Source organism: Durio zibethinus, chromosome 6 (assembly GCF_047325235.1).
Source record: "Durio zibethinus cultivar Kanyao isolate XHJ-2024 chromosome 6, ASM4732523v1, whole genome shotgun sequence".
In the NCBI taxonomy this organism is placed as follows: Eukaryota; Viridiplantae; Streptophyta; class Magnoliopsida; order Malvales; family Malvaceae; genus Durio; species Durio zibethinus.
The window spans coordinates 26,254,235-26,326,323 of NC_143167.1; the positions used below are offsets into that span (position 1 = coordinate 26,254,235).

The 72,089-nt window shown below is 30.3% G+C and overlaps 2 protein-coding genes and 2 pseudogenes across 6 annotated transcripts; all 4 read left to right on the plus strand.

Moving 5' to 3' along the window:
• Window positions 1-5,741: 5,741 nt before the first annotated feature.
• LOC111284390 (protease Do-like 7) lies at window positions 5,742-7,258 on the plus strand (annotated as a pseudogene).
• Window positions 7,259-20,406: 13,148 nt separating this feature from the next.
• LOC111286263 (uncharacterized) lies at window positions 20,407-21,470 on the plus strand (annotated as a pseudogene).
• A 29,598-nt stretch (window positions 21,471-51,068) lies between these two features.
• Window positions 51,069-56,760, plus strand: LOC149518511 (uncharacterized). Of its 5 annotated transcripts, XM_089762415.1 has the most exons (10): window positions 51,069-51,530; window positions 51,710-51,871; window positions 51,953-52,114; window positions 52,338-52,493; window positions 52,615-52,689; window positions 52,791-52,958; window positions 53,697-53,849; window positions 53,934-54,080; window positions 54,173-54,319; window positions 54,491-56,760. In XM_089762415.1, exons 1-10 carry the CDS (start codon window positions 51,125-51,127, stop codon window positions 56,608-56,610), a joined length of 3,696 nt encoding a protein of 1,231 aa, XP_089618541.1. In that variant the 5' UTR covers window positions 51,069-51,124; the 3' UTR covers window positions 56,611-56,760. The 5 variants fall into 5 exon arrangements, with proteins under 5 accessions (XP_089618541.1, XP_089618540.1, XP_089618542.1 ...); XM_089762414.1 differs by having other exon boundaries at window positions 51,090-51,530; window positions 51,710-52,114; XM_089762417.1 differs by lacking the exon at window positions 51,953-52,114 and having other exon boundaries at window positions 51,093-51,530.
• Window positions 56,761-69,176: 12,416 nt separating this feature from the next.
• LOC149518512 (cuscuta receptor 1-like) lies at window positions 69,177-71,591 on the plus strand. The gene is made up of 5 exons (XM_089761581.1): window positions 69,177-69,183; window positions 69,452-69,598; window positions 69,691-69,837; window positions 70,303-70,959; window positions 71,161-71,591. The coding sequence occupies exons 1-5, from the start codon at window positions 69,177-69,179 to the stop codon at window positions 71,589-71,591; spliced, it is 1,389 nt and encodes a 462-aa protein (XP_089617707.1).
• Window positions 71,592-72,089: the final 498 nt, after the last annotated feature.

A 72,089-nucleotide genomic window follows, 5' to 3' on the forward strand; every position in this document is an offset into this window, starting at 1 on the left:
AAGCCCCTAATAATAATGGATAATAGTAAAAGACTAGGCTTAGGCTATGAGACAACAGAATGAAAGATAAAAAAAAAATAAGCAAATACAAAAGAAAACAAGATAACGAGACTGATAATTATCCCACATTTATATGAGACTTTTAGGCATGAAAGGTTCATGTACCCAACTATAGAAGAAAATTTAGAACAAAATATGGAAGAGGCCCTCATAGAGTTGTCAATCCATGCAATTGAAGATGAAAATGGGCATGAACAAAAAATATGGGTCTACTTTTTTCCATCACGATTTAAGTTGAACAATTAGAGTATTATCAAAATATTTTTTACTCTTGAAACCAATTCAATGTAATAATACATCCCAATAGCTTATGCCCAAGGTATTAGGGTGATCTTTCTTGTTTTGGCCATTTATCTATTATTATTTTAATAAGGATTAAGATGGATGCATTTTTATTCATTCTTGTAGTGCCTTCAATTTTTTATTTTTTCAATACATTTTGCCAACATATCCCATTTCATTCAGTTTCAGGTCCTTAGATGAACATGAAGATAATAATGATAACTATTAAATAGTTAATTTTGAGAATTCAATTAATATAGATGAACTTGATAACGAAGATGATTTTGAAGAGTATGTTATCCCTTAGATTTAATGAGATTGATCGAACAAGAAAATACACCAATTGAGCCTCATTAGGAGATAACTAAATTAGTGAACTTAAGAGATGAGGGGAATAAAAAAAATGTTAGAATTGGCACTTCACTTTTATTAAAAGACAGGCAATGATTGAAAAATCTACTTCGAGAATTTATAGATGTGTTTACTTAGTCTTACTAGGATATGCTTGGGCTTAGTATAGAAATAGTAGAGCATAGACTACCTTTAAAGCCAGAATATAAACCAGTTCAATAAAAATTTTATCTTAATGAAACCTGAAATGTTGCTAAAGATAAAAAAAGAGGTAAAAAAATAGTTTGATATAGATTTCTTACAAGTGGTCACGTATCCAGAATGGGTAGCCAACATAGTACCGACCTTTAAGAAAAATGAAAAGGTGTGAATGTGTATAGATTATCATAACTTGAATAGGGCTAGCCAAAAAATAACTTTTCTTTACCTCATATTAAAACACTAGTAGATAACACAACCAAGCATTCAATGTTTTCTTTCATGGATAGATTTTTAGGGTTTAACTAGATAAATATGGCTATAGATGACATGAAAATGACTACTAACATGATCATGTGAGGAACTTTTTACTACAAAATCATATCTTTTGGTTTAAAGAATGCTGGGGTAACATACCAAAGAGCCATGGTAATGTTCTTTCATGACATGATGGATAAAGAGATTGAAGTATATGTGGATGATATGATAGCAAAATTATAGAAAGACGAAGATCATGTCACTAACCCCAAAAAGTTGTTTGAAAGGTTGAGAAAATTCTAACTTAAGCTAAACTTGATGAAATATACTTTTGTGGCAAGGTCAGAAAAGTTGCTACGCTTCGTGATTAGTGAAAGAGGGATTGAAGTCGATCTTGACAAGATACGAACCATTCAAAATTTGTCACCTTTAAGCACACCAAGAGAAGTTCGAGGTTTCTGGGTAGATTGAACTATATTTTTCGATTCATTTTTCAGCTTACTTATAAGTGTGATCCCATTTTTAAGCTTCTCCGTAATAGTAACCCTAGAGAATGGAATGAAAAATGTCAAATGGCTTTTGATAAAATTAAGCAGTAATTTTCTAATCTTCCAATATTGGTGCCACCTGTTTTAAGGAGATCTTTAATCTTATACCTGACAATGTGTGAGAATTCAATGAAATGTGTGTTGAGGCAACAAGATGAGTCCAGTCGAAAAAAGAAAGCTATTTACTACTTGAGTAAAAAATTAATAGAATATGAGTCTAAGTATTTTTCTTTGGAGAAAATATGTTGTGCATTAGCTTGGACTGCCAAAAGACTTAAACAGTACATGCTCTATCATATCAATTGGCTTATAGCAAAATTGAATCCAATCAAATACATCTTCGAGAAGCCTTTTTTATCTAAAAAAATTACTCAATGGCAAGTAATACTCTCAAAATATGACATCATGTATATAAGTTAAAAGGCAATTAAAATGAGTGCTACAAGTGAGTTTCTCGTAGATCGTGCTATTAAGGATTATAAGCCAATGAGATTAGAACTTTGGATGAAGATTTAATGGCTATTTTCCACTTAAAAAAAGAAAAACATGAAGAAAAGTATTGAAAAATATATTTTGATGGAGCTACCAACATCTTGAAACATGAAATTAGGGTAATTCTAATCTTTCTAGAAGAACAATACTATCTTATAACAGTGAGATTAAATTTTAATTGTACAAGTAACATCGCTGAGTATGAGACATGCGTTATAAGTTTACAAGCTGCTACAGATAGAAAAATTAAAGCATTAAAAGTGTTTGGAGACTCAGCTCTAGTTATATACCAATTGAAAGAATAATAAGAATGAAGGGTTCAAAACTCATTCCATATTGTAAGTATATCCTAGAGTTGATCAAGCTTTGAGGATATTCAATTTGATTTTTTACCTCATGAGAAGAATCTAATTGTTGATGCCTTGATTACTTTGGTAGCAATGATCTGAATTAGTGATAACATCGACATTCAGCCCATCAAGCTAGATGTCAATGATGTACCAACTCATTGCTCTAATACAGAAGATGAAAAAGATGAGAAGCCCTGCATCATGATATCTTACAGTACATTGAGAATTAGTAATACCCTATCCAAGCAACTGAAAATGATAAAAAAAGTTATTCGAAGACTAGCTATGAGTTTTTTCTTAGATGAAGATGTTTTATATAAAAAGAGTCGTGATCAAATATTGTTGAGATGTGTAAATAAAGATGAGATTAAAAAAAATATTGAAAAGGTACATGATAAAATATGTAGGGCACATGTAAACGATCATATGATTGCAAGATAGATCATGAGGTTAGGTACTATTGGTTGACATTGAAGAGTGACTGCATTGACTATACTAAAAAATGTTACAAGTGCTAGATCTATGCTGATAAGATTTATGCTCTGCATGTGGTTCCACCCTAGCCATTTTCTATATGGGACATGGATATCATAGGTCTGATTACCCCAAAGGTTTCTAATAGACAGGTTTATTTTTGTGATGATAGATTATTTCATGAAATGGGTGAAAGTAACTTTATTTGAAAATGTGACACGGTCTGTGATTTGCAAGTTTATAAAGAAGAAGATCATTTATAAATATGAACTTCCAAAAAGGATCATTTTAGATAATACCAAGAATTTGAATAGTAAGATGATGCAAAAAATATATGTCTAGTATAAGATTAAGCACCATAATTCAGCATTATACCATTCAAAAATGAATGGGGCAGTTAAGGGGGTAAATAAAAATATAAAAATAATCCTTTAAAAAATGATCTAGACCTATAAAAACTAGTATGAGAAGTTACCATTTGCACTACATGCTTATTGACATCGGTGCATACCTCTGCTGAGGTAACCCTATTCTTTTTAGTTTATGAGATGAAAGTTGTACTGCTAGTGGAAGAAAAAATCTCATTTTTAAGGGTTCTAAAGGAAGTTGGACTTGAAAAAGCTAAATAGATTCATGAACATTACGAACAGTTGAATTTCATCGAAGAAAAAAGATTGATAGCATCATGCCATGGTCAACTATATCAGAGAAGAATGATGATGGCTCACGATAAAAAAGTTTGACTTTATTGCTTTCGAGAAAAAGAATTAGTCTTGAAAAGAATTCTTTCAAGCTAGCAAGATAATAAGGGAAAATGAACTCCAAATTGAGAAGGGCCATATATGGTAAAATGAGCTTTCTTGGGTGAACATTGATATTAGCTAAGATGAATGTAGATGATTTACCCTATCTTATAAATTCTGATGCTATGAAAAAATATTATGCTTAAAAAAAAATAAGAAAAGAAAAAAAAATGAAAGATGAAAAATAAAGACTCAAATCGAAAATCCCAAAAGGGCGATTTGAGTCAAAGTGAGATTATCTAAGTTGAAAACTTGTAAGGATGACTTAGGTAAGGAGGTTACAACATTGAATTTAAAAATTCATCAGCATGGAGATTATCATGATCTAATAAGCTATAAGTTGATAAGGGCATCAGGTGGTTGAGTTTTTTGAAAAGATTTTGAGATACGTTATCATGATTGTCTGACTGTTGATTTTGGGCATTGTCACCTTATATCCATTTTTGTAACCCTTGCTCTTTCTCACACTGTTCAATTGCCAAAGTTATGTTACAATTTTTTCTAATAAGGGATATTTCACTTCATTCTTTGTGTCTTTCTTTTGTTCATTATTTCTCCTGATATGACCATTCATGATATTGTCCCTACACTTAAACCTACCACTCGACCAATAAAGAACCAAAAAAGACCTAAAGATGATCCAAAAAAACTTTCAATCCTTATTTCTCACCTTTTGCCTTTGCTAATAGATGGTCGACACCTCATTCCTATGCCTTTGAAAATAACATCAAATCCATAGATAAGGAGTTATGATCCTAATAGCAAGTGTGATTATCATATTGAGGCAATTGGCTATTTAACTAAAAAATATAGACAGCTGAAGAAAAAGGTTAAAAATTTTATCAAGAGTGATATTTTGACTCAAACTGATAAAACAATGAAAGTTGATTCTATCCAATTATGAAATGTGAAGAGTTAAAATGTGAAAGGATGTCTCGAGTTTTGAAAGATCAAGATAAGATTGTTTTCTTTTAAACCTTTAACTTTTTATGAATGGTATGTGTATGGTGTCCCTAAGAGTTATTTAAATTAACCTTATTAGAATCCATGTTGAAAATAATGAATGCTTTAGATTTTCCAGGAAAATTTATCTTTATGCATTTGTTTGAATAAAAATCCCACATAATTAATTTTCAAAACCATAAAATGAAAAGTGTTTTACAAAAAAAAAATAAAAACAAAAAATAAAAGGAGAAAAAGAAAAAGAAAAAGATGTTTTCTTTAGAAATAGTCTTAAAGTAATTAGTGATTACTATTAAAAAATAAACTTATCTAATATCTTCACACCTTTCCTTGATCGCTCTTAGGTTTTAATCTTTTTGAATAACTTCAGTCATCAGTCATAATTCTTTAAAGGGCATGGATTTCAACTTGTAAACCTTGTCATCATTTGATATTGTAGACACCCAAATTGGTCTAGGCCTAAGCCCATTGGGCCTAAGCCTATTGGGCTTGATTCAATGGGGTCCAAGTGATAGGCCCAACTGTTTATTTTTATTTTTATTTTATTTTATTTTATTTTATTTTTATTATGGTTTTTATTTTTTATTTTATTATTATTATTTATTTTATTTTTAAATAATAGGATATTAATAAAAAAATGAAGAAAAATTATAAATTTTACCGTGCATAGGCACTAGTAGAATTGCAATTGGTTTCAATCTCTTCAGGATGATTCTTAGAGTTTCTGATAATGAAAAATCCAATTGAAGATGAATTCTTAATTGATCAAAAACTTTGTTGAGTGTTCTCTATAAATACAACATAGGAGCAAATCACAAAAAAAAAAAGAGATCACATATAGAAATGGGGCAAAGCACATGCATCTAAAAAAAAAGAGAAGAAACTTTTATCTTATCCTTATATGAATTTTGAAATAACTTTGAATAGGAGATCCATTGGAGAGGTTATGATTGGAGATAGAGATGGAATTAGAATCAATGATCAAAGAAGAGCTTTATATGGAGATTGATCCGCCATTCAAAGAGAACTTTACCATTACCGAGGATTGGCAAAAGTCTCTCAATATAGTTGTTCCTGCTGTCATCGTCATCCGTATTTTTGCTTGCCATGCTTTTGATACGGAGCCCGTCGGTCTTGGTTTCACTACTAGTTTTGTTGTTGATAAGTAAAGAAAAATTATTCTCACTAATCGACATATGGTCAAACCAGGACTTATTGTTGTTGAAGCAATGTTTGTAAATCGAGAACAAATTACTGTGCATCATATATATAGAGATCCAGTTCATGATTTTGGCTTCTTTGGTTACAATCCTGATGCCATTTAGTTTTTAGACTATGAAGAGATTCCACTTACCTTAAAGGCTGCTTATGTTGGGTTAAAAATCAGGGTTGTTGGTAATGATAGTGGAGAGAAAGTTTCCATATTGGCTGGTACTCTTGCTCATTTGGATAGAGATGTTTTTCAGTATAAAAAAAGATGGCTATAATAACCTCAACATATTCTACTTGCAAGCAGTATCTGGGACTAAAGGTGGTTCAAGTGGATCCCCAATGATTGATTGGCAAGATAGAACAATGGCCTTGAATGCTGGTGGCAAGTCATTATCCAGTGCACCTATCTTTTTTTTACCTTTAGAACGAGTAGTAAAGGCATTAAAATTTCTCCAAAAAAAAGATTCGTATAGAAGTAAGTGGGAAGTAGTTTCTATACTTCGTGGTACACTTTAGGTTACATTTCTCCATAAGGGGTTTGATGAGATACGTCAGCTTGGTCTCCAAAGTGAAACAGAGCAGATGGCACGGCATGCATCTCCATAAGATGAAACTGAAATGCTTATTGTTGACTCCATGATGCTAAGTGGCCTAGCTCATAACCACTTGAAGCTAGGTGGTGTGCTTGTTTGGGTGAATGAGGAGGTAATTACCCAATTTCTGAAGTTGGAAACTTTTCTTGATGACAGTGTTGAGCAAAATATAGAGTTACAAATTGAAAGAGGTGGCATATCATTGAGTGTGCAATTATTGGTTTAGGATTTACATTTAATAACTCTTACTCATTTTTTAGAAATAAGTGGTGCAATAATACATGCTCTGTCTTACAAACAGGAAAGAAATTTTTGTTTCCAATGTAGTCTTGTATACGTCTCAGACCTTGGGTTAGTCTACCTAAATTTATTTACTAAAATTGTCATACCTAATTAGTAAAAAGGTATATGCTATCTAGAGCTGGAGTTCATCGACGTGCCATCATTAAGAAGTTTGCCGATGAGGAGATATCAAAACTTGAGGATCTAATCTCTCTTTTATCTAAGCTATCTCGGGGTGTTCGATTGTCTTTGGAATATATAAGTTACATAGATCGTCATTGGAGAAAGGATCCAAGGATTTTGGCAGTTGGTGATCCGACCTGAGCACTTGACCCCCCTTCAACCTGCATCCCTTCCTTCAACTCCAATCGAGCAGCTAATTGAGTCGCTAAGCAGCACTTTTGAGCTAATCTTTGTGTCACAAGCCAAGCCATTTCAGTCTAGCCGAGCCGTGCCAAAGATTTTTTTTTCTCTTTTCCATTTAGTTTTATTATTTATTTATTGATTATTTTTTCTTTTATTTATTTAATGACTAAATTTATATAAGTTATTTATTTAATTAAACATCTTTTAATTTTCAATAATCTCTTTAAAATGAAAATTTGAAAAAAATATTTTTGAAGAAAAGTTGAATGTATCAATTTCCTTTGAACATAAAAATTAAAAAAATATTTTTAACGAAAAGTTGAAAGTATCAATTTTCCTTGAAAAAAAAAAAAGCATTCCTTGAGGAAAAGTTGGAAGTATCAATTTTTCTTAAAAATAAAATTTGAAGAAAAATATTTTTAAAAAAGAGTTGAAAGTATCAATTTTCCTTAAAAACAAAAACCTTAAAATGCTTTAAGGAAAAGTTGAAAGTATAAATTTTTCTTGTATAAAAGCATGATTTTTTTTTATAAAATAAAAAAAGAGATTTATATCAAAAGTTGAATCATCATTCCTTTTTCCTTTCTTTTTTCTTTTCTTAAAAATTTTTAATGTTAAATAATCTGATGATGGAGTCTCTACAAGTGAAACAGTAGTTTTCTTGCATACTTTTAAGGTGAGGGGATTTTTCTTAATTTCTACCAAAAATATTGGAGTCAATTAAGAATAATTTCTAATAATTAATTACTTGGTAAAATTTTAAAATTGACCTGATAAAATGAAATTAAGTTGATATAATATTTTGATTGGCGTTGTGAGGATGCTATAACCTTTTTCACATAACTTTATAAGGAGAAGGTGCAAAGGGGTTGTGTTAGGTGTAAAGGTTCTAGCAGGGGTGCTTGTATGCATGGTGTTAATTGTGTCAAGGCCTCCTAGGTGTGTGGAAAGGGAGAGATGATTTAATGGGACTTTGGTGTGTTTTTCCTACCTCCGGGTGCTGGCCTTCTCCCATGGTTTTTAGTCTAGCCATTTGTAATCAGTTCAAAACTTTTAGAATCGCAAAATAGTTAAGTGTAGGGTAGTGGTGGAACAGGGATTAAGGGAGTGTGCAGTGCTAGCCTAGTGTGCAGAAGTAGTGGTTGGTGCACTATGTAGAGCCTTGGGCATTGGCTTGTTAAGGCAATGCCTTGCAGCCACTTTGTTTGTTGTTTTCTCTTTCCTTTTTGTAATTTAATTTTTTTTGTGTAATTTAATTTTGTAATTAATTTTTATTTTATTTTTTTATAATTTGATTAATTAATTAATTATTTATATATGTTTTTGTAATTTTTGAATTAATTAAATTAATTATAAATGATAATAACAATAGAATTAAATTAAAAAAAACTAATTCAAAATAAGTTCAAACAAATTTAATTTTATTTAATGCTTAAACTAACTCAAATAAAAATATACAAATTGTGCCGAAAAGATCAAACAAATTCAAATTAACCTGTACAAAATTAAGTGTCTATACCTATATATCTATTCTTGCAAAACCCCGAACCTAGACTTACATTACATACCTTGAAATATTTATTTTAATCAAATGTGGATACTTGAATTGAAAAGCTATATACCTATTAGTATTTGGTAAGATTTTACCAAGTTCTTCATTGTTAAAAAATATAACTTTAAGGTAAAATCTAAAAAATGATAGTTTAGAGCTAAAGCCACTTTTGAGGTCCCAAAAGAATTTTAGAGTTTCAAGGTTCTATCTTAGATAAAAAGTCACGATGCAAAACCTGTTAAAGACTTTGCATTTCACCAAAGAGTGAAAATAAAAAATTAGCCTTTTTCTCTTCCCAAATATTTTTTAAAAAATAATGGTTAGTTTTGATGCACATTGAAGTATCATGTTTTCAATAAAAGAAAACTATTTTAGAAAAATTATTTCTTTTGTGAGCCCAAGAGTAATCCTTGCAAACCTTATCGAGTCTTCCTTGAGATATGCCTACCAGTGAAAAAGAATTGATTTGTTAATTACCTCCATCAACAAGTATTTCAAATAGTAATCATCAATTTTCAAGAGATTTGAAAGTTATGAATTTTTAACTTTTCTCATTGAGTACGGAGATATTTTATATAGGGTAATTTTGTGATCACTTTTGAAAAGTTTGAAGATTATTTGAGCATTTTGTACATAATACTGAGATCATTTTTTGTGAAAGAAAAATATTGAAAATTTGAATAAAAATTTTTCAAAAAAAGAAAGAAACAAAAAGAGTATTCACATTTGCATTACTTGCATTCACATTCACATTTACATCATCATAAAACATTTGACCTACATGCTCTAACCGAAAAAAAAAACAAAAAAAAAGGATATTTGCATTTGCATCATTTTCATTTATACTTGCATGTGTATCATGAGAAAGACATTCGCATTTACATCTACATCATGAAAAAAACATTCATATTTGCATCATAAGAAAGACATGTGCATTTGCATCATTGCATCTACATCATAGAAAAAGTATTTGTGGGGGCATTTATATGAAAAGAACATTGGCATTTGCATTATAAAAAAGCCACCTATATTTGCATTAAACATTCGCATTCTTACATTTGCATTCTTGCATTTGTATAAATATTCATATTCGCATCATTTCATGGACGTAAATATTTGTATCATGATTATATTTGTTAAGTTTGTAAATATTATAAAAAAGGAAAAGAAATGAAATAGAAACATTTTAAGTAATAAAAAAAAAGATAAAAAGAGAAGAAAAGCCAAAAAAAATTTTGAGAAAAAAAGTTTAAGAAAAAAAAGAAAAAGTTTTCTAGTTCGAAATATAAGAAAAGATGAGTCTACCAAGAAAGAATGAAAGGAAAAGTTTGAAAAAAAAAAAGAGAGAAAAAAAAAAAGAAAAAATAGCCAAAAAAAGGTAAAAAGAGAAAAAGAAGTTTATCATGAAAGATAAGAGAGAAATAAGAAAAAGGGAAAATAGTTTAACAAGAGACCAAAATGTCAAAAAAGTTTAAAGAGTTGAAAAAAATGATCTGTAAAAAGTAGAGGGATTGTTGAAAGAATGAATGAAAAAAAAAGATACGATACAAGATGAGATTCTAAGCCCAACTAGCATCCGGATCAAATTAAACCCAGTGAAGTTAGCATCCAGATCACCCAGATCAAACTAAGCCCAATCAAGTTGGTAGTCAAGCTGGCACCTAGATCAAATAAAGCCTAGTGAAGTTGGCATCTATATCAAATAAAGCTAGTCAAGTTAGCACATAGATAAAACAAAGCTTAGTCAAGTTGGCACCCAGATCAAACAAAGCCCAATCAAGCTGGCACTTAAATCTTTAAGACTTTCAAGCATAATCTTTAAGAATTTCAAGCATAATCTCTAAGATCTTCGAGCATAATCTCTGAGTCTTTTGAGTAGTATTCGTAAGTTTTTTGAGCTAAATCTGTTTTAGTTTCGAGATTTGCAAGACCTTCAGACATGATCTCTTATTTTATTTTCAAATGTTGTTGAGTTTTTGTTTAAAAAAGTTTTCAAATTTGTTTTCAAATGGTCAAATTTATTAATTAAAAAAAAAGAAGAGAAATCGAGAAAAACTAAAAAATAAAAAACTATTCATAACAAAACAAAACAAACCAAAAAAATAGTAAAAAAATTGAAAAAAAGAATCCATTTGGTTGTTGACTCAAACAAAATGGATATCTCAGTCTTTGCCTTATTCCTGATTATCAGCAATGCACAAATGGGGCAACTGTAGACACTTATTTGTTCAAAATAACCCATTCATGATTGATTTTGGAGTCAATGTGGGCACGAATTGGGTCCATTTAAAAATCGAGACTAGATTCATTTACAGACTCGAAATATGTCATATGGGCTCCAACTTAGTCTAATTTCATTAAGTTAATTGTTGAAGCCTAAGTTTCGTATTAAAGGTTGGGTTTCGTATTAAAACCCAAAATTTATCCAAATTCTGCATTAAATCCCAGATTCAATTTTGATTAATTAAAGACTAAATTAAAATAAATACAATAATTAAAAAATAATAATATAATTAAATAATAAAAAATTAATTAAAGTTTAAAAAAAAAAAAGAAAGGCTAAGAGGCGGTTACCATGACAGCAACCTTACCTAATTTTTTCTTTCCCCCTAACATCAGTCTCTCTCTCTCTCTCTTTCCAATCTACTTCACCACTTTCAACTATCAAGATTTACCTTTCTAATTTTACCTAATTTACATACAACATTAATTAGTAAAAGAATGACACCCTAAAATGTAGCAAACCAATGCTGCAAGAAGAATATAAATTTGTTAATCATCATTTTCAGAAGAATTAAATTCCCAGATAGTGGCATAGGAAATAAAAGGTTTGGGATTTTCAATAAAATCCCAGATGAATCCATGTTATAGGAGAACAACAGAAGACCCAAAAAAAATGATGGAGATTGAAATCAACCCCGACCTTACACCTCGCCCACACCAGTCCTTTCACAAACCCATACCATCACCAGCCCCAGCTTAACCCCACACCAACACCTTGTCCACACTTATTACAGCCATAACTGTAGCCTTGGCATACACCTTCCAGTCACCTTCACTTGTGCCTATCACCAACCCTAGTCGTAACCCAGCCCTGCCACCCACACTATCATCAGCCCTAGCTTAGCCACACACCAACAACTCTCCAACCGTCCACAACCACTAGCAAAAAAAAAAACCTATAGCTTAGCCAAAAACCCATAACCTATATACTTAAAAGCCACCTAAGTAAGAAGCCAACACAACAAAAAAAGACCACAAAAATCTCTATTAGCAGTCATTGCCACCATTACCATCGTACCAAAAAAATAATCTAAGCTACAAAAAAAAATCATTCACCCTTACAAAAAAAATCTACAAAAAGAAACTACACATCCCCTAGTAAGAAGCCATAACGTAAAAAAAAAAAGAGTCAGAAAGTGTTTTTTTTTTTAAAGATGTGGGTTTGGTTGAAGCTTCAAGGCTAGATTTAGCATATTTTTTTTGTTTTTTTGTTTTTTTTGTAAAACCAGGGTTGACACAAGAAAGAAAGGGAGAAAAGGGATTTGTTAGTGGTTTTTAGGAGTTTTCTCTGCCATTGGCAATGGTAGCCAACCACCGATGAGTGGTGACACATGACAACAATTGTCCATCTCATGACCTAGGTAAAAAGAGTATCTAAAAAGTTTTTTTTAGGAGAGAATGGAAAGAAAGTGAAAAAAATAGCTTTTATAAAGAGTGAAAACACTCAAAATGATGTTGTTTCATCCTAGATAAGATCCGTGCGTAACCCAATGACTAGACCTGAGGTGACATTATAAAAAAATAAAAATCTTCAAAGATAAGATATTAAAGACATCTGAGTAATGATGACTTAAAATCTTTAGGTGAGAATATTTTTCTAAAATATTACCAAAGTAATGAAGTTTTTAGAAAAGTATTCAAGACAAAGATTTTTTATGATTTAATTTTCCTAAAATATATATGATTTAAAAATAAATAAATGAATAAAAAAAGAGATGATAAAAAGTAAAAATAATTCTTTTTTAGTAATAAGATTAATATAATGACACATAAATTTTATTTGTGTTGATTAATCACTTTTGTTTTCAAAAAATAATAATAATAGGAATAATAAATTTAAAAATAAGATTAAAGTTAGAATACAATGAAAATAATAATAAGAAAAGGGAGGAAATGAAATGAAAATTTTCAAGGATAGGATTCTATGGAAGTTCAAGTGGAGATTTCTAAGAAATCCCTAAGTGAAAAATTTTTTTTAAAAAATTATCAAAGTATTGAGGTACCGAGAAAATTTTTAATTTTTTGATAAAAAGATTTTCCTTGCTTCGGTTTTTCAAAAAATAGTTATAATGATAAATATATATATGAAAAAATTTTAATAATAATGATAATAAATCAATTAGTGAGTAAAACAAAATAAGTAACAAAGAAAATATAACATAAGGAAAACTAAATGATGTGACTAAAAATTTATGCACGTATACTATATGTTTTCATATGCATTCCATACAATGATCTTGAAAGTAACATGATTTTTCGATGATGGGCTTCTTGAGAAGTCCTATTAGTGATGCTCAAGAAATCCTTAAATGAGAAAAATTTTCTAAATTATTGTCAAAGTATTGGTATATTTAAGATCATTTTCAAGAAAAAAATTATTGTTTACTTTTCCTCATAAAAAAAAACTTTTACACAATGCAATAATGTTATAAACAAATCCATGTGCATCATATTCCATTCATACACACTAATTTTAAAATAAACGAAATCTTTGATGATGAGATTTTAAAGAAATTCGAGTAATGATTCTTTAGGAATTTCTACGAGAGAAAATTTATCTAAAATGCTACCAATGTACTAGAGCATTTATTATAATTTTCAATAAAGATTTATCAAATTTTTTTAAATAAATAGAATAAGAAATGATTTTTTAAAAATTAAATCATAGGCCATATATTATGTCATAAATTTTGATTTTGAAAATATATATGAACCTCCAAGTCCGAGATATTTGGGAAGTCTGAGTAGTGATTCTCAAGAATTTCCTTGGTGAGAAAAAATTTTTTAATGTTACCAACGTATTGGGATATTTTAATATTTCTTTCAATAACAAGGTTCTAGTATTTTTTTTCTCAAATAAAATAAAATAAAAAAATATTTTTCCTACAATAAAAAAATTAAGAAAATTAATTTTTAAATACCAAAATTAAAACCGTTTTAGTCAAAATTGAAAGATAACATATAATTAATTGGAACCATTTTCAACAGGCATATGGGGGTGCTAATCCTTCCCCACACGTCACTGACTCTTGGATTGTTTTGCAGACCAAAAAATTATCTTTTTAATAAATTTTAATTAATTTTAAGATTTTATTAAAAAGGTAAGTTTTAATCGATGATCAATTGCATCTAGCCAAAAAAGATTGGTGGTGACTCTTCTTTTTTATTTTCAAATTCATCTAGTGGCCCCTTAAAACCATTACAACAAGGCATTTTAGTCAAATTAGTCTTAAATTTAATTTTAGAAACTTGTCAAAATCAAAGAAATATTAGATTTGAATTAGATTGAACTTTAAACGCTTTACAAATGATCGAGATTTTACTCAAACAAAATTAGGCGTCTACAAAACCAACCATTATACAAACCATAACTCAGTTTCCATGTTTGGGGATAATCACATGGTATATCATGTTTCAAGTTATTTCCTTCATTTTTTTTTTTCGTTTTCTTAATTTAGTCATTTTTTATTTTTGTTTTTTCCTTCTTTTTAAAAAATTTTTATAATTTTTTGATATTTTAACTTTTTTATGTGGAACTTATTTGATATTATTGACTAAAAAACTATTTTTTTTCATTTATCTTAATTTGATAATAGATATTAAACAAAGCCTATCATTGTTAATGTTGAGTGGCAAATCAATTATTCTTCATTTTTTTGTTTTTCATCTTTTGTTTTTCTTTTATTTTTTATTTTTTATTTTTTAATTAGATACTTTTAGTGAAAAAAACAATGGATGTATATACATGGCACTAAATTTTGTTTTTTTGTTTTTTAGATTTTTTATTTTCTTAATAAGATAATTTACAACAAAAAACGTGGCAAATAAATTTTTTAAGAAAAATATCAATAGAGGAATGGATAATAAAACAATTCATATCCAATGGGTTTTGATTTGTTCAAATCTTATAGGTATGTTTTTTAGTTGATATCGAATTGAGATTTTTTCTCAAAAATCAAGGTTGAGTTGGAGGCAGGTTTATAGCATTCTATTATGGCTTGACTATATTTATTAAATTATATTTTAATTATTTATTTAATTTTATAGTTGTATATGTATTATATTAATAAAGATATTATTTAATATCTTAATTTAACAAAAATACTATATTTATACATAATTAAGATATAATCTATCTATTATATAAATTATACTCTCTTTTTTTTTTGTGTTACCCTTATTCAAGGTCTGGCATGCTAACTTTTTTTTTTTTACATTTTTTTCATTTTTCATTTTTCATTTTTTTGACTTTTTTTTTGTTTTTTAAAATTTAGATAAATTTTGTGAAAAAATTATGTAGGTATCCACTTGACACCCCCAATTTTCTTTTTTTCTTTTTTTTAATTAAATAAATTTTACAACAAAAGAAGCTAATGGATAGGAATAATAAAGTATTCGTATCCGATGGGTCTCCATTCAATTAGGATGTTCACGTAGTACTCCATGAGTTTTTTTTTTCCTTTTTTAGAAAGTTTTTTTAATCTTTTTATTAAAGTAATTTTGCAAAAAAAATTCAATTAAGCTGTCAACGTGGCACCTCATTTTTTTTTTCTCTTTTTTTTATTTTTTAATTAAATAAATTTTGCAATAAAAGATATTAATTGATAGATATGTTAAAACAATTCGTATCTGATATCTTCGGTCCATCTCAATCTAATAAGGAACAATTTTTGAAAATCAATATTAACTTAAAATGGGTCAAGTTTTTTTAAAGAAAATCAAACTTAGGTTAGAAGATTTTAGGTGTTTTTTTTTTTTTTAATCCATTTCGAGGTATATATAAAATTATATATTTTATTATTTTTTTAATTATATATATAGGTAATGTTTGGTGCATGAGATGATGGATAGGATGATAATCATCTTACATTATGTTTTGATTTATATCTAAAGAAAATGATAAGATTATAAGGAGAATTTTATTTTCTTGGTATAAGATTATTCAATCCTCTCAAAGTGAAAATGACTATTTTTAATATATGGGGTTAAACTTACATGTCCTATTATACCATTAAAAATTATATTAATAACTTAAATTGTATAAACTTTAAAGAAAGATAATTTTGACTAATAAATAAATTTTTCTATCATAATCGTTGCACACATCAAATATAAGATATGATGACATTATTTAATCTAATCATATTCATAATATCATCTTATCCTATTCTATCATAATCTTATGTATCAAACATGACCATAAATATATTATATTAATAAAGTTATTTTTTTACCTTAATTTAAGAAATTAATATTTTAAACTCAATATGGGATATCAATATGACACTGTTTGTGAGAACTTTTTTCCATTTATCTTTTTTTTTTCCTTTCTTTCTATTTTTTTATTTTTTTTAGTATTTATTTTTTATTGGATAAATTTTATAAAAAATGTCAATTAAGGTATTACATGTAATTCCCATTTATTTTTTTATCTTTTAGTTTTTTATTAGATAAATTTTTTTAAAAAATATAGAGATGACAAAAAAATTTTAAATTAAAATTACAAATTTAGATATGGGGAATTCTATTTACACTTTATTTATCACTCTCTACACCCCACTTTTAAACACATCATAAATTCAAAACTCAATTTTCTATTTCTACTAAATATACCTCCACCCCTTACTTTTTATTTTTTATTCCTACCATTTCTCTCTTTTGTTTTTTCTTTTCACTTCCTGTAATCAAGTTTCTCATAAATAAATTTCAAGAAGCTTTGAGACTTCTCAGAAATGGATATCTGAAAAGCTTTAAGAATTTTCAAATATCCATTCTAGGAAACCTTTCGAAAATAAAAATCTAAGACAACTCAAAGCTTTTCAGATATTCATTTTTGATAAGACTCAATTCTCGAAAATGAATATTCGAAAAGCATTGAGTCTTCTTAGATATTTATTTTCGAGAAGCTCGATTTTATTTTTAATCATTGAAAACCTTAATCATGCGCTTAAACCTATTTACTTGATCATATGTGGAAATGGATCTAAAATCTATGTTATCAACATGCATGGCATAAACTTGCTATTTGTTTTGAGACTCCAAAAAATCAAGAACACCATTCTTTGGTTTTTTGGTTTTGCATGGGTAAAAGGGTATTCTTAATTTTCTGGTCTCAGGATAAAAACGCCTTTATGCCTATACATGCTTGAGAACTAACATGTCTCTTCCATTCATAAATATAATCAAGCAATAATAGGCACATTGATGACTTATGTCTATGCATGCATGCTAGTCCGAGCTTGAACACCTTATAGAATATCGACCATGACAATGTCATAGCAGACTAGTAAATCCAACAATAACGACTTCTAATCTTTCGGTCACCAATCCTTACTGTTAGATTTGTCAGTTTGCTGATGACATTGACAGGGACCTAAAGATTAGAGGTCTTTATTGTCAGAATTGAGCCATACCTCAGAGAAATTATTAGAGACATTTAGAGATCCTAGCACATCCAATTTTTCAATGTTAGACACTAATAAAGAGATTGATTTATTTTGGTATTATTTATTTTATGATTAAATGTGTTTATTTTATTTAAATTTAAATTAAATATTATCAAGAGTTTATAATTAAATATATATTTAAACAAAAATTTATCTATTTTTGAAAATGAATTTTCGAGAATACAAGATTACCTTTGAAAATTCATTTATGAAAAAGTAATATAATTCTCGAAAATAGATTTTCGAGAATTATATTACATTCTTGAAAACACAATTATGAGAATTATATTGTTTTCTCGAAAATAAATTATCAAGAACACAATATAACTTTTGAAAATCAATTTTCAAGATTTACGAGGATGTTGAGGTGTACAAGCTATTGAGGTATTTTTATCATTTATTAAAAGTTAAAATTCATATTTGCTATATGATTATTTTTTAAAGAAAATTTTGAAGGTATATAAAGAAAATTTTGTGGCGTACTTCGAAAGCCCTTTAAGATATACATGTAGCTAAACAACATCCAAGGAAAAACTGGAAAAAAAAAAAAAAAAGCAGCGGCAGCACAGTAAAAGTAACAATAATCAAATTCTTCTTCTAATTTATAAAAGCAAAACTGAGAGACAATCATATAATCTAATATAAATAAATAACTAAATAAAGCACCAAAAATTTTCAACATAGGAGCTTGGTTTCCTTTCTTAGCATTCTTATATTTTTTCGGTAATTCGATTCACGCCCTTAAATTTGTTCTTAGAATTTACTTAAAACGTTGTTCATCCCTAGGATTATTCTTTTCATCTTCTTTTAGAAGAGTAAATAAATGAAGTTCCAGGATTTTATTCTTTTTATTTTTGTGTTAGTTTACCTTTGAATATAACCAATTTTGCAGCATAATTGGAAGCAGGTCTTTACTTCAAAATAAAAAATGGTACACCCATGATCTTTTTTTGTTTATTTAATACATTTTTAATGCATTTTGTGTTAATTTAGTGTCTTTTTTTGTGCATTTATACAGACGTAGTCTATTATTGTAAGTCCCTAAGAAAAAAAAATTGTGGCAATTTCAGTAATGTTTTATTAATCTAATCTGATTGACACAAAAAGAAATTGAGATATATGTTGCAGTTAGACGAATTTGATGGATTCTGAAGGTCGTGATAGCTTATAGGCACTTGAAAGGATTAGTAGAAAGATGAAAGTTCTTTGTAAAATAAAAAATAGAAGTTTTAGACTAAAATATTCTTAGGTTTAGTATATTATGATTGATGAATTGATGGTCTAGTGGGAAAAGATTGAAACAGGGAAAGAGAGGGTTGGAGATGTGGCAATGGTGAATGGAATCGCGGAGTATGGCATCGTGATTAAATCTTAAGAAGTTAAAAACTAGTTTCATTACTCCTTTTTGGGACAAGGACAAATGTTACTGGGCTATATAGCACGGTCCCAATGTTTCATTGTTTGTCAGGTGTTCACTATAAAGAAAGATCTAGTTCTAAGTTGGCTTGTGTTTATTTGAAAGTTCTACGTCTATTTGGAGTCTTTCTTTTTTTTTTTGGATAGCTATTGATTTCATTTATTCAAAGAAGCAGAATGACTGCTACAAGAATTACAAGAAGCTAATAGCAGGACAGTATCTAAAAAGTCGTATTTACAAAAAATAAAGAATCAAAAATTGATTGAAGATCTATCGGGTGATGTTCCAGCTTTGACAAAGAGCATTGCTGGCTTGGTCCTTAGCATATGACTGTAGCAGCAAATCTTTCCTCTAACAGTGTCATCGATGCTGGCTAATATCGCTGAATTGGTGCTGGCCTTCTCACCAAATTACCTATTGCTCCTCTCCCTCCAAGTGTAGTTAGTAACTGACAACATTCCAAACAATTAGCCAGAATAACAGCAAATAGATATTTACCTTTAACCTTCTTTTCGGCCCATGTCAACTCCAAATGCCAATTCCCACTTTTCTGTCACTAACAGAGTTGTGGAGAATTTTGGATCAAAGCTCCTTATAGGACGGGTGAAAAAGAGATGATCCCTTGCCTCTACTTCACTTCAAGTCCTGCTTGCTACTGGAATCCCTCAGCCATGTAACCTGTCAGCAGTAGGAAGCCTGTTTAGGATAACCATCCTAGAGAAAGTGTCTGGGATGTGGGAAAGGAACCAAATAAGCCTTTGCTAGGGTACTTTAGTTTGCTTGTCCCTGATCACCTACCAAGTTATACAAGTATGATATTTGGTAAGCCTCAAATTCAAAGCCATCATAGCCAAATTCCTTAGTTGCAGAAATTTTCTACAATTCCAACTGGCACATGTTGAGACAAGAGCATCCTCTAATCCACTTGGTTGTTTATTTTGGCTTGTACAACAAGCAAGTTGCCTTTATCATCTTGTAAAACTGTGAATATATGTAAAAGCTTTCTTGTTACTGGTGGTGACTACAGATAAGCATTGTGAGCTTAATTGCCTTGTGAACATAATGATCAGAATTCTTAGATCATGAGTTTTATATATGTTGCTGAAAATATAGTTTTATCTACAATTTAGCTTTAAAGTAAAGAGCTCTGATCAAAAATTTTTTCACCTGCATTTTTGTATATCAAAACAACCAATTCCATTTTTTATCATTAAAAGAATCTACAATGAGGAACTCTAATAATTCTTCTAGGTAAGGATTGGAAGAGTCAATGTTATTAGATCAAATGAGATGTAAAAGCAAATTAGTCAAATATAGTTTGTTTTCTTAGCCAAAGTTATATATATGGAATACAAGAAATATATTGTTAATAGTCAGTTTGTGTTTTTTATTTAATGTGCAAGTTAAAGCATTTTATTGTTATATTTAAGTTTTAGCGTTCGAACTTTGGATTGATTGCCAAACCTTTCATAGGATATGTACATTCGTGTGAAGTGTAGCAAGACAACATACTTTATCCAATGTGATCCTAATGTGACTACCCTAGGCATTAAGCAAAAGTAGAATACGCTTATTGATCTACCTGTTAATGATCAACGTATGATCATATTGAATACTAGGGAAATATTAGAGGATTCAAAAACTTTGGCAGATCAGAAGGTACAATTTATAATCTCTCTTTCCTCCTCGCTTTATATGGGAAAATTTTTCTACCAGCAGTTTGATATCTTACCACTGATTTATTTGTATGAACCCTTAAAATTTTTTGCATTAAATGTGCTCTGTCCTTGCAGGTTGAAAATGATGTTGTTGTGGCACTTACCTTGAGAAAATGTTGTTCCTTATTAGTAGTTTTCTTCGTTTTTAGTTTTCATTTAATTTAAATGTTTCTTATTGTACATATCATTTTAGGCTAGTTAGCATCCTTGTACTATAATTCTAGTTTCTCTTAGCTCAGGTGATTTGGATCAAGAGTAGAGGAATCTTTTTAGACTTTCTTGTTGCCACAAGGCACAAGCTATAATAGATATATATTTTTTAACTCGTCTTAGAATAGAGGTTGCATGTGTTTATAAGGAAATACCGTTTTCTGGATTTCATTTGGTAGGTTATAAATTAATGTTTCACGTACAATGTTATGCAACAAGTGAAGAAGCCTTTACTATCAGTGGAAGACTTCCAAACATATATTTCTTAGGTTAGTGCTCTTATTGACAATGAGTCATGGAGGTTTTCTGCCTTAGGTGAATGTGTACTGTGTGCTGAACCCTTAAAATTTTGTCTATTCTCAATATGGGGCAATACAGGTCCTCCTTAAGTTGTGATAGCTTTTCTCCCAGCTATATTGTCAAAATCTGGAATAATGTGGAATTTAATTTCTATGGAATCTTCAGGACATAGTAGCAAACCTCCATTAAAAGTTGTGTCTACTTTTCAAAAACTGTGAAACATGTTTGAGTACCTTCTTTTATTCTTGTAGATGCATGCTTGTGCATTCATTTTTTGGGCATGCACAGTTATGCATTCATGGGAGTGATTAGGCCAGTCTCTTGTTAAAAGAAATGCTATCTGACTATCTTTTGTCCCAAATCGGCCTTCTCTCTCTCCTTATAGCTGATCATTCACTTTAGTAACTTTTTTGCATTTTATTTTATCTTATCTTTCTCTTTAACTTCTCCATCTTAATGTATTTTTATATCTTTTGTGTTGCAATAACTGCATCCTTTTTCCTTGTGTGTGTTATTTTTCCAGAAACTAGGAATTAGGTTTGCATTGACAGGTCAAGTTAACCTCATCCCAAATTAGTCCAGCTTTCCAAGAAATATGACTGTTATGACTGGAATGGGCTGTTGACTGTTGTTAACTTTTTTTTTTTTTTGTTGGTATTGGTTTAGTTGAAAAAAAGGTGCATCTGTCTGCTATTGCTCATCATGATGAGATACAATCTTTTACCATATACCGTGTCATTGTACTGCAAATATGAATGTCTGACTGCATGTTTCAGCTAGCATCTTGACATACTTCCTTTCTTGCTTCCAGATGACAATGAGTTTGAGGATGTCAACATAATACAACCAAACGATGGTGGAAACTGGTGAAACCATGATGTGATCTGAAAAAGGAAAAGCACATAAAAAAAATATGTAACATATTGTAATCATGATATTTCATTGTTGGCATCTTTGTGCCATGAAACATAATTTTTACAGACAGTAATTTCATGTGTAATCATTAAGCTTTACCGAGAAAAAAAAATCATGTGTTGAAGAGAACTCGTTTTCCTTGCTAACTGGTGGAATTTAACTCTTAAAATTTACTATAAGGAACGAAACTTTTATGGTTCATATTGTTATATTGCATTTTTTTTCATCTGAACAATGGGTTCATATGGTACAACCACAGCTATACCATGATCTCAAACCCTAAAATAACAATTACTAAAAAATATCAATGGCCTAATTAAGCTAGTCGAGATCAGCACACAGGGCAAGATCTTTTCTTCCAAAGCCATTGACCAATGCAGCCCTCATGAAAAACATGCAAGCAGGGTGTCTTTCTGTAGGTACCCAAGGAGAAACCATCCAAGCAAATAGCACGTGTGCCCTCGGTCGTCGATGCACCATCAATCACATAGTTCGAACAAATCCAGTCCTGGCACTTGTATCAACCCCAGGGGTTCAGAGATATAGCTTGGTTCCAACACAGATAACACTGGCACCTTCAACAAATATCTCAATCTTAAACACAATAACTTCTTTATCAGCAGTGTCAGCTTCGGCTTTGAATTGATCCCTTTCAATTTCTCTAATGCAATAACCTTGAAAACCCTTCAAAACCCAGGTTTTGTTTACTAAAACAACAATGAGAACTTTGGGTGCGTTGGGATTAGAGAATGTTTCAAGCCCGAAATCGTAGTTCTTTTACAAGGTATCCTGATAAGCCTTTGACCACAGAAGCAATATTCCTCCGTTGAAGAAATTGTTGGCTACTCAACACGGCTTCATAAGCCAGTTTTTGTACATTGTTTGTTGAAGACAAGCATTCTAGGTTGAATGGGAAACTAAAAGAAATCGGATGGGAGAATCTAACATTTGAAGTTGCAAGATCTGAAACGAAACGACTTTTGATTAAAAAATGGTGCTTATCATGGCTCTGTGATTTCACATTCCATTTGAATAGGCGAACTTGTTTCTAAAACACTAACTCTTCCATCTTTTTTTTTTTCTTGAGAAAATCTTATTTCTAACTTGAATTACAAGGCAAAAGAGGCCGTATTAAGTAGATGAGCATAGCGGTTGATACTGGCGGCTAAGCTAAGGCGGTGCGCTTCTATAACGGCTACCTTTTTGGGGGGTTTTGAATGGACTTGCTAAAATGACAGACGTTAATTCTTGTTCTTTTTTTTTTTTTCACAGTCGCTATTCTTTGGATTCTCTTTTGGCCAATGATTTTCTAGTGTTTTTTGGCCAAGAATGCTACCCAATGTTTATGAACCTTTTTTTTTTTTTTTTACTTCAAAAAATATAATTAGCATAATGTTAATTCCTACATTATTTATACTTGCATGAAGTAATGGATAGATAACAGCTTAAATTTAAATTGACTAATGATTTTTTATTTTGATTATGATTTTAGTTTTTTTAGTCAAAATTTGTTGATGTTGTAATTATTATTTTATATTAAATTTAGTTAATTAACAAAAAGTTTTGTGTGGCAGTATAAGTTCCATACAAAATTATGTAAAATTTTGATCCTCCATCCAATGTCTTTGAGTTTACAGATATATAAAATGCATAGACAGGATTGCTTGAGCAATAAATCATAAAAAATAAGCCTGAAAAATTGGAAATAATTACTTTTTCTTAGATATTTGTGTTGGTTTTTTTAAATTTGACTGCTTCTTTGCTCTTATTTTTTAGACTGAATCAATTATAAATACATTTTATACTTTTAAATATAATATAAAAATATAAAAATAATACGATTTAAAATTTTAATAAAATTTATGTGTAAATTTTTTTAAAAATAAAAAATATATTTTTATATTTAATATATCAACATAAATTATAATATAATAATTTTTATATTTTATATATTTAATATAAAACAAATACAATATAAATATATAAAATCTAATAATTCCTTATAAAGCACCGACTTCTAAAAGAAATAAGTTAATAATGTATGAGCGATTATAACTTAAACGGTAATTTCTTCATAAAAAATAACATTTAAACGGTAGTTGATAAAGATTCTATGCAAAATATAAAATGGTTTCTCATCCCAAACTCGAAGCCGCGCTTGTGATGGTAGCTCTAACGATGTCGTCTCTGCTTCAATGGTCGCCCAAGCTTCTCTTCCCACTCCACCATTCTTACTCCAACTACTTTCTCCCCTATACCACTCCACGACTTCTCTACCCTCATCGCTAAACAATCCGAATCTTCTGCGCTTAGAGAACCAACAAGCAGAGATACCCATCGGAGAAGAAAAAAATGAAATTGAAGCAAAAAGAAGCTTTATCATCCTTCGTGTGGAAGGAATCTGGCAGCTATCCAAGCTCGACTTTTCGGTCGAAAACGACCCCGGCAAAGACTTTCTTTCAAGTTCATAATGGTCTACTCCAAGAAATCGCTAAAGTCCTCGAATTCCCAGTAATTTCTCGTCCCGTTTAAACTTATTTTGGAGAAATGTTCCTTCTTTTTTCTCTTTATTTTCTAATTTAGGGTTTACTCCAGGTTGCTTCCATGTCGCCAGAAGAAGCTTTCTCGGTGGTTGGGAAATCTTTTGACGCTAGAAAGGTGAATATTTTAGGCTTCTTTAGTTGTTACTTATATATATATATATATATATGTATATGTATATTCTGAAAGCAAAAAGCACATGTAAATAGTAAATTCAAATGTAAATAACATGATTTTTGAGAAAATTGGAAACAAAAATTATAATCTTTTTGCTTAACTTAATTGATTGTTGTACTTTTATGTAGACAAATTATGTTAATTGATACCGCAGAGTAACTCCTTTTTAAAAATTATGCATGTTGAAACCTATGGTCATTTCTCTCAAATGTATCCTTTTTCTTTATTTTCATTGATCGAATTTACTTTAGGTGATTATTTGTTGCAGAAGAACATTACGGATAACATAATTTAAGTTGTATATCCATTTTATTAGTTTGGTTTGTTGATGGTCTTCAGATACTGAAGGAAGCCAAGTTTGTATATATTGTGGATACGGATGTGTAAGCTGCTTAGTCTAGAACCACGTACATGGGACTTCATTTCTCTGTTGGAGCCAAAAGTTGAGCTAATAGAACATACGCCGCGTGAAAGAATTAATCATGATTTGGCCAGTATAGTACGTGATTTTAAAGACGGCAAAGGTGGTGTATTGTCAGGAGAACCAGGACATATCATTGACTCTGGTGAATCGCATAAGTGATCCACACCTAGAAAACCAAAAATTGCGGTTGTGGGTAGTGGCCCATCTGGCTTGTTTGCTTCTCTAGTTCTTGCAGAATTTGGTGCAGCTGTTACTTCGATAGAAAGCGGTCAAGCCGTTGAGCGGAGGGGGCCTGACATTGGTGCTTTAGTTTTTCCCCGGATTTTAGAATCAGAAATCAAATTTTGCTTCGGGGAGGTTATATCTCATTTCACTTGGTACTTCTGCTAAAGCATAGTTTCGTATTGTAGTTGCTGCTATTATTGTGTCTCGTCCTTTTAATTCTGCTATTTTGATGAGTGCTGGCTCTTAATTTCGGCCCAATGCTATGAACGATCGTTATTTTGTAATCGAACGTTATGTGACCATATGATTATTCTTATTAATATAATCTAGCTGCCTATCTTACATGAAAATAGTAGAATCTGCTCAAAAAGTAGATTTTTTTATATTAAGTTTGACAAATTGCATGGGCAAAGGGAGATAGGGTACAAATATATATCGGACTTGAGGGTTCTGTGAAGGCAGGCAAAGGATTGAAGTAACAATGACAAGGTGCAATCTAGATCACATGCATAATATGATATTGTATTCCTAGTACAAGGTCCAAAACGATTTGATTTTGATCAAGTTTTATGCTTAATTGAAACGTCTTGATGTCAGCCCATTTAAACGTTTTAATTGAATTTATCTTATTGGACCTATTTGAGTTTTGTTCTAAGTTACTTGTTTTTGCATGAACCTCAACCCAATTCAATTCAATTTGGGCCAATTCAAATGCATTTGAATTTGGGAGTTCAAGTGCAACTCTTACTCTTTAGGTTCAAAGTCATTTTTAGTTCAAAGTTAATTAATAAAAAAAAAGTGAGAAAGTCGGCTGGCATGGCAGCAGCCTCCATCTAAATTTTTCATCACCTGCGCTTCCCCCAATGTGCGTCTTCATTTTCAGCTTTCTACTTTTTCCTCTTGTTTTACGTCACTGACTCCTAACATGAATTTATCAAACACGCCACCTTAAATGCCAGCAAGCTCCATCATCCTGGAAAACCAACAATCTCACGTTCTCTTCCTCCCAAAATCCTAACATGAATGATGAATTTATCAATCTATTGCATTTCAAACAGAAGGATTTGACACCTTTTTCTAGTTATAAAGACCAAAAAGAATCATGCATAGGAGTTCATTCTAGAAACAACAAGCAAAAATCCAAGCAGAAAAACATAAAAAAGTTTTCAACCCTCCTACCTCCACCGAAATCACCAGCACAATCCCTATACAAGTCCATTCCTCATTTTCTCCACCAAACACCTCCATTGACCGCCATCACTTTAATCCCTGTTATCTACCAAAGACCCCCTGCTGAAACAGCCAACAGCCTTTCTCTTCTAGTTTCTACCACCAACAAATATAAATCTTAGTAATATATAACTTACTTCCAAATGATCATTGGCTATTAGTAATATATAAATTATAGCCTCAAATCAATATAAATAATTTTAATTTTTATAATTATTATTAAAATCTAAAAAATATTAAATATAAAACATCCACATAAATATATATAAATTTTAATACACATCAAATCTAAATTAACTAACCCTAAATCTTACATATTTAAAAGTTAATAAATATATAATTTATTTATATTAAATTTGATCAATATAATCAAACCACAATATTTCAATAATTAAGAATATATAAATTTTACTAAACTATCAATTATATAAACTAGTTCAAAACAAATATAAATCTTAATAATATGTAACTTACTTCAAATTGAGAAAGCTATTAGTAATATATAAATCATAACCTCAAATCAATATAAATAATTTTAATTTCTATAATTATTATTAAAATCTAGAAAATATTAAACATAAAACATCCATACAAATATATATCAATATTAATACACATCAAACCCAAATTAACCAACCCTAAATCTTACACATCTAAAAGTAAATAAATTTATAACAAAACCCAACAAATATCAACAAAACTTTTACAAATAAAAAATAAATAACTCAACAAATAAACAAAAAATATCTTAAAACAAATATTAAAAATAAATCCAAACAAAAATTAACAATACTCAACATTAATACTCAACAAAAAAAATCCAATAAAAATATATCGCCAGCAAATTTTAATAAATATATGACCAAAACCTAAACAAATTTCAACAAATATAAAAAAAAAAAAAACTCAACAAATTGGTAACCAAAACCAAATTAAATTTCATCAAATATTTAACTAACAAAAACTCAACATATTGGTAACCAAAACTTAAACAAATTTTAACAAATTTATAACAAAAAAAATTAAATCCTAAACTCAACAAAAAACAAACATAAAATCAACTCATAAAAAAAATGATTGGAGCTAGCAAGGGGAAAAAGTCATCGTGCTGGTAGCACAATGGTAGCGAGGAGAGAAGGAAAGGGAAAAGGAGAGAGTGGGAGAGGGGAGGGGAGGGCGAAGGGGAATGGGAATGGGATAATTAGGGATTTAATAATTTAGGGGTAAAGTTGAAGGGCCAACGGTGGAGAGTTTTGAAATTTTTAATTTTATAGACTGTTTTACCGATGAAATTTCTATCAATAATAAAAAATTTTTGACTTTTACTAACAATTTTATTAACAGAATTTTCGTTAGTAATGTATAAAAAAACTTTTTTTGAACATTTTTTAGCAACGGATTTTTTCGTTGGTAAATTCATCAGTAAAATTAACGGCAATTCACGTCAGACTTTTAGCAATAGGTTACTTACAGACTTTATTCCATCGGTAAAATTTGTCGATAATTCATCGGTATTCTGTCGATAAAAGTGTTTTAAAAATTCTATTGGCATTCTGTCAATGACTAGTGATGAAAAATTTTATTGGTAAAAATCCCTTGATAATAACCATTTTTTGGTAGTGATGTTAATATGATTTATTTTTATGAACATATATTAAATCTATTACTCCATTTTCATCAAAATTGTATTATTATTATTATCTATATTTTTATGAAGTATTAAATATAAGAATTGTGATAATAAAAACGAACAACCATCAGATTAAAAAATGTAGTATTTAGACATTTCATAAGAGAACGAATGCAAATTACAAAATTTTTGGCCTTGTTGGATAAAGCATTCAAAATTTTCAATGTATTAAAATTTTTTTTTAACAATTTAATTTTTTAATGCATTTGATAATGTATTACAAAATTCATGAGATAGAATTTTTTTTCAATCAACATTTATTAAATAATATAAGTAAACTAGATTGTGACTGGCGTAATGGTTTTGGGACCGCCAGACGTAAAGTGTTTTAAAATAGAGAAAAATAAAAAAGGAGTCACCACCAATCTTTGTTAGGGTGTGATTGGTCACTAAAAAGTTTATCTTTTTAATAAAATTATAAAAGCGGGTTTAAAATTTATCAAAAAGATAAATTTTGGTCTATGAAAATCAGGTTAGGTTCGGGAGTCGATTACGTGTGGGGAAGGATTAGCACCCCTAAAACGCACATAAATTAGTACCATTTAATCATGTGTTATTTTCGATGTTGGATAAAATGGTTTTGACTTGAAATTTAATACTAATTTCCTTCGTTTAAAAAAATATTTTTGCTAAAATTTTTATTTAGAAACATTGAGAAAATCTTTAAATTAAAGAATTATCTTAAAATTCTCTAACATCTAGGCATAATTTAAAATAACTCTTTTCGCTTAAGATTTAGTACAACAATCCTTAAAATGAAATAACAATCTTTATAGAAGATAATTGTTAGTGACTCTCCAACATCTAGGCAGAGTACCAAAAATTATTTTCTCCGAAATGTTATTTTTTATTTTATAATATTAAAATTTTAAAATATGTATATTTTTTGGTAAAAAGTTCTATATAGGAAAATAAATAACGGTATTGTCAGGTAGCAAATAAATGTTAAAGACAGAGAGATACAACACGAATAACATGATGATGTATGTATGTCAATGAATATTATGTAAGATGAAATGCAATTTTAAAGTTGGGTTCTTAAGTATAATAAGATCACCTTGACTCTCCAACATCTAGGCAGAGCTTAGGTACGACTATTCAAATTTAAGATCCCATTTTATGTTACTATACTTTTTATTTATTGAAGTTTTCGTTTCATTATTAAAACGCATTAAAGACTTGCAAGAAAAACTTAACGGAATAAAGTTTCTTAAAAACCCCATCGTCTAGGTGGCATTCGAGAATAAATTACTCCACTTGAGATTTTCGTACATATCCTTAAAGTTTCAGAATGGTTTTAAACTTGGGTATAGGTCAAGGTTTTAAAGATTTGGTGAGTTTCAGGCAATGATTTGAGATTTTGTACCAAATTTGGGGTTTTCAAAATTTTGGATTTAAGGGTTTAGGATTTTAGATATAAGGGTTAGTGTTTCAAGTTTCAGATTTTGGGGTTAAGGTTTTTGATTTTAAGATTTGAAAAATTTAGAGTTTTGTTTTTAGGGTTTGGATTTTAGGGTTTTGGATTTGAGGGTTCGGAAGTTTTAAAGTTTAGATTTTTTACTTTAGGGTTCAAAGGGTTTAGGGTTTAATTTTAGGGTTTAAAGAAAACGCGAACATCTCTAAAAATCTCTAACATCTGGGCAGATTTTTGGAGCAAGTTCAATTTTCATAAATTTTAAACATTAATTAAAAATTTTTCACATATTTTTTTATGAAAATTTATTATTATTATTATTTTAATTTTTTAATATTTTTTAAAAATTTTTTATAATTCTCCAACATTTAGGCAGAATTATATTTTGGGATATGTTTTATTCCCTCCAACATCTAGGCATGGAAAATAAAAAATATTATTCTTATTATAATTTTTTAGATTATAAGCATTTTTAATATTTTTGATTAGTTATCTTACTTGTTTTCATTTTTATTATTATTAAAAATAATTAAAAAATTATTTTAACAAATTTTAAAAAATTTTATCATGCATGAATATTAAAAAAAATACTCAAAATAACAAAAATAATAATATAAAAAAATTTAAAAATTCAAAAAAAAAATTTTACTTGAACCGGACTAATCAACGGTCCGATCAACGTTGGTCTGATCGGTTTGGTGGTTCAATCAGTGGTTCAGGCGGTCCAGAGGTTCAGACTGGTTCGATCGATTCGTATGGATCGGTTCAAGGTTGGCTGAAATAGGTCGTGGGTCGGGTTGAACGGATCTTCCTTGGTCTAAACGACATCGTTTTGGGCCTCCCTAACCCTATATAAAACCCAATTTTTTTAACTCATTTCACCTTTCTTGCTAGAAAAAAAATTTAGAGCTTTAAAATCTTCTCTGGCTTCGGCCAGAATCTGACGTCGGACCGTCGCATTGGCTATCACTTGGGTGGTTACCGGCAGTTGTCGGTGGTCAAAAAATACCAAAAATACTCTTATAAGCGCTTTTCAACACGCTCTTCCTAAATCTGACCTTTTTTGTCGAAAATAACCCCGATTAGTGTAGATCGAGGCTCAAAGTTTCTGTTTACCTTTTTTTTTTTAAATAAGATTGATGTGATTATTTTTTGCTTTTACAGGTAGCTTTGGTGCTGGGTTCCTCCCTACGAGGAGGACTGTTTGTCTTTGTTTTTTTAATTTTTTTTGTTTCTATTTGGGTATGGGTTTGGTGAGGGTTAAGGCTCAGACTGGGGTGTTGGTGTGGGTACTGAGCTTGTTAAAAGAGGGGTTGGGTAGTGATAAAGGTAAGCTCTTGGTGTGTCTGAGAGGAGGTCCCAAGGGGAAGAAGCTGGATGGTTTTTAAGGTGCTTCAAAAGGGGAATAGATGGTGGTTGTAGGGTGGCTATAGGGGTAGGCTGTAGGTGGGCTAGGTAAGTTGTAGAGGGTGGTTGGTCGGGGGCGGCAGCGGTGTCGTACGCCAGCCACCCTACTTTCTATTTTTTGTTTTCTCTTATTTCTTTTTTTTTTCTACTTAATTTTTTAAAAAAATATATCATTATTATTATTGTTATTATTGTTATTAATTTATTAATTTTGATATAAAAGATCCAGATAAAATTTGATGTCTACAGTTACCTTTTTTTGCCTATTACTGAGAATTAGGAATAAGGCAAAGATAAAGATGCCAATTTTGTTCGGAAGCAAATTAAAGATTTTTTTAATAGTTTTTTTTTTTTTTTTCTAACCACAAGTCAAGTGATAAAGAAAACGATCGGGACGATACCACAAGTCAAAAAATAAAAAATTGACTGGACAACACCGCTAGTCAAAATTAAAGAATAAATCGGGACAACATCGTAAATTGAAATTAAGGAATCGATCAAGATAACACTGTGAATCAAAATTAAATAATCGATCGGGACAACACCGCAAGTTAAAAAATAAGAAATTGATCGAGACAACGTCGCAAATCAAAATTATGCCCGAAAGTTTTAGAAATCATACCTGGAGGTCTTACAGAATCGATTGGGACAACACTGTAAGTCGAAAATAATGAATCAATCAGGACAATATCGCGAATCGAATTTATGCCCGGAGGTCTTGAAAATCATATCCAGAGGTCTTACAGAATCGATTGGGACAACACCGTAAGTTGAAAATAATGAATCGATTAGGACAATACCGCGAATCAAATTTATGCCTGAAGGTCTTAGAAATCATGCTTGAAGGTCTTACAGAATCGACTCAGACAATACCACAAGTCAAAAATAATGAATCGATTGGGACAACACCGCAAATCAAATTTATGCTCGGAGGTTTTAGAAATCATGCCCAGAGGTTTTACAAAATTGACTGGGACAACACCGCAAGTCAAAAATAATGAATTGATTGAGATAACACCATAAATTGAATTTATGCTCAGAGGTCTTAGAAATCATACCCGAAAGTCTTACAGAATCGACTAGCCAACATCGTAAATCAAAAATAATGAATCGATTGGGATAACATCATGAATCAAATTTATGTCCGGAGGTCTTAGAAATCATACATTGAGGTTTTACAGAATTGATTGGGATAACACCGTATGTCAAAAATAATAAATTGATCAGAACAACACCGTAAATCAAATTTATGCCTGGAGGTCTTATAGAATCGATTGGGATAACACCGCAAGTCGAAAATAATGAATCAATTGGGACAATATCGTAAATCGAATTTATATCCGGAAGTCTTACAGAATTAACTGGGACAACACCGCAAGTCAAAAATAATGAATCGATCGGGATAACACCGTGAATCGAATTTATGCTTGGAGGTCTTACATAATCGACTAGGATAACACTACAAGTCAAAAATAATGAATTGAATGGGACAACATCGCAAATCAAATTTATACCTGAAGGTCTTAGAAATCATGCCCAGAAGTCTTACAGAATCGACTGGGACAATACTGTAAATTGAATTTATGCCTGAAAGTTTTAGAAATCATGCTCGAAGGTCTTACAAAATCGATTGGAACAATACCATAAGTCAAAAATAATGAATTGATTGGGATAACACCGCAAATCAAATTTATGCCCGAAGGTCTTAGAAATCATGCTCGGAGGTCTTACAAAATCGATTAGGACAACATCGCAAGTCAAAATAATGAATCGATCGGGATGACACTGTGAATCAAATTTATGTTTGGAGATCTTAGAAATCATGCCCGAAGATTTTATAGAATTGATTGGGATAACATCGTAAGTCAAAAATAATGAATCAATTGGGACAATACCGTAAATCAAATTTATGCCAGAAGGTCTTAGAAATCATTCTCGGAGATTTTACAGAATCGATTGGGACAACACCGTAAGTCAAAAATAATGAATCGATCGGGATAACATCGCGAATCCAATTTATGCCCAAAGGTCTTAGAAATCATGCTCGGAGGTCTTAGAGAATCGACTGGGACAACACCATAAGTCAAAAATAATGAATCGATCAAGACAACACCATAAGTCAAAAAATAAAGAATCGATCAAGGCAACGTCGCGAATCGAAATTATGCCCGAAGGTCTTAGAATCATGCTCGGAGGTTTTAGAGAATTGACTGAGACAACACCGCAAGTCAAAAATAATGAATTGATCAGGACACACCGCGAATCGAATTTATGCCCGGAGGTCTTAGAAATCTTAAAATCTTTGAATGCTCCTTCTAATCAGGGGCAATGGAATTAAAAATTTGAAAATCTTTTACCCGAAGGTCTTGAAACTTGTGCTAGGATGTCTTTAGAGATTGTGTCTGGAGGTTTTACAAATCTCAAAATCTTTGAATGCGCCTCATAATCAGAGGCAATCAAACTTTGAAAATTTGAAAATCTTTTTAAACATAGCTTTCGCCTGATTAGAGATTTTGAAACTCTAAGGGTCTTTTCTGAAGAAGGTTACTTCTAAACAAAAGCTTTGAAATCTTGATTGAAATTGGTTCCTCTTAAACAGACGTTTTGAAATCTTGATTGAAAATGGTTTCTTTTAAATAAAGAGTTTAAAACTTTAAAAACATGCCTCTTTTTTTCTTTTTTTTTTTATTTTTAATACTTACAAAATTGATAAATGCACTCATGATACAAATGTCTATTCTCATTAAATGATGCTAATGGAAATGTTGATGCAAATTTCAATGCCAATGCAAGAATACGAATGTTTGATACATTTGACTTTTTCACAATGCAAATGACAATGTCCTTTTCATGTGGATACTCCTGCAAATACCTTCTTAAGATGCAAATGCCATGATGCAAATGCAAATTCTTCTTATGGTGTGAATGCAAATGTCTTATATAAGTGCAAATGCAAATAATGCAAATACGAATGTCTTTTTTATGATATAGATGCATGCGATGCAAATGCAAATATCCCTTTCATGATGCACAAGCAAGTGATGCAATTATGAATTTCTTTTTTTTTATTCTTTTATTTGTAGGTCAAACATCTTTCTCATGGTACAAGCAAAGCAAATACAAAGACTCTTTATGCCCCTTTTTTTTTCTTTTGAAAAATCTCTATTCAAATTTTCAATGTTTCATTTTCACAAAAATGATCTCAGTATTATGTACAAAATATTTAAATAATCTCTAAAATTTCAAAAATGATTAAAAAAATTACCCCACATAAAGATCTTTGCAATCAAATGAAAAAGTTTAAAGCTCATGACTTCTGAATCTCTTGGAAATTGATTACTACTATTTAGAATGCTTATGGGTGGGGAAAATTGACAATTCAATTCTTTTCACTAGTGGGCATGTCTCATGGAAAGCTCGACGAGGGTTGCAAGGATTTCTCTTGGGCTCACAAAAAAGATAATTTTTTTTAAACACTTTTCTTTTACTGAAAATGTGATACTTCAATATGAGTCAAAACTAGCCATTACTTTCCAAACAAGATTCGAAAAGAGGACAAGGCTAATTTTTTTTCAAAAAAGAGAAGGTCTTTAATGGGTACTAGTCTTTCAAAAGGCTTTGCATCGAGATTATTTTATTTCAGATAGAACCTTGAAACTCTAAAATTTATCGGGACCTCAAAAATGACTTTAGCTCTAAACTGCCATCTTGGAGTTTTCACCTAGAGCTATATTTTTTGTCAATGAAGATTCAACAAGTATATACAAATTTAAGGACATTGCTCTTCAATCCAAGTGTCCACATTTGATCAAAATGAACTTTTCAAGGTGTGTAATGTAGGTCGAGGTTAGGGCTTCTGAAAGAATGGATAAATAGGCTCAAAATATATTATTCAGGGTAATTAGGCCAAGGATCCTGAAGAGCATTCTCTGACTTTCTTCCTTTGCTTTTTTTTTTATTTGAAATATTTGACTTTAATTTCAGCAACTTTATTCATCCTTTTTTTTTTTGCCTTGAATTCTCATTTTCAGGGTACATATTTTTTATTTTTTATTTTTTTTGAATTATAATTGAAACTTCAGATTCTTATCTCCAAAGTTTCTTTTTTCTTCCTTGAAAATACCCAACTTCATCTTTAACTGTTCACTCTCTCAAATTGTTAGGATTCCAATTGAAGTCCTATTCCCTTTTTGCCTCAAACTTTTATTTTTGAAGGGTATGTTAGATACTTTCAATATCGAATACTTTTCTTGAAATTGATTTCTTGAAATGTCCTAATTTTACCCCTCAATGTAGAAAATGATCATTGGCCGGGGTTTATTTTGAGAAAGAAGAAAAAAAATTTAATAGGCCCAAATGGATAGCAAATGGATAAATTTTATGTATGAGAAAGATAGAGAAAAATGGTCATTCATCATTTTAAACATGATCACTTGGCTAGAAGAGCAAATCATTGAAAATGTCCTTTTTTTTCTTTTTTTTTATTTTTTTCTTTTTGTTTATTTTTTTATTTTTTTATGCCCCATCTTGTTTTTTCACTTAAAGTTCTAATAACGATCAAGTTATATAAAATCGATCGCATAGTTAAAAAGCTCTTTAGGCTAAAAAAATTTTTTCTGGCATTTTCTTGGTGAAAAAAAAAGTATAAAGGTATGAAACAAATTGTCTTAGGTAAAAAGGGATTATTTTTTCTTTTTCTCAATGTGCCTTAAGACATGGAACAAAAGTTATTTAAGAGAGAAAAAAAATTCAGGTATTTTTGTGTCTATGGTCATGGCAAATTTTTGACACACATTGAATTATCAATTTGAAAAAGTATTTGATTTTCGAAATTCAAAACAAACTTTCAAAATTAATCTATTTTATTCTTTGCCCAAGAAAAGATTATTGACCCTTTAAGGTATGAACTCAAACTCACATTCTCTGAAATGTTATGGTTGATGAGTCCAATCATTTGAATGATTAAGGGCAGCATGAAAGTATTTTAAAAGGTGTGGAGGTATCTGATGAGCTTTTTTCTAATAGTAATCACCATTTCCCTTAAGAATCTTTCCATCTTTATTGCAAAAGAAAACTTTTTTTTCTCTTTTTTCTTTTTTTGATTTTGTTTTGATTTTGATTTTTTTTTTTTTGAAATCTTGAAAGTTACTTATGTGGGACTTTTTATTCAAACAAATGCATAAAGAGAAAATTCATAAAAAAAGATCCAAAACATTCAATTCTTTTAAAATAAGTTAGATAACTCCTAGAGACGCAACGCACATGTCATACATACATAGTAAAAAGATTAAAAAAAAAAATCATCCTATCCTGATTTTCAAAACTTGAAACCTCCCTCTTCATCTCAACTCCTCACATTTAACAATTGGATGGAGTCAACAACTTTCATTGTTCTATTACCTCTAGAGTCAGAATATCATTATTGATAAGATCTTTAACCATTTCTTTCAATTATTTGTATTTTTCAATTGAGTGGTCAATTGCCTTTATATGATAATCACACTTGCCATTGGGATCATAATTTCTTACTGATGGATTTGATGTTGTTTTTAGAGGCACAAAAGTGAGATACCGACTTTCTATTAGCAAAGGTAAAATGTGAAAAATAGGGATGGATAATTTCTCTTGATCATTCCTTGGTCTCTTTCAATTCTTTGCTAGTTAGGTGGTGGGTTCAAATGTAGGAACAAGATCATGAATGACCATTTGAGGATAAAAATTTACTAGAAAGCCCAAATGGTGGCTTGGTTGGCAAAGGTATGAGTTTTAAGAGATATGGCTTATAGCAAGGTGATGAGGTTAATAAACAGGATAAAGATTGTGCGGGATAAAACTATTAGATAGATGCCCTTCCATTGTGACTGCTTGCACCTTTCTTTTATTCTTTTCTGATGTACTTTCTTCTTCAACATCTGTCACATCTTTTAACTTAATCTTGCCATTATTGATTGCATTTTCTATAATTTTACAAAAAATTCACCATGTCCGAAAAATTTTTGAAGACATTCCCAATCATTTTTTCATAATAGGGAGTGTTCAAAGAATTGACAAACAGAATAGTAATTTCTTTCTCTGATAAAGGTGGTTATACTTAAGCTACTATGTCTCTCCATCTGTGTGCATATTCTTTGAAAGTTTCAGTTGATCTTTTCTTTATGTTTTGCAAGAACAACCTATTTGGCATTATATCTTCAATATGCTTGTATTATGCTAGGAGGGCCCTAGCCAAATCATTCCAAGAGCAAATCTTACTTTGGTCTAACTGAGCATACCATCTTGTTATAGGTCTAATGAGACTATCTTGAAAGCAATGGATTAACAACTTATCATTATGAGTATACCTGTCATTTGTCAACAGTACATGGTGATGTGTGTTAAAGGGCATTTTGTTTCATCATACTTTTTAAAATTTAAGATTTTAAATTTCGATGTAATAACAAGATCAGGCACTAAACTAAACTCGTTGGCATCAACATTTTCATACACATTATGGCTTTTAATTGCTTTCAATCTCTCTTTTAACATATCAAATTCATCTTTCATCACTGTATCTCTTGATGGATCTAGCACCCTTTTTAATTTCTTTTATTCTTTAGGATCATCCACATTAGGCACAGCAGTGAACTCTTGAAGAGTACGCTTGGGGTTGACATTTGTCTAAACTGAGGGTAACTCGACAGAAATGTTAGTAAAAGGTTGATGAGTAGTTGAAGGTGCTTGTGGCATATGAAGGTCTTGAACATATATGGATCTAGATGGATACAATGGTGTTTCAACAACTATTTCCTCCTTTGCCTCATATGTTTCAACAACTTTTTTTCTTTTGTCAACTCTGCTAACATCTGCTTTAATTCTACCAACTGTCTATTTATGTTCTATTGCATTTCGATAACTATTTTGTTGATCTCTCCTTGGGCCTTTTCTGCTCTGTCCATTCGACTTGCATCTTTATTTTTCATGATTCTGATACTGACTCGAGTGCTATAAGTGTGCAGACTCGACTGACCTCGTTTCCTAGGATAGCTATCCTTAATTATCAAAACTCATAAATGTATGACATGAATTTTATTATAAAAAATCTTTTGGCTTTGAAGGTTTAACAAAAGCATATTCATAATCATAATCTTTTGTGTTTAGCTAGAACAATGAATTCAAACAGATGATGCATGATGTGCAAGTCAAATTTTTTATTATTAAGAAGGGGAAACTAGAGTTCTATCATATATTCTAGCTAGGTTATCTAAAGACATTCATTCCTCCTTATAAGTTCGGTGAAGGCATATTCACACATCACTTTTTCACAGGCTCCTTTAGACATTCAATTATTAAAAGTGGACAGAGGCATCAATTCATAAAAAATTTAGGTCAAAAAAAGTTTTCATTCATTCCCAAAAATACCAAGTTTACACATCACGAACCATTCTAGGGCTAGGACCAAAAAGTGCTAGACTTATTCTTACTCCCTATTGTTTCGCTTAAGAAACCTAAAAATAGTTGACTATGATGTTAGGAAGGACAACCTTTGACTTTAAAAGCTTTTTATTCATCATCTTGACCAACCTTACTATTACCTATAGCACTACTTGTTATCTTAATATGGATCGATGAAGGATTCTTATGAATAACTGACTTCATTTTGATATCAAAACCCAAATATCTGACTTTTATTAGTCCTTGTACCCTATGCTTCAAAGTCGTGCAGTCTTTAAGAGAATGGCCTGTGATGCCAAAATGGTATTCACATCGGGCATTAGGATTGTACCATTTGGAAAAAAGTAGTTTACGAGGTTCAGCAAGGATAGGGGCAATGAGATAATTTTTTATGAGCAATGAATATAACTCTGTGTAGGACATGGGTATTAGATTAATAGGGACTTTTCCTTTGGTGTTGCCAGAGTTTTTCTATCCTATGGTTGGTTTGCTTTGCTAAAAAATTGGTGGTATTGTTGGTCTCCAGAAGAATTGAGAAACTTTGGGTTAAAGATTGGGCTCATAAGGTAGTGACTAGATAGCATGCTGAACAAACGATTGTGAAGTGTGAGGTGTGGGACATGGGTTCAAGTGTGAAATTTTTGAAAGTTGCATGACAGTTGGGGGCCTAATCCTAGGTGCTTGGAAAAGAGGTTAAAAGTATTCATAAGAAGGATTTAGGTACGAGTTGGACTCGAAATAGTTGGTGATGGTTGGTTAAAGCCAGGTGACTCCTTCTTGGAAATCAAACTTTTGAGCTCAGTCATTTACGTGGTTAGTTCACCCATTCCTCTCTTGAGTTTGCCCAAACTTCGATCACTGTTTAAATCACTCAATACCTTAGTTTGTTCTGAAAAAGTGCTAAGACGAACAAGAGCCGATTGATCTTGACTTAATGAAATCGAAAGTGACAACAATCCTCGATGAGGAACAAACTCAACTCTACCACTACCTTTAACCATTTCTATCAATTGAGTCATCTATTGTTTCATCTCTCGAAGCTTGAGCCATAATTCCTCTTGATTTAACTCCAAAGCACTAATTATTGCTTCTAATCGATCTTTCATTTTTGGCATTCTAATTTCTACTAAGACAGATATTTTATTCTAAGACTTAGACCAAAATTCTAGATTACTACCCTTATTGAATGAATATCACAAAAACAATGACACAAAGTATGTTTATGAACACATGAATATGATGGCTAAAGGATGTCATGAAATGCATATATGCCTATGACAGTGGATTTTTATATGTACAAGGACTCAAATGAAATTTTTCGTCAATCATGAATGTGTATGCAAGGAATATAATGTTTTATTGTAGGGATAGTGGGATATGAAATGCAATGTATGTTCCATACGACCTTATTATTCATGAATCTATATGCATGAAATGCAATGACATATTTACATGAATGATAAGATATATTCTTATGACTAATTCAACATAGTTGTATGGAATGCATGAACCTATCAAGTGCATGTTATATTTTTACATGGAATGCAATGCTTGTGTTATGCCAACCTAGTAAAACTAACACTACCTTTAAACATGTAATGAGATGGAATGTGCACACTACTTATTAAGATGTGTATGGTAGGCATGTATCATTTATCAGCAAGTGTACAACATGGGATGCATGCGCTGTCCATTGATATGGATGGGATGGAATGCTCATATTATTCTATCATGATATGCACGGGATCGAATACATGTATTATTTATTGTGATTTATAAAATGCAAAAGATGAAACAAAATATGAAAGAAAAATTTTGAAAAGGAAAAATAAAAGAACTAGGACTTGAAAATTAATTTTATTTGGCCAATAAACAAAGAAGTTTTTTTTTTTTAAAACAATCTTTAATTTTTTGAAAACTTTTTTTTTGGCTTGTTGGATAAATGCTAAAAATAATTCATTCTATTCTAAAATATTTTATGGAAATGTAAATTTTGGATAACTACCAAAGGAATGAAATACATGTCAAAAGAAAAAAATCTTCAAGAAAATGCTATTATCTTATTTCTACAAAAGGGCAATGCTCTATCGAAGGCTGGTCCCCTAAGGTTCACTATATGCTGAGTGAAGATTTGTTCATCTAAAGGTTCTTAAATTGTTCCTCACTGGCATTCACACTAGACTAGTAAAGAATCTCAATCCTCACCAATTATAGGCTACGAACGAAAATGGTTCAATTTGAGTAGAAGTGTTTCATTAGCAAATGCAAAGGTTATCACCTCATGAGAGCGTAACTACTTCACTTCCTCCTAAAAGGGATGGAGCCTAGGTATAGAGCTTATGCATGTGAGTGAATATTCAAAGTGTATGCAAAGTAATGTATTAATCAAAATAACATAAATAAATAATAGACATATAATCAAAATAAAGTAATGAACATCATGCAATTTATTTTATTTATTAACTTGTATATATATATTTTATGAAAAATTAAAATAAAGGAAATTAAATTAAATATCAAATAAAATCAATTAAATCCAATCATTGTAAATAGCACATAATTAAAGTTTTGGCCTGACTTTCAAACTTTCCCAGCGGAGTCACCAAGCTGTCATAATGGTTTTGGGACCGCTAGACGTAAAGTGTTTTAAAATGGAGAAAAATAAAAAAGGAGTCATCACCAATTTTTGTTATGGTGTGATTAGTCACCCAAAAGTTTATCTTTTTAATAAGACTGTAAAATCAGGTTTAAAATTTATCAAAAAGATAAATTTTGGTTTACGAAAATTAGGTTGGGTTCGAAAGTCAATTACGTGTGGGAAAGGATTAGCACCTCCAAAACGCCCATAAATTGGTATCATTTAATCATGCGCTATTTTTTATATTGGATAAAATGGTTTTAACTTGAAATTTAATACTAATTCTCTTTGTTTAAAAAAATATTTTTGCTAAAATATTGATTTAGAAATATTGAGAAAATCTTTAAGTTAAAGAATTATCTTAAAATTCTTCAACATTTAGGCAAAATTTAAAATAACTCTTTTCACTTAAGATTTAGTACAACAATCCTTAAAATGAAATAATAATCTTTATAGAAGATAATTGTTAGTGACTCTCCAACATCTAAGTAGAGTATCAAGAATTATTTCCTCTGAAAAGTTATTTTTTATTTTATAATATCAAAATTTTAAAATATGTATTTTTTTGGTAAAAATTTTATATAAGAAAATAAATAACGGTATTGTCAGGTAGCAAATAAATGTTAAAGACAGAGAGATACAACACAAATAGCATGATAATGTATGTATGTCAATGAATATTATGTAAGATGAAATGCAATTTTAAAGTTGGGTTCTTAAGTATAATAAGATCATCCCGACTCTTCAACATCTAGGCAGAGCTTAGATGCGACTATTCATATTTAAAATCCCATTTTATGTTATTATACTTTTTATTTATTAAAGTTTTTGATTCATTATTAAAACGCATTAAGGATTTGTAAGAAAAACTTAACGGAATAAAGTTTCTTAAAAACCCCATCATCTAGGCAGCATTCGAGAATAAATTACTTCACTTGAGATTTTTGTACATATCCTTAAAGTTTTAGAATGGTTTTAAACTTGGGTATGGGTCAAGGTTTTAAAGATTTGGTGAGTTTTGGGCAATGATTTGGGATTTTGTACCAAAATTTGGGGTTTTCAAAATTTTAGATTTTAGGGTTAGGGTTTCAAGTTTTAGATTTTAGGGTTTAGGTTTTTTATTTTAAGGTTTGGAAAATTTAGAGTTTCATTTTTAGGGTTTGGATTTTAGGGTTTTGGATTTGAGGGTTTGAATTTGAGGGTTTGGAAGTTTTAAGGTTTAGATTTTTTATTTTAAGGTTTAGAGGGTTTAGGGTAATTTTAGGATTTAAAGAAAATGCGAACATCTCTAAAAATCCCCGACATCTAAGCAGATTTTTGGAGCAAGTTCAATTTTCATAAATTTTAAACATTAATGAAAATTTTTTCATATATTTTTTTATGAAAATTTATTATTATTATTATTATTATTTAATTATTATTTAATTTTTTTAAATTTTTTTTTATAATTCCCCAACATCTAGACGAAATTATATTTTGAGATATGTTTTTATTCCCCCCAACATATAGGCAAGAAAAATAAAAAATATTATTCTTATTATAATTTTTTAGATTTTAAGCATTTTTAATATATTTTTATTAGTTATCTTGTTTTCATTTTTATTATTATTAAAAATAAAAAAATTATTCTAACAAATTTTAAAAAATTTATCATGCATGAATATTGAAAAAAAAAACTCAAAATAACAAAAATAATAATATAAAAAAATTGAAAATAAAAAAATTTTTTTTACCTGAACCGGACCGGGCAACGGTCTGGTCAACGTTGGTCTGGACTGGTCTGATCGGTTCGATGGTTTAATCAAAGGTTTGGGCAATCCAAAGGTTCAGATCGGTTCGATCGGTTCACTAGCAGTTCGTCTGGATCAGTTCAATGCTGGCTGAAACAGGTCATGGGTTGGGTTACGCGAATCTTGATTCCACGCGCGGATCCTCCTTGGTCTAAACGATGTTGTTTTGAGCCTCCTTAACCCTATATAAAACCTAATTTTTTTAAACTCATTTCACCTTTCTTGCCCAAAAAAAAATTTCAGAGCTCTAAAATCCTCTCTGGCTTCGGCCAGAATTCGACATTGGACTGATGCATCGACCATCACTTAGGTCGCTGTCGGCAGTTGTCGATGGTTGAAAAATGCCAAAAATACTCCTAAAAGTGCTTTTCAATGTGCTCTTCCTGGATTTGATCTTTTTTTTTTTTGTCGAAAATAACCCCAATCATCGGGGCTCAAAGTTTATGTTTTCCCTTTTTTTTTAGAACAAGATTGATGTGATTTTTTTTGCTTTTGCAAGTAACTTTGGCTCGGGGTTTCTTTCTACGGGGAGGACTGTTTGTCTTTGTTTTTTTATTTCTATTTGGGTATGGGTTTGGTGAGGGTTAAGGTTCAGACTGGGGTGTTAGTGTGGGTACTGAGCTTGTTGAAATGGGGGTTAGGTAATGATGAAGGTAAGTTCTTGGTGTGTTCGAGAAGAGGTCCCAAGGGGAAGAAGCTTGAGGGTTTTTAAGGAGCTTCAAAGGGGGAACAGAAAGTGGTTGTAGGGTGGCTGTAGGGGTAGGCTGTAAGTGGGCTGGGTAAGTTGTAGAGGGTGGCTAATCGGGGGCGGCAGCAACGCCGTACACCAGCCACCCTACTTTCTGTTTTATTTTCTTTTTTTTTTAATCAATTTTTTTTAAAATATATTATTATTATTATTATTATTATTATTTTATTAATTTTAATATAAAAAATTCAGACAAAATTTGATGTCTACAATAACCTGTGTAATACACAAATATAATTTCATTTGTTTTATATGTATGTGTGTATGTGTGTGTGTATATATATATATATATATATTAGTATTCTTTTTAAATTTATATTCAAATTTTCAAAATTTATAAATATATAAAATTTTATATCTTACTAACTTGTCATAAAAAAAAATAAATTTAAAAAAGTAAGAAGAAAATAACATGTCTTCACTTTACACCATTCTTGTTTCCAATAATATTTATATACCTAAAATTTATATCAAATAAAAATAAATTACATGTCTTTCTTAAAAAAATAAAAACATAATGTAATGATGAATTAAATAATAAAAAAGTATAGACATACTTTCACTTTTGTGATTTTGTTCAAATTATTATACCAAATATGAAAAATGTTACGAGAGGTGTAAGAAAAAGAAAAATAAATTGAAAAAATATTAAGTTTCATAAGAACAAATTTGCAATAGTAATAAAATATACTTTGAAAAAAGAAAGATGCAAATCGAAAAAGTAAATTGCAATAGTAATACAATTCCAAAAAGCTGCAAACCAAAAAAATGAAAAGATTGATATAACACGTTATATTCATAGTCTTTAATTTGTAAAATAACTCTTGGATGACATTTAAGATTAAATAGGTAACTTGTAAATTGATAGTTTAAAAAATTAAAAGGATATAATAAATGATGGGAATTAAATCAAATTTATTGTCAATTTTTTTAAATATAAAATTGATAATTAGAGTTAAAATGGATATAAATCCTATTATTTAGAGATTTAATATGAAAAGACTATTTAAATTTTTAATATTTTACATAAAATTTTGAAAAGTTAATTTTTGTTTTGATACAAATTAAGGTAAAAAGAATATAGTGAGTTTTTGCAAGATTCAAATAAATTTAATTTTTGTAGTTTTAAAACATGATAAAAGATTCTTCTAATTAAATAATTTATAAAATAAGATTATCTAGGAAAAAACTAAAATTATTTGGATAAAATTCATATTTCAAAATTTTAATTCAAAAAAAAATATCTTTAGATTAATTTGATTTGCAATTATAACTTGAATAATTTTGATATTTGAATAAATTCAAGATTATGTAATTTGTAATTAAAAAAAAAACTATACTCTTTAAAAAAATTTATCCTACATGTCATCTAAAGAAGTTATCTATATAAGCATTCATGTCACAAAATTTATAAGGTGTTTATATATGTTGTAATATAATATATATATATATATATATAATTATAATTATATTTATATATATGATAAGGATCTACTTACCACTTAAAGCAGAAAATATTCAATAAATTTTTTTTTAAAATTTTTTGAACTATTATCCCCTAAAAATACTACTTCATTATTTACAATAAAAATAAAAGTAAAAACGTAAAATGACAAATTTTCAAAATTCATTATTTTACAATTATCAAATAATATATTTATATTCAACATTTAATTTTCAGCAAAATATCAAATAATTTTTATAATTCAAATCAATATTAATAACTTTTAATTGATTAAACAGAACTTTAGACTCTTTTATTTTGCAAACCAATAAATATGTAATCTAACTATATAGCTGAGGATACGATCTCTCATATTTGTTTTTCCCCTAACTATATAATTGCCAGAGATGTCACATCTTATATATTTTTTTATGAGAATATTTTTTATTAAACAAACTTAGAGAACATCCAAAATGATCATATAAATATATAAAAGATCACCAAACATTAAGAAATAATCATAGCGCATGCGCCAAATGATTCTTCCTCATGACCATGATCAAGGAAAGAACATTTCTCAAAAATTAACAGCAATTTTTAAAATCTTCGTTCCATTATAAGTTTTTTCCTATTTTCATAGCGTTTTTGAAAGAAAAGCTGAGAGATAATAAAAGAAAATAATTCTCAACTCTTTTCGTAGAAAATTTTTTTTTCATATTGCTTACTTTTCATTACATCGTTTTCATAGAAAAGAAATTCTCAACTCTTTTCGCGGAAAGAAAAAAGTCATCACATCGTTTACTTTTCATTAGTGGAGAAAAGAAGAACCATGGACGAAATTTCTCATGGAAAATACTTTTGAAGAAATCCCTTTAATGAATTTTCTAAGAAACATGCATGGTTTGCTTCCTTCTATATATAGAAACCAAGTTAGTGTTGTTCCATGATGCATTGAGATTGAACTATACTAGCTATATCATAGTTACAGAAATACTTTTACGAGTATTTCACTAGAAATTGACATGTTATGTTTTTCTTCCAAATTATTATAATATTTTTGTTCAATTATTTATTAAATTTTAACATAATATGAAATTAACGTCATGTTAAATTATTAATATGTCCTTGTCATTATTTTATAAAAATTTAACTTTTGACACTTTATTTTAAAATTACTATAATACTCCTATTAAATTTCATATAAAATTTTAATATAATATAAAATTAACAACATATTAAATTAGTAAATACCCTTGCCATTGCTTTATAAATATTTGACATGTGAAATTTAATTTTAAATTTACTATAATATCCTTATTATATTACTTATTAAATAGTTAATAACATAAATTTAAAACAATTCCCATGGAAATTACTATAATGCTCTTTTGTTTATTTAATATGATGTTAATATGTATCAAATTTGCTATAACGTCTTTCTACATTAATTACGAAAATACCTCTCTTTTCATAATTGTTGGCCTTGAATTGATTTTTATTTTGAAATGACAAAACATTAAAGCTAAATAAACTTGATCAAGATTTTAAAAAATGATTTATTTAGTACATATTCTTAAGTTTTATATTTTGGTACTAAATAAATAATATGATTTTCAAAGCTTAAACAAACCTTTCTTTGTTTTCATATTTCTAAAACCAAATCTATCTTTAAAGATGATTTATTTGAGCTTAAATGAAAGTCCAATTGTTGTTTTTAAAGTGAACTTATTCATTTTGGACTTAATACAATTTTAATAATATTGATTTTGAGAAATAGATTAACTTAAGAAAGCTATTTTACAAGAATAAAGTTTTCTAATATTGAATTTGTTTTATTTTTCTGTTTTAATTCACAAAGTATTAATATTTGAATTTTATATGGTTGGAAAGCTCTTTGAGTCTACTTTTTAAAGGATCAAATAAAATCAAAATCCAAATTTTCTAAGAAAAGATTTTGAATTTTTACTAGACACTCTACAATTGTCAGAAAAACTGCACAAGGTGTAACTTTAAAAATTTACTATAATTCGTATACAGTTGATTAGGTGATTAACTTTACATGGATAGAAAGCCCTTTAAATCTAGTTTCTAAATCTTCAAACGGTTTTGTGATTTGGATTTGTATAACTCAAGTTATGATCAAATTAGTAAGTAGAGTGTAAAATGAGAAATTACCACCCAGCATGGACAGGATTGATCCTCTTTAGAAGGGATCGGTTGGTTTTCAAATAGAATGCTCCTAGGACCCAAAATTCAAAAAAGGGATCAATTGGTTAGGCTATTTTCAAAGGAAAATTGGTTCAAAACATGAACCAATCGATCCCTTAAGGGAGGGGCCAAAATCACTCCAACGGCTATTTTATCAAGGATTCAATGGCTACTTTCACTTCCCAAACACTTTTAACGGCTACCTCTTCAGTTTCTCTATAAATTAAGCACTCCAACACACCAAGAACATTGATTAATTAAAAGAGCAAGAGCCAATAAGTAATATTTTCATTCTCTCAAATAATCGAGAGTGTTTAGAGCTTCAAAGTCCATATTTTTATATTTATTGTATCCAATTTTTATTTGTTGTTCATTCATCATTTTTTTCTACTTAAACTTAGCAAACACTTAGCCTTAGAGAGATTATTTTATTGTTTGTAAAATTACCTTTGATATACAATGGTGAAAGAGAATAAGAAGTAAGGTATCTTCTTGAAAGCTTTGTAGTGAGATTAGGTAAAATACTATAAAGGGTAAAGGTTTCTATCTTATGCCTTAGAAATAAAAAGATAGGTTGTATTTTCAATTCAAGAATAGTGGATTGAAGCCTTGGTGTGGACAACCAAGAAGAGAGGACGTAGGTGCCTTGTGGAGAATGACTGAATATAAATCATTGTGTTTGATTTTTCTATCCCTATCTCTTTACAATTTATTGTTGTTTATATTTGATTTTAGATTCATTAATTGTTATTGTTTGCATTATATTTTCATCAAAAGTGCTTATTGTTTTAATTTTCATTCAACTATATTGAAATCATTTGTTTGGAAAGAATTTGAAGAAATCCAATTCACCCCCCTCTTGGATCACCATCTCACCTATAAAGCTAACAATAATTAGCCAAAATTATTATAATGTTATCTTATCATAATTATAAAAGTGCCTCTCATATTATAATTGATTAAAATTACTATAATACTCCTTATACCATACTTACAAAAATGTCCATCCACTATAATTGATCAAAATTACTATGATGCCCTTTACACCATAATTACATAAATGCCTTTATGAGTGCTTTATAAGTTAACATGTGACATTTTGTTTTAAAATTATTATAATATTTCTATTAAATTACGTATTAAATTTTAATATAATATAAAATTAATCATATATTAAATTATTAAAATACCTTTGCCATTAGTTTATAAAATTAAATATGTAGCATTTTATTAAAAATAATCAAAACTAAATGATCAAGTGGGCTAGATAATTAAAATAATTTATATTTTAAAATAAAAAATTATTTAATCCCTCACATAGTAGGGACCACACACTAATACTATGTATAAAATGACTTAGTTTCAATAAAAGAGGAAAAAAAGAAATGAATTGTGAATAGTGACCCAGACCCAACCCGATAACCCCTGAATTGACCAGAATTTCACCCCAAACCTACATTTGATCTAAATTAGGCCCAAGTTGAAGGTCGCTTATTTGGATCCTTCCTTGAATTAGGTTAACCCAACTTGTGGTAAATTTATTTTAATTTTATTTGTTTATTGTTTTTTCATACATATTTTAGAATATACATATATGTAAGTATTTTAAATTGTCAAAAAATAATAACCTTAAAAGATGGTTAGATAGTTAAGATGATAAATGTAATTTTACTGAGTGTGATTATTATAAAAATAAATAGAGATTTTTTCGAGGATGAAATTTTTAAAGATATTTGAGTAGTAATTTTTAAGAAATATTTAAATAGAGAAATTTTTTTAAATGTCGTCAAAGTATTGAGATATTGAGAATAATTTTTAATATAAAAAAATTTTCCATTTATTTGTTTTTAGCAAAAATAAGAAAAAAAATTATGAAAATTAAAAATAGTGATTTGGTACAAATTAATTCATAAGCACCCTATTTTATTATTCGTCTTTTTATATATGTGCATTAATTTTGTAAATATATGAACAAAAGCCTCTAAGGATAAAAATTTATAAAAATCTGAATAATAATTCTCAAAAAAACTTTAGGTGAAAATTTTTTTCTAAAATACCATCAACATATTAGAATATTTAGAGGAATATTCAATACAAAAGGCTTATGATTGTTTTCAATTTAATTATAAAAAATATTTATTCTTAAAAATAAAATTGCATTAATTAGTGCAAAAATTTTATGTTTGCATCTCATGAACATATATTAATTATGAAAATTAACAAGAGTATACAAAGGATGAGATTATAAAAATGTCAAAATAGTGATTCTTAAGAAATTTTTAGATGAGAAAATGTCTCTTTCCATTGTCAGAGTATTGGGATATTTTGAGATTTTTCAATCCATTAGGTTTTTATATGTTTTTCAAACAAAATAAAATTTTCTTTTATAAAAATGATAAAAATTAAATAAAATTAATTAAAAAAGATGTTTTTGGTTGCAATAAGTAAATCGAAGAAAATATTTTTAAATAACAAAATTAAAATCACTTTTATCAAAATTAAAATATAACAAACGACTAATTTGTATCGTTTTTAAAACTGACACTGTGAGAATGTTAAGTTTTTTTTCACATTATCGTACACCTGAATTTAACTTTTTTTTGACAAACCAAAAAAATTATTTCTAATAAGTTTTAATTAATTTTAAAATTTTATTAAAAAATTAGTTTTCTTATGTAATCAATCATATTTAAATAAAAAAAAATGATAATAACTTTTTGTGTTTTTAAAATCCTCTTAATGGTCTGAGTCTTTCGACAAAATCATTATGACTATATACGATATGTTTCATAATATTACTTGTATTGATTTTTAGTAATTAAAATTGATTTTTAACTATTAGCGTGTATCTTAGGCAAAAAATAATTAAAAATTTTAAAATTTAACTTCATAAGAGATTTTAAAATGCTATATATTGTGATAAAACTTTGATTTAATAAATATTTAAACTAATTAAGATCAAAGTTTATTTAAAAGTTATAAATAAAAAAAATGAAAATAATAATTATGAGAAAAAATATAATGAATGATAAAAATTTGAGTTTAGGGAGCCAGGATGCATGATAAAAATTACGCATAAAAAAGAAAACACGTTTTAGTGTCAACAATTCATATAAGACTCTGAAAGTGAACTTCGCAAGGAGTAAGACCTTTCTAACTTTGAAAGTCATTAGGTAGAGCTTTCAAACAGTAAGTGGGGCACTAAGAAAGAAAGAGAGATGGAAGAAATTTCTTCTGTTTTTGGTGTTTAACTAAAATGAGTTACCAGGTGCGTGATTTGTTGATAAATATTAGATTATTAATTTTAATAGTAATGATTCAAATTTTGATAATTTCAATCATCCAAAAAAAATTTAAACTGAGTCATGAGGAATTTTCCCCTATTTTCATAGCGTTTTTGAAAGAAAAGTGGAGATAATAAAAGAAAAAAAATTTCTCAACCCTTTCGTAGAAAAAAAAAAGCCATCTCATCGTTTACTTTTCATTAGTGGAGGAAAGAAGAAACATGGACGAAATTCTAGTGGAAAATACATTTCAAGAATTCCCTTTAATGAATTTTCTAAGAAACATGCATGGTTAGGGTCCTCCCACATATAAAAACCAAGTTAGTGTTGTTCCGTGATGCATTGAAGTATAGTAGCTATATCGAGTAATTAGCTGAATATATATATTGAGAATTTTGAGATGTGGGTCGTTTTGGTGCTAGTTTTTGTATTAGGTTTAGAAGGGTTGGGTGAGGGCTGTTGGGAACAAGAAAAACTGAGTCTTTTGCAACTCAAGCCTTTCTTCAATCTCCAGTACGATGTGTTCGGAAACAATAAGCAGTACGTTCTATACAACTGGGTGGAAGAGGAAGGAAAAAAGAGTACTTCTGATTGTTGTCAATGGGAAAGGGTGGAGTGCAATGCAACCACTGGACGAGTGATAGGACTTTCCCTTGCAAACAGATTGCGGGTAGAAACTTTCCCTTATAACCGGAAGTATAAGCCGAAATTGAATCGTCTCAACGCCTCTTTCTTTCTTCCCTTTGAGGAATTGAAGAGTCTTTCTCTGAGTGGGAACCATATAGTTGGTTGCCTTGACAATGAAGGTTATCCATTCACTACTACTTTATTAACTGCAAGCTAGTGAATTTTGTTATTATTATTATTATTTTTAATCGTTGACTTTAAATTTGAAGTTCAATTTTCATTGCGATCACAAATTTAATCTAATTTTAGGTCTGTTAATTTTAATTCATTTTATTTATTTTGGTTGGTTATATTGCAGGTTTTGAAAAGCTAGCATTGAAATTGAAGAATCTAGAGGTCCTTGACTTAAGTATCAATCATTTCAATGATAGCAGCATTTTATCATCTTTAGTTCAATTTTCATCCCTCAAGTTTCTAAATTTATCACACAACCTACTCAGTGGAGCGATCCATACAAATGGTAAAGTACTTACTAAAATATTACTATTGTTTATTTCAATATTCAAATATTGTGCCTGTCAATTTGAACGTTTTCCACTAGGTTTTGGAGGGCTATCGACAAAATTGATTAGAGCCGTAGAGATCCTTGACTTAAGTTTCAACTGCCTGGATAATGAATTCTTGTTACCTCTGATTGAGCTTTCATCTTTGAAGTATCTGGATCTCTCCTACAATTGGATGATAGGATCAAACCATACCAATGGTAATGTTAATAACATGTGAGAAAGATGATTTAGTTAGGTAGATTAATTAATGTTTGATTTTAAATTCCTGAAATAATTCTTAATACAAATAATTCTTTTTTTTTTTTTTTTGGGTATTTGAGATTGTACCAATGAAATTTAACAACTTCTACAAACAGATTACATAGCTAACAGTAATACCAATTTTTTCTTCTCATTCTTTTTTTATATCGATGAGAGCAGGTTTCAAGGGGCTATCAAGATTAAGGAATTTGGAGACACTCTATTTAAGTGGTAACATATTAGAAAACAACATCTTATCATATCTTGGAAATCTTTCATCTTTAAAGGTTTTAGGGTTGAAGAATTGCGAATTAAAAGGAACCATTGATATGCAAGGTATGCATTAATTTCCTTCATTATAAATTTTCCTTCTTTACTTTCAAGTATATATTTTTGGCCAATTTAATTTCAGATACATTTAGTGGACTTATATATATATTTGATTGGGTTTGAACAGAATTGAATAATCTGGTAAGCTTGAAGGAGTTGTATTTAAACGACAATGAAATTAAGAGCTTTGGTTCTTTCCATGGTACCTTACAAACTCAATTCCCTCATGATCAATAGATATTTTTATTTTGGAAAGTTATGGGGTTTCATAAATTAATGGAAATCTTGTATACATATATATAGACAAGGATGATGAAAGACAATCAGGGTTGATCAATCTTGAGGTGCTTGATTTGACTCTTAATATCCTCAACAATAGCTTATTGTCATCCTTTGGGCCCTTCTCTAAAAGTCTGAAGCATCTCCATATAATTGCAGGTGAAGAGTTGATAGGATCTATAGATATTAAAGGTAAACAATTACATCTTTTTTGACCTCCCTTAAAAATTTAATGTGTGTTTTAATTAACATGCTTTGAGCAAATCCTGATGAAAACAATTAGCATTTGAATTTTCAAATATTACGATTATTCCATGAAGTACAATGTTGAATAAATTATTTTTAAATTTTTTAAAATATGATTTTATAAAGATTTTATATTTAGTAAAAACTTAAAAAAAATTTGACCGTAAGTTTATTTATATATATAAAAAGAGATTTAAGTCATGTTTAATACATAAGATAATGGATACAATCGGATGATAATCATTTTATATTATCTTTGATTTGTATTTAAAGAAATGGATATGATTACAACGAGAATTATTATTTTTTTAGTATAAAATGATTTAATTCTTCAAAGTAAAAAATATTATTTTTAATCTGTGAAATTGAACTTACATGTCTATTATCTTCAATTTGGGAGAATTAAATCATCTTATGTCAAGAGGATAATTAATCTTTATTATAATCATATCTTTTTCTTTAGATAAAAATTAAACTTAATATAAAATGATTATCATTTTATCATTTCCATAAAATTTGACCTTACTTATATTAGTACAACTTTTATATATTTTTTTTTGGATTTTTGGATCAAAATTAAAATTTGTACTGTTTTTCATTTGACATTTCACTATAGAAAAAAAAAACTAATTTCCCTGTATATGATACATATATTTATATATATTATGGCTTTGAGATTAACAGATGCAAGAGGTTTAAAGAATCTGAAAGGCCTTGATAGAGTGGCAGTTGTTGCGGCTGACAACGGTATTCTACTAGAGTCATTGGGCTTATTCCCGTCTCTGAAGACGCTTCACTTTGAATCTGGTCTTACTGTTGGAACGGTGAATATTCAAGGTAAGTAAATTACAGTGATAATTTTTCCTTAGAAAAAGTAGCTTTCATGTATATGAATTTAGTTGTTTCTCTTGGAATCTATAGAATTGCGTAATTTGACCAACTTGGAAGAGTTGTACTTGGACAACACTTTTCTACACTCCGACTTTCTTGAAGACGCTGGGAAGCTCACTTCTCTTAGAGTTTTGTCATTGATTGGTTGTACAAGTACTGGCGGCCTCTCCATTCAAGGTAAATTAATTAATTTGGATCTTGCAACTTCCTATTCCTTAATTAAATAACACTAATAATTAAATAATTTATGTTGTTGTTCCGTTTCATAGGTCCACTTCATTTGAAGAATTTAGAATCCTTGAATATGGACGAAACTTCTCTCCAAAACAGCTTTCTTGAAAAGATTGGAGCAACGACTTCTCTCAAGATTTTGTCATTATCTACTTGTGGACTTAGTGGCACCTTATCTACTCAAGGTCAAAGATAGATTTCTACTTTCCTTTTTCTCATTGGTTACAAACAATAAAGCTTCAGTAAATACTAATAATATTAATACTAAAATCTATAATTTAACTTTTTAAGAGGTGAAGTATCTGAAATCATTTTTTTAATATTCTTCTAATAATAATAATAATGTACATTCACAGGTATTTGTCAACTAACAAGTCTGGAAAAGCTGAATATCCGTGAGAATAAGTTAAGGGGTACTTTGCCTAGTTGCTTCTCAAACCTCACCTTTCTTAGACATTTAGATTTCTCTTCCAACCAATTTTCTGGTAACTTAGCTGTGTCTCCCCTTCAAAGATTGACGTCCATGGAATACATTGACCTTTCAAATAATCAATTCCAAATCCCAAGTTCATTAGAACCCTTTTTCAACCATTCAAAACTCAAGTATTTTTATGGCTACAGCAATAATTTATTTGCGGAGGCAGGGCTACATTCCTTGGCCCCAAGATTCCAATTGAACATCATCAGTTTGTCTTGTTGTGGAGATGCCGGACCATTGCCCAAATTCCTCCATCATCAACAGGAGTTGCAAACTGTTGATCTCTCCAACGTTAATTTGAGAGGGGAGTTTCCAAGCTGGTTGTTGGAAAACAATACAAAGCTAGAAAAACTTGCTCTTGGCAATAACTCTCTCTCGGGGCATTTGCCATTGCCATTTCATTCAGCCATGAAATTATTGGAATTAGATGTCTCCAACAATTTCTTTGATGGTCACATTCCAGTAGAAATTGGAGTGTATCTGCCAGGTTTAATGTCTCTAAACATTTCAAAAAATTCTTTGGATGGAAGCATTCCTACTTCAATTAGTGACATGAAGTTACTGGAAAAATTGGACTTATCCAACAACAGATTGTCTGGCGTAATACCCGAGTCCTTGGCCATGAGTTGTTCCTCCTTAAATGTCCTTGTATTATCAAACAATAATTTGCGAGGCCAGATATTCTCTGCAAACTTCAACTTGACAGACTTGAGGCAGTTAGAATTGGCTGGTAATAACTTCACAGGATCTATCCCAAATAGCTTGTCAAACTGCCCATTCCTGTTAAAAATCGACATCGGTCATAACCATCTTTCCGGTGCAATCCCAAGGTGGATGGGGAATCTGTCTTATTTAATCGAAGTTATCATTCCCGATAATCATATTGAAGGTCCCATCCCAAAGGAGTTTTGTGGACTTCACATACTAGGAGTTTTGGACCTTTCTATGAACAACATATCTGGGACAATACCTTCATGCTTCAATAGATCATTGATCAACCATGTTCATCTGTCTAAAAACAGGCTACGAGGACCAATACCAAACAGAATTTGCAAGAGCCCTAGACTGGTGACGTTGGATCTCAGTGATAACCAGTTCACTGGCAATATCCCAAATTGCATCGAAAAACTTGTTGGCTTGAGTTATCTTGTCTTGAGGCACAATAATCTTGAAGGTGAGATTCCAAATCAGCTTTGTCAGTTGCGCAGATTAAGTGTGATTGACCTTTCTCATAATAATCTTTCTGGTCGCATCCCAAATTGCCTGAATGTTACCGCATATGTGGAAGTACCTAGAGATTATTATACAACTTACTACATTCCATATGGCTTAACGGATGGATCAATAGATTTGACAACAAAGAGCATATCTTACTCCTATAGGGGAAGAATCCTCGGATACTTGTGTGGAATCGATCTCTCCGCCAACAAGCTGACTAGTGAGATTCCTCACAATTTGGGAAACTTGCACAAGATGGTCATGTTGAACCTATCTCACAATTGTTTGACAGGACAAATCCCACCATCGCTTTCTAACCTCAGCGAAATTGAGAGTTTAGATCTTTCTTACAACAACTTGAGCGGGAATATCCCTCTTCGATTTGTTGAGTTATATTCCTTGGCTTATTTCAATGTGTCATACAACAATTTATCTGGGAATCCACCTCCAAGGACTGCGCAGTTTGCAAGTGATTTTGATGAGAACAGTTACTGGGGAAATCCTTTTCTTTGTGGAAAACCGTTGCCTAGAAACTGTTCAACAGCTGAACCATCACCAATGACGCCAAGTGGAAAACATGTTGGCTTAATTGACATTGAATCCTTTTATATGACTTTCACCGCGTCTTACATAATGGTGCTATTGACTATTGCAGCGGTTCTGTATATAAATCCTCATTGGAGACGAGCATGGTTCTATCTCATAGAAATAGGCATCAATTCTTGCTTGTATTTTGTCGTAGACAATCTCCCCAAACAATTCCGTTGTGGTAATATTTAATGTAGCCAAGCAATATTATATATTCATCTCTCTTAAATAAAATCCAGACAATCTCCCCAAACAATTCCGTTGTTGTAATATTTAATGTAGCCAAGCAATATTATATATTCATCTCTCTTAAATAAAATCCAGTTTTGGAATTTTACGATAGTTGGTTTGAAATATTCAAAGCTAATAGAATAAAATATCTTTAATAATTGCATCCAACTCTTTGTTTATATTTGGATTGAGAGGAGGTGAGGGAAAGGAAAAAGAATGAAGAAAAATAAGAAACATTTTCTTTGGTTTTTATTTTAAATTAAAATAGAAACTACCTCAAATTAGGTGAAAAACTAAAAATTAAAAAAAGAAAGGATTAATTCATTTTCTCATTGAAATTAAATGAGAAAAATATAATTGTACAAGAATAATTCCAGACCTACATTAGTTTATGGATTAATAAAAGTTCATCTCTTTTATTGAAAATTTTTTCTTTCTTTTATATTTAAAGCAATTAATTTTGATATCATTTATATGGTAAATGAAATATTTAAAGGTATAATTGAAAAAATATTACAATAAATCATTTATTTTTCTTTCTGCTTTTTAACTAAACAATAGTTATTAGGAATTAAGATTTATTTTTTTTCCTTTATTAATTTTAACTATCCAAATAAATGATAAATATATAATTTCTTTTCCTTTCCCTTAAAAACATTTTTTTTTTTTTTTTACTTTTCTTTGCTTCCTTTTCTTTGTCTTTATTACTGTCTATTCAAACATAGTGCAAGGGTGCATCTAGAGAAAGATAAAGAAAAAAAAAATCATCAATGAATTTTTTGTGCCAATTCCATATAAGTAAAATCTACTTAATAAATCCAATGAAATCACTATATGAGTGAAATTAATGTCAGATCATCAAAGTCAATAGATATTTTAACATATTTGACAAAACAAAATTAGTGCTTGGACTTAAATTACTAAATCAAAATAGTAAAAATATTTAATTTTTATGAATTATACTTAAAGGGATTAAAATTTTAATTTTATGTAGATATAAGGATTAATTATATAATTTGACAAAAGAAACTATTTTCTTTTTTTTTATTCTTGGTACTCAAAACTAATTTTTTTAAAAATAAAAACTAATTTTGTTAGTGATTTGTTAAAAAATTAAAAGGATCAAGTTAGATGGTAATCAAACACATTTTCTCTATAAAAAATACATTTTTAAATATTTAAAAAATCTTAAAGTACTAATTTTAATAAAAAATTGCATTATATATAGTAGTAACATAAAAAGATTTTTCTTTCATTTAAACAGATAAAAATAAATAAAAAATATAGATAGGCCAAAATCCATAATATAAATTTTGATCATGTACGATCAACAATACATAATCAAAATTTATACCAGATGGCACTCTTTATTATGTTTTTTTTTTTTATTTCTGGTTTTTTAACCTTTTTGATTTTTTTATTTTTTTGTCAAAATCATTTTATATTTAATAAATATTTTTTAAAGATTTTATTTTTTAAATGTGGGTTTCAATTTATACCAAGCTTTTTTTTTCAAGATTTTAAAATTGTTTTTTATGGGATTCACTTGAGACTAAAGGTATGTTAGTATTTTTTAAAATTTTTTATCATTTTCTATTTTATATATGTAATAAATATTTTAAAAAAATTTTAGATTCTTTTTTGTCCACCAACTTGATACCAATGGTGATGTACTCTATCTTTGAGATATTTTGGAGGCTGATGTGATTCATGATGCTTAAGAGTATCAATACCCTATTGTGCCTTCATTAGGTCGTATTACTCGATCTAGGGCTAAAAAGCTATAATTGATCCTTAACTTGTTACTTAGACAGAATTCAGTCCAAATGAAAAACTTGGATAATTAAGCTATAGAGAAAAAACCCATGATGATTACATTATTTACTTACAAAGACACTTTGGCAAAATTAAGCTTTTATCGACTTTTGCATGAAAGTAAACTAAATTGGGCTTTTGCATATCATAAGCCTTTCATATAAGTTTTTGTCTATAATAAGCCTCACTTCTAAGCTTTACGTGTAATGGGCCTCACATATGGGTTATTGTATGTAGAAGATTGAAAGTCTGAATATTTGTGACTGAAAGAACAAAATCTGAAGATTTGTGGCAAACTTCAAAGATTATTAGGTTTATTACTTGTAATCTTTTTTATTTTAGTTTTAGTATGTGTAGACACTTAATTTTATTCAGAATATTTTATCATATTAACCTGGACTCGATTTTGTAATTGTACCATGACTATAATTTTTTGGGCCCATTACATTGTTCATTTTCAAATGCCCATGATAAGGCCCATTATTAGCCATTAAAAAAATAAATACAAAAATATAAATAAAAAATATAATATATAATATAAAAATAAAATAAATAATAAAATATAAAATAAATAATAAAAATTTTAAAAAAGCTTGACCTAAAATGGCCAAGATGGGAGTCCAAATTAGCCACAAAGAAGAATGAAGCCTAAATAAATGTAAGGCCAGAACCTTGTTGAAGGCTTGAGACTTGGCCAAAAAAGGGGTTTACTTGACCAATTACAAATTTTGCATAAAAACCTTGGATGGGATGGAAAAGAAAAAAAAAATGGCATGCTAGGCAATGTGGGAAACTACTTCAAGAAAACTACAAAAAAAAATTTGTATGAGAAATGGCTCGATAACATGATGAAATGGTGAAGAAGTAGCAAAGACTAGAAAGAAAAACTGGCAAAAAAGAAAAGAATAGAGAAGAGAAAAAAAAACAAGAGAAATATCTTTACAAAAAAAAAGACAGTAGCAGTAGGTATAGGCGAAGACCAGTAGTAACAAAAAAGAAACTAAGCAAGAAAGAAGTACGTTGAATCAAAAGTAAAAAAAAAAAAAAACTAAGTAGTAATGAGAGTTGGATAAATAGTAAAAAAAAAGTGAAACTAGTAGTGAAAAAGTTAAGACTAGGAAAAGAAAAAACAAAAAACCTAAAGTAGAAAAACTAGAAAAAAATGAAGCAAAAACCATAAGAAAAATATGAAAAGAAGACGTGAGCAAAAGGAAAGAAGTAGAATAAAAACCTAATGTGAACAACAAAAAAGAAGAAAAGAAAGAGAATAATAGCTTATAGAAGAAAAATAGCAACGTGAAACAAAAACAAAATGAATTAGAAAAGAAGCAGAGACCAACAGGTATTCCTTTTTTTTTCTTGTTCATCTTATATGAATATATGTGATTAGATTTTGTTTGACATGCCAAGTTTGAAAGAATAAAAAAAATGCTTGACTTACTTTTTTTTTTTATTTTAAAGACCTTGATCATAAATCATTTCATTTTTTAGGTATAGGTTTTAGGTCTAATGTGAAAAATTGAAAAAGGAAAGTTTTTCCTGTTGATAGAAGGCTAATGCAAAAACAGGGGCTGAAAGAATGAAAACAGAGGGGCTTTTCAAGCTTCATTCTTGAAAGGAAAAACCTTACTTTTCAGTTTGGTTTCCTAGCTTTATTCATAACATTTAGGATCTATTTTTTATCTTACTTTTTACTTCAATGTGTGTTTAAAGTTTAGGGCTTCAAGTTTTCAAAAAAAATAATAAAACCAAGAATCAACAATAAATAAGATGAACAAGGATTTTCTAATTATGAGAAGTAGGAATTATGCAGTTAGGGTGTCTAGCTTGTTTTGCATGGGTTTGCATGAAAGAGTTCAAAGCTCTTATGTTCTTTCTTTTGCATGTTGGCTGTGTTAAGTAAATAATGACATTTCTAGTTTCTTAGTTCCTTGTTTTAAAAAATAAAAACTTTAAGGAAACATAATATTGGTGCCGAGCTTCAATTTGAGGGTATTCTTATGAATGCAAAAGAAAAAAATAGTTAGGCAAAAATAAGGGGTGTTTCCTGTATTTACACTTTGACACGTAAGTTAGTAAAAATCAGGTTAGTAAAAAAGTAAGAAAAAGAGAGAAAGAGAAGTGAATGGGATGAACATGTCTTCATGGTACCTAAGTCTTCATATTTATAGGTAAGCTTAAAAAGACTATAAGGAGAAAATTAGGATGGGGTCGAGCAAAGGTGGCACTGACCATGTCAGGTTGACTTGACATGTCTGGTCAACACAAATGATAAAGATACCTTTAGTTGTCTGCTAAAGGCTTTGAGAAGGAAAAAGACCATTATATCATTTTGACCATCAAATGCCCCTAACACTCTATCCCCTCATCAGGTGGCATAAGTATCAAATCACCAAATTTTTTATCAACATCTCTGATATAGGACAGATTGGCTGAAAGAACAGATTGGTAGCTTGGTTTGTTAAAGGTTGACATTATAAAGAGAGGTCAGTTTTGGATAATAACTAGCTTTGAGCCACGATCCGACCTAGTGAATATCTAATCTTGCACATGTATTCTGGATTGAGTGCATAATTGGTTTAAAGGTTGTTGATGTGATAATTGTCTGGAGTGATTTGAGATTAGTGCTAGAGTTTATTTAGCCATGGTGAGACTTTATTTTCTTTCAAAAATTTAGATTTGAACCTCTATTTTAGAACTTGAAGGTGAATTGGGCTCTCGATTTACCCTTACAATTATTCAGTTTAGATGGCTTGACTTGAGATTCATCTAGTTAGGCTGGTCTGACATCATTATATAAGGAGATAGGTGGTTTGAACAAACAAATTTAAAGCAAAAAAATAACAAGATGTCGTTTCGTCTATGCTCCGACACATGGCGCAGAACGTATCATCCATATAGTCTAAGGCGTGTTTATATAAAGGGCTGGTAGGGCTTTAATTTTTCACATTTTTCTTTCTTTGCATTCAATCTAAACTAAAATTTTTTATCTTAATAGCTTTCTAGCCTTTAAAGTTTTTTTACACCCACTTTGATACGTATTTCTAACTATGTCTTCTAGTCCGAGTTTTGGAAAAGCTAAAAGTTATAGGGTAAAGCCAAAAAAGAGGCCAATGAAGGTAGCAAGATGACAACCTAATCTTTCATATTATCAAAGTCTAGAATTATGCAAAGATGGCTTATTGGTTTAACTCGATGCTTGAGAAAGGATAGTGGTGCAATGAAGAGAATGTTCGAGCAAAAGGTGAATGAGTTTTGAGCACGAAAGAACTGTGTGCTCAAACTAACTTTGATCTTCAACATTCACCTGTTTTTTTTATCTCTCAAGTTAGTCCATATTTTATGGCTAACCTTTTTTTTTTATCATTCTCCCTTTTAGGGTTTGATCTCTTCCATCTCTTATCATTTTTACTTTCTCTCTCTTTAATTAGTTTTTATAGATATCTCATCCTTTCCTGAGAGGTTTCCACTTCATCATTTTTTTTTAAGATCAAACTATTTTCATCTATTGCTCTTCCTTAAGATTTATCTCTCACCCAAAAGTTAAATTTTTCTGACGATAGGGGTTAAATGAGGAATAAAATGAAGGAGCACTTCGATTGGAGAAAGTAACAACACGGGGTAGAGTCTTGTGGTGCAGGAAGAACTCACTAAAGTCCTTGTATATATTCCCTGTGACCTCAACATGATTCTAAAAAACATGATGAATAAGCTAAAGGGTAGGATAAATCTATAAGATTGTCCTAACATGTGCTTGGCATATTACTTTCATGCTCTGGGTACCATTTTCTTTTTTTTTTTTCCAAAAAGAGGTATAGTATAATAATGTTGAACTCCTCAAACTAAGTCACTGATAGATTAGACTCACATTAACTTTATATATATTGGGATTCGTTCATGATCAGTCTGAGATTTTTAGTTCATTTTTTATTCATTTTAATTTTTAATTCTTATAATTTGACCATCATTCAACTCACCCCAAATTCTGTTTGGTACATAGTCACTTTTATTATTCTTACATAGTCGCTTTTATTATTCTTTGCCAACAACTAAATATTATTTCTTTCTTCATTCAATTAAAGAGTTTTTTTCTCTTAAAAAATATCTTAATGACAATAGGTAATTTTATATCATAACTTGGCCAAATAAAAGACATCTCACTGATGTTCGAACTCAATAAAGAATTGAAAGTTACTTTTTTTATGCCTTGAGAAGCAAAAGGTAAATAAAAATGGTGAGCCTAAGGTTAAGGCTTAAAAAATAAGAAGTATGTCTGGCTTTTTTGTAGATGTACTAGTGGCCCTTTCCATCTTTGATCTGTCAAATTGAGATAAGATTTTAGATTTTACATGTAAAGAAAGCTCGTCATTGGTACTCATGGGCTGACTTCTCCAATAATAATAAATGGGATGAAGTATTGGGGTAGGTTTGAGGTAACCCTTTAGGGTTTTGTTTTAAGTTAATTTTTTTATCTGACTATTAACTTGATTTTATAGAAATGGTTGGTAGTGATGACTTTAATGTCTCTCTATACCAACATGCCTTAAGGCCCAAAAAAGGCTAAAAAAAGATCCAGCTTAGGGCACTATTAATGGGGGAGACAAGGTCGTTAACACCTCTATGCCATACTCTCTCTCAGGTTGAAAGTTAAATCCACCACTTTAACACCGACACCACCACATTTAGCCAAAAGACCATGGGTGAAGATCTCTTCTTTTGCTTTTAAAAACCTCAAAGCTAGGATACTAAAGCTTAACTCAAAGAGAATATCTATAAGGTTAGAGTATACTCTAATTAATGACCATATCTCTAACTTTAATGTAGCTATGAGGTTATGTAAGGTTGCGGTTCCATACTTTTGGTGAGTATTTCCCAACATTCGCTTGATTTTTGTTATTATTTTTTTTATTTTTCTAAGTTTAAGATCTTTTTGTGTAGTCTAAAAAACATTTTCACCTTAGCCTACGAAGAATAGCAACCAAACCTTCTACTATACTTATCTTACTATCGGACATATACTAAAGGTTAAGAAGTATATAGCTACTACCTTTGTCGAAGAACACCAAAAAAAACTCAAAAGCATTGGACAACATTAGGTTAAGCCTCAGCATGTCCCATAAAAAGAAGGTCGAGTTGAGAAAAAAAATACACGAATTGATAGTAAAGTTAAAGGCTATCTCGATTAACAAGGCCTCAATCGAATATATGAAAGAATAGATTAAGCTGAAGTTTAATGATGCTTAGGTCAAAACTGTAAGGTTAAGGTCTGAGCTTGAGGCCTGAGATAAGAGAGAGAATGAGCTAAAAGTGAAGTTGTGGAGGAGTATAAGGGCTCTGATGATTGTCTTAGGATAAAGGTAAAGTTTTAAAAAAAAAACATATTGGTGCTTTACAGTTGGCCGAAGATAAGGTATAGTCTAAATTCTTTTCTCTCAACCTTGACCTTTTTTATATTGACATCAATAATATTAGATCACAGACTTATCCAAATCAGCCTAAGGAGGATGAGGAAGAGAAAGAGAAAAATGAAGATAAGGCCTTAAAAGGCTAGTTAGAGGCCATCTTAGGGACCAAAAAAGAACTTGTGGTGATCATTAAAGGTGAGGTCGTCCTTCTTACTCCTACTGATAAGAGTGCTTCTTCCATTGTTGCTGTTGTAAATGAATAATTTTATAATCTTTTGTTTTTGACTTTGTCAAAATTTTCTTTGTGTGAGGTCAATTTTTTGTAATGACCTCCCATACTTTAACCGATGTATTTTGTTACAATAAAATAAAAAAGAAAATTTTCTCACATTCTAGCTCAAATTTATTGTCATTTTTTTCTTATTTGCACAAGTTTGAGAACAATTAGCTGAACTAAAAGTGAATAATTGGAATGAAAACTTATAAAATTACTTAGATCAAATAAACATAGTTACAAGTTCTAGGTTAGATTTCTTCAAATCACTTGAAACAAGCTTACTGAATATAATTTAATTCATGTGTTCGTGTACAAAATTACAAGTGTAAGCTCAGTTTGCACTGATTTATTGGTAATAGACTTGATTTGCATTTCACATCTTTAGGATGAAAATGCCATTCACAAAATAATGCAAGTGTAAGCTCGGTTAATAAATTTTTAAGTTATCTACGTTCCATGTCTTTAGGATGATATCACCATTTAGATCCTATAATTTGTAGGTCGTATCGTGAATGACCTTTTTAACAATATATGATCCTTCCCATGTTGAGGCCAATTTGCCACCTTCGTCATCTACTCCTGAAGCTTTAATTTTTCGAAGTACCAGGTCATCTTTTCTTATATGCTTACATTGGACCCTTTTATTATAATAGTTGACTACCTTTTATTAGTAGGTTACAATCTGTGTTAAAGCTGTGTCTCTTTGTCCTTCGATAAGATCGAGGTCAACCCTAAACATCTATTTATTTTTTTTCGATGCCAATTCGACTCTTAAGCTTGGCAGGCTGATTTCAACCAGCACTACAACTTCTATTTCAAATGCTAAATGAAAAAAGGTTTCACCAGTGGGTACCTTTATGGATGTCTTTAGGGCTGACAGAACTTCAAGTAGCTCTTCGACCTACTTTCTGTTTATCGCATCGAGCTTTTTTTTTTTAAGTTTCTAATATTGTCTTATTTGTAACTTTGGCCTACTTATTAGACTAAGGGTAGGTAATTGACATGAATTTGAGGTCAATGTGAAAATTTAAGCACCATTCCCTGAACCTTGGATTTTTGAATAGTTTGTCATTGTTGGTTATTATAGACCGAGGTAATCTGAATCTATAAACTATATTTTTACACGAATTTCTTAACTTGTGCTTCCATGATAGTGGCTAAAGCTTAAGCTTCCAACTATTTTGTAAAGTAATCTATTGCCACTAAAACAAATCTTTTCTAACCTATAGCTGGGGTGAATGGTCCGAGGACATCCATTTCTCACTTTTTTATGGCAATGGGCTGATGATAAAAGTGAGCTCTATTAAGGGGAAATGTTGCATGTAGGTATATCTCTGACACTGGTCATATCTTTTACCAATTTGGTCATATCTCTCTTAATGGTGGGTCAATAATAGCCCTATCTCAGCATTTTATAAGCCAAAGACCAAGGTCCGAGGTGAATTCCACATATTCCTTTATGGATTTCTTACAGGACATATTCTGTCTCTTTTTCATCAACACATCTTAAGTAAAGTACATTAAAGGATCTTTTGTATAATTTTCTTTTAATCATTGTATACTGAAGGCCCTTTCTCATCAATGCCTTAGCTCGGACTCTTTTGTCGGGTAACAATCTCGTGGTTAGGTATGCTTTAATTGGCATCATCTAAGTTTCTTTCTTTGTGACTTGTCCCATAAACTTGTCCTCAATGCTTTTATATGCTAGTTCTTCTACTAGACCTCAATCTGGACTTTTTATTGCTACTCCAAAAACAAACTTAGATAAAGAGTCTGCTATTGAATTTTTTAATCTTGGTATCTTTTTTACCTTGGCTTTCTTAAAGCTAGCTACCAAGGTTAGCACTTTGTCAAGATACTTTTCAATTTTATCTATTTAAACTCTTCGTTTATCTGATCAACCACTAGTTGGAAGTCACTATAAGCGGTTATGTATTGAACATTCAACTTGGTTGCCAACCTTAGGCTAGTTATCAACACTTCATATTTTGGTTCATTGTTAGATATCCTCAACTTGAATATCAAAGCATATAGGTATTGTAACCCTTCTAGGTTAATTAGAATGAGGCTGGCTCTTTTACCCTAGCTTGTAGCTAATCTGTTGACATAGAGCTTCCAATCATTTTTATCCAGAGTCTTTTTTTTTCTCAAACTGTCTTTTTGGTTGTACCAAGATGCATTTTACGATAAAGTTTGCTAGCACATGTGATTTTAATACCAATTTAGGTGAAATGTGTAGGTTAAATTCGTTGAGCTTTGCTGCCCATTTGATTAGCTTTTCTAACATTTTAGGTTTCCATAAAATTAGCCTCAGTGGTTAATCAGTCAAGACATGAATCGTGTAGGCTTAGAAGTATGGCTTGACTTTCATGGTTGAAGTGACAATGGTATAGCCTAATTTTTTTTATACCCTTGTAGTTAACTTCAGAACAACTTAAAAGTGCACTTTTTCTAGGTTGATCTTACATTTTGTATTTTTGTTGGTGATTTTTTGCTTGTTATCAATTTTTTGTGTTGGTTTTTCTTTGCTTTCAACCTCGATATCGACTGAGTTGCCTATCTGCTTCCTAGTCTTATCCTTCATTATTGTGACATAACATTACTGTGTCATGGACTGGTCTTCTCAAACTTTTTTAACCTTTCAAGGTGTTGGGAATTTCACTTTCAAATGGGGAGCTGAGCTTATAAGCCATATAATAGATTGGCTAGGTCAGTCCAATACCATGTTATAGGTAGATGTGACATTTATGATTTAGTTTAATACCATGAATTCTACGACTGAGATAATTATCGTTGGTTCAATCCCTAAAAAGATCAAAAGCTTGATAGTTTCTCTTACAAGCACCAGCTCATTCCCAAACCCCACTAATGTGGTGGTGATCGACTTCAACTAATATTTACCAATCCTTATTTTCTTCAAATAGCCATAGTACATGACATTGGTCAAACTCTTATTATCAAATAAGATTTTTTTTAACCACAAAGTTATACACCAAGGCTGTGATCACTATAGCTTCATCATATAGTTATTGTATTTTCTTCAGATCTTTCGAGTTAAATGAGATCAACTCGTCTCTCTACCTTTTTCTTTTTTGGTCGAGGTGGCTACTACCATTACCATGCCTAAGTTAAACTTTTTTTTAGGTGAGGTGGAGTTACCTTCTATGATCACGTTAATCACCCTAAAATTTGGCCTACTATTGTTAGCTTGACCCTCTTCTTGATTCAACTCTTTTCGCTGGACATCCTTTCTCCCTTGCTCTACTCTTTTCTTTTTGCCCTCAGTGGGCATTCTATGGTCTTGTTTGTAGTCCATTTTATGTTAGTCTTGTCTTCTTTTTTCTATAAATCTCAACAATTGATCTCGTCATATTAGAGTTTCAATCTCATTTTTTATGTTGACACAATCTTTAATATTATGGTTGATGTCCATGTGAAAGGCACACTTTTTTGTTGAATCCCTTATTATGTTATGTCTTAGTGGCTTAAGTCATCTAAGGTTGAAATTTCTTTCAATTTGTATCAGAATCCTTTCACAGGAAGTATTCAATATAGTGTAGCTTTTTCTCCACCAGGACTTCTAGCCCTAAGTTATCTCTTTCTTAAGGGAGGATCATAGAAATTCTTACCTCTTTTACGATCAAAGAAGAGGGATAAGTCTCTCTCACCTCAATTTGTTTTTATTGTAGCTTCAACATTAATGTATTTTTCTACTATTAGCAAGACATCAACTAGAATTTTTTATGGTTCTAGCAATGATCTTAGTTTTAAATGGTGTTAGTTTTAAATGGTACTCCTTATCATTGAGTCCATTTGTTAATGTGGCAATAGTGGCTATTTGTTCTAGGTCTTTAACCTATAGAGTTTTCACATTAAAATGCATGATATAGCTTTTCAAAGTTTCATTTCACCCTTAGTGAATTGACATAAAGCTTAAGGTTATTTTCTTTCCTCTTAAGCTACTCACAAATTTGGACAAGAACGAGTGGCTGAGCTCCTTGAATGTGGTGATTAACCTTAGCTCCAAATTGCTATACCAAGACTGAGCTACGTCTTGTAACATAGTGGTTAAACCTTTGCACATTAAAGCCCTATTTGCTTTCCATATCATCATGTTAGTTCTATAAAATTTCAAATGATTAAAAAGGTTAAAAGTATCATCATATGTCTTCAAGGTTGGCATTTTAAATCCTTTAGGAGGCAAAGCTTTGTCAATTTCTTCAATAAAAGGTGAGGTATTCTGGAACTTGAGCTCATCTTCAAATGCCACTACTTTCATTTTCAGCTCTTTTTTCATGGCTTTTATCTGAGCTTCCAAATCTTTATTCAGTTGGAATTCACCTTATGTTTGTTTCAATTTTTGGGTTTGTAGCATGTGTGAAATTATGAGTAGGGCGGTGATGAGTTGGATTTGTGTGTTCTTTCTCTCTGGAGGTTGAGAAGGCCTTCACCTCTTCGTAGCTTGGTTGTTCGACGTGGCTTCTCGACCAAATGTGATTAAGTCTGATTCTTTTGAAACTTATGGCGAGGTTATAGTTTGCAGTATCTACTTGAAAGCTTGTACTTGTTTAGTCAAGGCTTAAAATTGTTCCATAGTTGATCTCACTTGTGGTTGAGTTGGACGGACAAAATGTTGGCTAAGGTGAGTTTCTATTCCAATCGGGGTGGCTACCTTTCCTTCCTCTTGGATTTTTTTTCTTGGTGGCATTGTTTTATGCTCAGCTAATATGAGATGTCCCCTACTTGGCACCCCAAATGTTGGTGCTGAGGTCTGACCTAAGGGTATTCCCATGAATGTAAAAAGAAAGAACAATTAAAGGTAAAGGCAAGAAATGTTCTTTGCGTTTGCACTCTAACGAACAAGTCAACAAAGATCAAATCGATAAAAAAGTAAAAAAATAGGAAGGAAAAAGATAAGTGAATAAGATGAATATGCCTTTATGATGCTTGAGTTTTTATATTTATAAGTAAACGGAGAGAGACTATAAAGGGAACAATTAGAACAGGGCTGAGTTAAGGTAGTATTGATCATGTCAGGTCAGGTCGACACAAATGACACAGATGCCTTTTGATTAAAAGATTTAAAGAATCTAAAGGCCTTGATATAGTGGCAGTTCTCGCAGCTAACAACAGCGTTCTACTAGAGTCATTGGGCTTATTCCCGTCGCTGAAGACTCTTCAGTTGGGATCTCATAGTTTTATTAATGGAATGGTGAATATTTAAGGTATGTATATTACAGTGATAATTTTTCTTTAGAACAAATAGCTTATATATGAATTTAGTTGTTTCTCCTGGAATCTACAGAGCTGCGTAATTTGACCAACTTCGAAGAGTTGTACTTGGAATACACTTTTCTATACTCCGACTTTCTTGAAGAAGCAGGAAAGCTCACTTCTCTTAGAGTTTTGTCATTGATTGGTTGTGCAAATAGCGGCAGCCTTTCCATTCAAGGTAAATTAATTAATTTCGATCTTACAACTTCCTATTCCTTAATTAAATAGCACTAATAATTAAATAATATATGTTGTTTTTCCGTTTCATAGGTCCACTTCATTTGGAGAATTTAGAATCCTTGAATATGGACGGAATTTCTCTGAAAAACAGCTTTCTTGAAAAAATTGGAGCAATGACTTCTCTCAAGATTTTGTCATTATCTACTTGTGGACTTAGTGGCACCTTATCCAATCAAGGTCAAAGATATATAAACTCCATTTTTACTTGCCTCTTTCTCTTTGGTTGCAAACAATAAAGCTTTAATAAATACTAATAATATTAAGAGATATTATTTGATACGTTCATAGTGAAATTTTTTAATTTTGATAAGTGAGATTAAAATAATAATATATTTTTTAAAAATTATTTTTTTATTTTTTAAATATAGATTAAAAAATATGTGCTACAATTTTAACATCACTTATAAAATTAAAAAATTTTATTATGATAATTTTTTGTAATATCAATATTAAAATCTAAAATTTAACTTTATACAAGTGACACTGTCTGCAGCCACTTTTCCAATACGTTAATATTAATATAATGTACATTCACAGGTATTTGTTAACCGACGAGTTTCGAAAAGTTAAAAATCAGAAAGAATAAGTTAAGGGGTGTCTTGCCTAACTGCTTCTCAAACCTTACATTTCTTGAATATTTAGATCTCTTTTCCAATCAATTTTCGGATAACTTAGCTGTGTCTCCCCCTCAGAGTTTGACATCCGTGGAATACGTTGACCCTTCAAACAATCAATTCCAAATCCCAAGTTCATTAGAACCCTTTTTCAACCATTCAAAACTCAAGCATTTATATGGCGACAATAATAATATATTTGCGGAGGCGGGCCTGCATGCCATGGCTCCAAGATTCCAATTGAACATCATCAATTTGTCTTGTTGTGGAGATGCCGGACCATTGCCCAAATCCCTACAACATCAACATGAGTTGCGAACTGTTGATCTCTCCAACGTTAATTCGACATGGGAGTTTCCAAGCTCGTTGTTGGGCAACAATACAAAGCTAGAAAGACTTGCTCTTGGCAATAACTCTCTCTTGGGGCATTTTCGATTGCCATTTCATTCACCCATGAAATTATTGGAATTAGATGTCTCCAACAATTTCTTTGATGGTCATATTCCAGTAGAAATTGGAGTGTATCTGCCAGGTTTAACGTTTCTAAACATTTCAAAAAATTCTTTGGATGGAAGCATTCCTACTTCAGTTGGTGACATGAAGTTACTGGACTTTTCCAAACAACAGATTGTCTGGCGTAATACCCGAGTCCTTCGCCATGAGTTGCTCCTCCTTAAATGTCCTTGTATTATTAAACAATAATTTGCAAGGCCAGATATTCTTTTTAAACTTCAACCCGAAAAACTTGTGGCAGTTAGAATTGGCTGGTAACCAGATAGCTTGTCAAAGTGCCCATTCCTGTCAAAAATCGACATCGGTCATAAACATCTCTCTGTTAGAATCCAAGGTGGATGGGGTGTCTGTCTTATTTAACCGAATATTGAAGGTCCCATGCCAATGGAGTTTTGTGGACTTGATATAGGAGTTTTGGACCTTTCTTTGAACAACATATCCGGGACAATACCTGCATGCTTAAGCCCATCATTGATCGACCATGTTCATTTGTCCAAAAACAGGCTACGAGGTCCAATACCAAACGGAATATGCGACAGCGCTAGACTGGTGATGTTGGATCTCAGTGATAACCAGCTCACTGGCAATATCCCAAATTGCTTCGGCAAGCTTTTTGACTTGAGTTATCTTGTCTTGAGGCACAATAATCTTGAAGGTGAGATTCCAAATCAGCTTTGTCAGTTGGACAAATTAAGATTGATTGACCTTTCTCATAATAATCTTTCCGGTTGCATCCCAAATTGCTTGAATGTTACCGCATATAAGGAAGTAACTGGAGATTCTATAACTGACTACACTCCATAAGATGCTGTTGTTTCTATGCCTCCCGTTTCGAACGGATGGATCAATAGATTTGACGACAAAGAGCAATACTCCTATAGGGGAAGAATCCTCAGATACTTGTCTGGAATCGATCTCTCCTCTCTCCTCCAACAAACAGACGGGTGAGATTGCTCATGAAATGGGAAACTTCCACAAGATCGTCATGTTGAACCTCTCTCACAATTTTTTGACAGGACAAATCCCACCATCGCTTTCTAACCTCAGAGCAATTGAGAGTTTAGATCTTTCTTACAACAACTTGGGCTGGAGTATCCCTCTTCAATTGGTTGAGTTATATTTCTTGGCTTATTTCAATGTGTCATACAACAATTTATCTGGGAATCCACCTCCAAGGAGTGCGCAGTTTGCAAGTGATTTTGATTTGAACAGTTACTGGGGAAATCCTTTTCTTTGTGGAAAACCGTTGCGTAGAAACTGTTCAACAGCTGAACCAACACCAATGACGCCAAGTGGAAAACA

Bases quoted from the DNA above. Each gene is read 5' to 3' on its own strand.
- LOC149518511 (XM_089762414.1), top strand. From the start codon at position 51,125: ATGTGGGTCGTTTTGGTGCTAGTTTTTGTATTAGGTTTAGAAGGGTTG. The intron at 52,115-52,337 runs GTAATGTTAATA...CGATGAGAGCAG, and splicing joins AGGATCAAACCATACCAATG to GTTTCAAGGGGCTATCAAGA. The intron at 52,690-52,790 runs GTACCTTACAAA...ACATATATATAG, and splicing joins GAGCTTTGGTTCTTTCCATG to ACAAGGATGATGAAAGACAA.
- LOC149518512 (XM_089761581.1), top strand. The intron at 69,599-69,690 runs GTAAATTAATTA...TCCGTTTCATAG, and splicing joins CGGCAGCCTTTCCATTCAAG to GTCCACTTCATTTGGAGAAT. The intron at 70,960-71,160 runs GTATTATTAAAC...CGAATATTGAAG, and splicing joins GCTCCTCCTTAAATGTCCTT to GTCCCATGCCAATGGAGTTT.